This window comes from Tamandua tetradactyla, chromosome 4, assembly GCF_023851605.1.
Source record: "Tamandua tetradactyla isolate mTamTet1 chromosome 4, mTamTet1.pri, whole genome shotgun sequence".
Classification (NCBI taxonomy): Eukaryota; Metazoa; Chordata; class Mammalia; order Pilosa; family Myrmecophagidae; genus Tamandua; species Tamandua tetradactyla.
The window spans coordinates 58345548-58416695 of record NC_135330.1 but is presented as its reverse complement, the minus strand read 5'-3'; the positions used below and the strand labels follow the sequence as shown (position 1 = coordinate 58416695).

Sequence of the window (71148 nt, the reverse complement as noted above, 5' to 3'; positions counted from 1 at the left end):
GAGTGATTGATATCATAAATCCAGCATGCATTTATGGAGCACGTACTGTCTGCTAGGGCTAGCGAGGTTATAACTGGAGCAGACGCAGCCTACTCCCTCCATTCACGGAGCAGGGATGATATTAGCAACTACCTCATTGGGTTAGGGTGAGGATTAAATCGGTTTATAAATGCTCACAACAGTGCCTGGCCCATGGTAAAAGCATTTAAGTGTTTGCTGTTATATTTGAGATAAAGTGGAGATAGCTAAAGGCCCTGCCCCTCCAGCAGCTCCCGGTCATTTTCCCTCTTCCTCCCCGCCCCTTAATTTCCCTGGCTTGGATTCCCCCTCCCTCCCAAGCCCCAGGCACAGGGTGGGCCTTGGCCAGGCCCCTCCCTCCCTCAGCCCCTCCCCCTTCTTCTGGGGAGAGGGCCCTGGCAGGTGAGTTGGCCCATCCAGCCTTTCCCTGCAGTGTGCAGCCAATCAGCAGCCAGAGGTGAGGGGAAGGCGCCAAGGAGGTCCCCCCACCTTGGCCAGGACTGCTGAGGTCTCTTCTGAGAAGTGGAGGGATGCAGCCGAGCCCCTCTAATCCTTCCTGAGGGATTAGGGCTCACCCAGGGTGTGGTCCCTGGGCCCTACCCCAGAATGATTGTCAATCCATTTGTGCGGGCATAGAGAGAGACTTTGCCAGCTGCTGACTGAGGCATCCAGCTCTCAGCTCTGGCCTGTGCCTCCCACCCCACTGGCTGGCTAGTTTTCTTCTTCTTATCACTCTTCTAACCTACTTCGCTTTCATGCTCTCTTCCCACTTTCATATTATTTTGCCACCCCAGCTCTGATCGTCCATGTGGCTTCCCTCTGAGTCTCTCGTCTTCTGTAGGACTGCCCTTCCAGGAAGACCTCCTAGATTAACTAAGACCTTGCTACTCCCAAGTGTAGGCCACAGGCCTGAGAAACAACCTCCCCTGGGAGCTTGTAAGCACAGAAGCTCAGACTTAATCTCAAAATTACCAGATTCTGGTCACCTGCATGCACACACAGTTTGGGAGGCACTGGGCCTCCGATCACTGCAAAAATGAAGATCAAGCTATCCAGCTGGGATCAGATAACAGGAGGCAGAGGAAAGGGTATTTCAAATTCCAGTGAACAAGAAATCGGGCCCTGTTCCAGTGCTACATTCTGAAGCCCGCTCAGAGCAGCCACCCACCAGGCTCTTCCACTGGCCGGGCCCCCCAGAACTCCCCACCCTGGGACCCTTCTTCAGTTGGACATGGTCAACTGAGATGGAGGTCTCTCCCAAGTTGGGCCCATCTGGCTTGCCCTTTAGCATGTTCCAGAAGGGCCTCTACCTGAGATTTCAGAATCTTTGTTCTAAAGCAAACTTGAACAATCTGAGTGTTGCCCAGACTGGCTCTCTAGAACACAGGTATTCTTCTGAAAATTCTGTTCTCCAGTGAAATAAATTTGGGAAGGGTGCCACATCCCCTTGGCTTCCCCACCCCTGAGTACACATGAGCATATTAAAGCTTCTGAGAATCATGAGTAAAGAAAGCTGTTTAACCTCATTTGCTCAGACTTTACAATATTTATTTAGCAGTAGAGGTCTATTTGTTACTTAGCCCCTATGAACATATTGTGAAAATCATTTTAGGAAATGCTAATCTAGTTCCCTTCCGCAGCAGTGCACACACACGTACACACACACACACACATATGCACACACACATCCGTTATGAAGATCTCTGGGTGAGGCTCCTTAATTGCTAAGGGACCTCCCCTCTCCTATGCCCATTTTTTGGGGTGAGAAGCTGAATAAGATGGTGGTGTTGGGGAGCGGTCTGGTGGAGTCTAAGACAGTAACTGTGCTGGTAGAGGCTGTCACCTCACCCTGGGTCTATGGGCAGGCTGTCCTCACCAACTTTGATTTCTCCTGTGCACTGCATGGTTCAGCTTTTATTTTGAGTCTTGGAGCTATTTATTCTGAGAAATCCACCAGTTTACTCCTAGTGAAGGAAGGCTGGAGAGGGCTGTCCCCATGCGCTTGATGACCATTGTAAAAGAAAATATGCTCTGTACCTGAGGGAATGAGGGAGGGAGGGGAGGACCTCAACACTTGGGTTGGGTTTATGCAGGGATGTTCTACCTGCCTTGCCTACTTTGGAAAGTGTGTGGCAGCAGCTGGTAGAGTTTCTCCAGTTTGGGCTTTTGCTGACATCGTGGTAAGATGGAAGGTGGAACTGGCCAGGCAAGTTCTGGCAGCCTGACTCACTGGCTGCTTCTTCAGTCACCTGCTTCCTGCCAGTGCGAGCTGGCTGAGGAAGCTAAACTGGGAGGGTGTGGGAATCTGTGCAGGAAGACCAGACTGTGGGTGCCACAGCCCTGTCTGAGAAGCTGGGGAAGGCTGGGACCAAGGATTGGGGTTCCTGGAGCACTTGGTGGGCACAGGAAAAGAAGACCTGGAGAGCTTTCATGCTCTAAGAAACAGAAGGTATCAGCAGAGAACTGCAGAACTAGAAGCGACCCCTGATCATTTCAGCAGAAAGGAAACTGGTGAGGTGGCTTTTCTGAGGCTATGCAAGGATTCTACAGCAGTTCTGGGACCTCCTGACATTTAGACTGAGACATCACGTTTCATGGCTTCTGGGCTGCTCCCCTAGCCAAAAATAGTTATATTTAGAGTTGCCTGGGAATAAGTTTATCCCAAAGATGGATCCATCACCACTGGGGAATCCCATTTCCAAATGCCAACATGCCCCATGCCCAACATCCTTCTTATTGGACCTAAGAGAGAGGCAAGCCTTCCACAGCAGGCTGAAGGAGCTTGACCATCTAGGTCCCCTGAGTTAAGAAAAAAAATATCTCCATATGAGTTTGCAAGGAAAGAGAACTAGTGATTTCCAGGCCTGGATGAAAGAAATGACCAGAAATGAAGGCCCCAAGTCTGAAAGGTTCCAGCCTCACTGTAATTGGTGCTATTCAGACTGTCTCTGGTTCTCATTCTCTGACTGGAGCTCCAGTTCTTAGTAGGGACAATGTCAAATTAAGATGCATGAGAGGGATACTAAACAAGGTTCTATAAGGAATGGTCAATGAACGCGAGGAGGTTCAGGCTGGTGATGAGAAATCTAAGGGCTAAGATGGCTATGTTCAGTCATTAGAAAGGTTGTCATGGGGAAGAAACGTGGGATCTGTTCTCCATGGCCGTAGTGGATAAAGGCTGGTGGAAATTGTAGGAACCCAGAAACAAGTGCCTAACAATCAAGACAGCTTTGAGACATGGGGCTTTCTGTCTCTGCAGGTGTTGAGGGGGCTGCTGGGCTAACTTGGAAGGTTGTGCTTATGGACCTTCAGTGTCAAGAGGGAGAGGGTGGCTTGGAAATCTTTTAAGATCAGTTCAACCCTGAGGTTCTGTGATTCTACATCCAGAGTCATCTTCAATCCGACATGCATCGAGCACATGCTGTGTGCTGGACACTGTGCTGGGTAAAAGGACACAAAAGCAAATAAATCATGGTCTCTGCCCACAAGGAGCTCATTCCACAGGGAGGAAGATAGACCACGTGCATGAGTCAGAACATGGTCAGAGGAGCAGAGCTCCCCTGTGGGTGTCAACAGCAGATGTCGTAGAGGGAATGACATGAGACTTGGCCCCCAGAGGATGAATAGGCTCTTGATAGGCAGAGCTGGGGGAATTGCACACCAGGCAGGACAAACAGCACAAAGACAGTGGGATTAACTGGCCTGTTGTGTATGGGGAGATGCCTAGATGGGTGGAGAATAGAGGGCGAGTGTGAAGGAGCAGAAGACAAGGAGGGTGGCCTGGGCCAGCCTGGAAGAGCCATGAGTGACAACCCAAGGTTCCTAGCTGCAGAAAACGGGGAGTTGGCAGATGTTTTAAGCAAGGGTAGGATATAATCAGCATCATTATTATTATTTTTATTTTTAAAATATTTTTATTGAGAAATCTTCACACACCTACAGTCCACACATGGTAGACAATCAGTGGTTCACAATATCATCACGTAGGTGTGTATTCATCATTTATAGATGAATGGTCATTTATAGAACACTTGCATCACTCCAGAAAAAGAAATAAAAAAAAGAAAAAAGCTAATATATCCCATACTCCTTACCTTCCCCCTCACTGACTTATACTTCAATCAACCCAAGTTTTACTCTTTATCCCCTGCTATTATCTATTTATTTTTTGTCCTTATGTTTTTATTCACTTGCCCGTACCTGGATAAAAGGAGCATCAGACGCAAGATTTTAAACAATCACACGATCACATAGTAAAAGCTATAGTTATACAATCGTCTTCAAGAATCAAGGCCACTGGATTCAACAATTCCAGGTACTTCCCTCCAGCCACTGCCATGCACCATAAACTAAAAAGGGCTATCTTTATTACGCATAAGAATAACCTCCAGGATAACCTCTTGACTCTGAAATCTCTCAGCTACTGAAACTTCATTTTGTCTCATTTCTCTCTTTCCCCTTTTGGTCAAGAAGGCTTCCTCAATCCCATGATACCAGGTCCTGGCTCATCCCAGAAGTCCTTTCCCACAATGCCAGGGAGATTTACACCCTTGGGAGTCATGTCCCATGTAGGGGGGGAGGGCAGTGAGTTCACCTACTGAGCTGACTTAGAGAGAGAGGTCTTTGATTTTTAAAGAGACGTTTAAGAGCAGACATCTACATCAAGGTGGCTTTAATGGATCAACATTATTTTTAACAATCACTCTGATAGTGACTTAGAGGTGGGTGAGGGAAGAGAGAGACAGAGAGGCCAGCTAGGAGATGCTAGCACGTTGAGTCAGTCGAGGCCAGGCTTGAAGGCCCAGGTTAAGACAGTGCAAGTGGGTACGGAGATGAGATGACATTTTAGAGGTGTCAGAACTTGGTGACTGGATGAGGAAGGAGATATTAAAACTGAGGCCAGAGTTTCTTTCTTAGTTGTTATCTTTTGTATCTCAAAAGCAAGCAAACCAAAATACACGTGACTCTGGCTGGTTTTAAGCTTTGTGGAGCCCTGAGCAAAGAAGGAAAGGCCCAGGGAGGTGCTAGGGAGCTGGGAAGAAGCCCTGAGGGACTGCCACAAATGGCCTGGTTTGCTTTGTTAGGTCTCCACTCTGGGGGCCTCAGTTTCTCCTAAATGAGCAGGAGGGGCAGTCATAGTATCCCAATTCTGTGGCAAAGACCCAGATGCTCTCCTCTGCATCTTTTCTCACTCCAGCTTCTCTCTCTCCATCCTGCCTTTCTCTACCAACCTTTGCAACTTTCCCTTCAATATAACCTGGAAAGTTGATAATAAGGCATGTACACAGTGCCCACTTACCAACCTCTACCCACCCGCCCCCAGTCCTGCCCTGACTGAGAGGAACCATTTAGCTGAGTCCTTCAGCCCAGAGGGCTCACCAGACCACTTAGAAGTGTGGAGCCCTTCTAAGTTTAATTTCAAATCATGGTTTGATTTGAAATTAGGTTATCCTTGAGTGTATGGAGACAAGCTCATGTTTACTCTCAGACTAGTGTTCCTGCATGGGAAACGACCACCAATGGAGTCTCGGAGAGAAGAAAGTCTGGGGCTCTTTCGGAGCCTTACTTCAATGTGGTTAAATATCTCCTGTCGTCACGCCATACCACTACTACCCTTCCTTTTTTGCAGTCGTCTATAGACCATCAGCCCCCCGCCCCAGCCCACTCCTCTCCTTTCCCTGAAGATTTTAGCTCCCATCTACTGTCACTTTGTCAATGCTAGTTCTGTTCTAATTCATGGTGATTTTAGTGCCCACAGCATTGATCCTTCCACCTATCCTTGGTCTCCTTTCCTCCACTTATTCTGTCTTCTCTTCTACCTCCATCATCCACTCCCACGGTCGTGCCCACCTTGTGAAACCACTCAGGTGGGTGGTTACCAACAATGATCATTCCTCCATATTCCCAGTTTCAAGCAACCCATTCTCTGATCAATGCTTTCTATCTTTCCAGTTTGCTCCCTCAAGTGCCCCAAACCTTAATAATTCTTAGACCCCCACAATCCATTCATTGTACCACCTTATTTTCTTTAAAGTTTTACCGTGGTACATAAATACAACATAATGTTTCCCACCATAACCACTTTCAAGGGTGTAATTTAGTGGTGCCACTTTATTTTTAATTATCTCCAATCTCCTTCATGTTCTCTCTTTCTTTACCCAAATTAAAGTCCATGGTTCATCTATAATCACTCCTTTGTATATATCCTTAACTATTTCACTTCTTTCTTGCCTCATTGTACCTGCCTGGAAAAACTGGTTTTGCTTCTACTACTCTATATCTGCACTGATGTGGTAGCAAGCTGTGGATAGGGAAAATATTCATCTGTGCTAGCTGGTCTCCTTTTTTTTTTTCCTAAATATTTTTATTGACAAATCTTCACACACATGCAATCCATACATGGTGTTACTTAATTTTATCAAGTACGTGGATTTTATTAAAATTTGTATTTATATTATCACCACAAAAATTAATCATTTTTTTCCTTCAGTGTGTTGAAATTTGTAACTGGATATACCATAACAGACAAATAATTTCATACAGTTCACCTTTAACAGGAAAAACTCCAAAAGGCTTTGATTCTGTGAATTGGATGAAAAAAATTGAATAATTTTTGTACTAAATTTGTTTTCTGTATGAGGCACCTGATGACAGTGATATAAAACTGGCACAATTTAACAGTTTAACTGGTCTCCTTTTACATTCTTTTTTTTCAAAGAGAGAAAGAGTTTATTACTAGGTGCATAGTAAGACAGCAGATGGTCTAGCAACCCAAAACTGGTCTCCCCGAACTACAGTCATTCAGGTAGTTTTGTTAGAGAAAAGATGGGCAGGGTTTAGGAAATGAGCACCGTGGCCCCAGATGATGTGATTAGAGGTGATCTGATTATTGATCCTGCGCAGATTGATTACATGCTTAGCCACAAAGTGTATGTAAGAAAATGGCGGAATGAGGTCTAGGTGACTTGTAGATTAAAGTCTAAGCTACTGCACATGTCAGGTGGGCCCATTTTGGTTAGATCCAGTCTTGGTCATCAAGACAACTTTAGATTTGGGGTGGATGAATTCCAAGACCCTTCGTTAATAAACATTAAGGGCTGTCTGTAGCAACTACAAGACTCTAAGGTTGAAAAACTGGATAATGGGGTACAAATGAAGGTTAGTCACAAGGTTTTTACAGTCACAGGGGCAGAAGATAAGGGCTCTACAATCATTATCAGAGATCAAGACAGTTGGATTAATTCAGAGATTTCAGGTGTTTCCCTCTGTCTACTCCAATATGCCAGAAAGTAAAAAGGAATAGCTCTATGATGATTCATTATTCTTAAATCTTGAGTTCTCTGTTACAATTCCTCCCTCTCATTTGATAATTCTCTCTCAATCTTGAGGGATATCTGGGCAATGACTTCTCCAACTGCTTCAGTGCTGAAAAGGGCCTTGTAATTAAGGGGAAAAGGAATGAAACAATGAAACCAGTTGTTATTCTTGGAGATTCCAGTATCTCTGAGTTTCAGAGCTTCTCTGGCATTGGAACAATCTGGAGGTCTGAAGTCGCTGAAAAACAAATTTAATAAGTAAAATTTTACAGAGCACAGGATATCTTTTAGGGTTTCTGGGAACATAGTTGGTTAGGGTTCGCCATATTGTGGCAGTTTGCAATATCTAGCTGAAACTTGCAAAAGAGTAACCTCCGGAAAGACCTCTTGATTCAAAATCTCTTAGCCATTAGAACTCTATTTCTTTACTCCCTTTTGGTCAACTAATCCATGATGCAAGGGCCAGGCTCATCCTTGGAACTTATATCTCATGATGCTAGGGCTAGTTACACCCCATGATGCAAAAGGGCCAGTTATGTTTCATGCCGCCAGTGCCAGGCTTATACCTGTGAAAGTTATATCCCACAGTGGGGGGAAGCTCAGAGTTTGGCTTAGATAGAGACCACATTTGAGCAACAGCAGAGATTTTCTGCTGTTCAGTTTACTATTATAGAAATAAGTTTCATAAAGGCAAGCCTCAAAATCGAGGCCTAAAATTCTTGATCATCCACCTCAAGAGGGTCCTTAGTGTTGCCTGGCATTCATACTATATTTTGCTAATTCTGTAGTTCTTACACCCTCCCAGACAACCATTTCATCCATCTCCCCTCTTCTAAACATATAACACATCCTCCTCTATCTTCATTCTCATATAATAATCTGGCTTCTATATCACTGAGAAAATAGAAGCAATATGAAGAGATCTTCAACAAGTTTCAACCACCGCATCTATCTAAGCCCTTGGCTCTGTGATGCAGAGGGACTGTCCAACCTATCCAAGACCAAGGCCTTCAGTTGTGCACCAGGTTCCGCCCTCTCTCATTTACTCAAGGACATCACTCCAGGAACTCTTCCTTCTCTCTCATCAATTTCTCCCTCTCTACTGTATTATTTCCAGAAACAAAAAATGTTTTTATTTTATGAAAAGGCCGCTCACTGATGCCATATCCACCTCCAGCAATTATCCCATTTCTTTCTTCCCCATTATGACAAAACTCAGAAGGTGACCCTCACTCACTATAGTTCCTTTCCTTCCATTTTCTCTTGAACCCTCTTTAGTCAAGTTTCTACCTCTACCACTTAATCAAAAATTCTCCTGTCAAGGCACCAATGATTTCCATGTCATTAAATTCGATGATCAGAAGTTTCCATTTCCAGTAATGATGGCGTGGCTCCTATTAAATCGTATTTCCCACAGATAACAATTCTAAACTCTGGACAAGGTATAAAAAACAACAGCCACCTGAAGGTATTGGAGAGTGACGCCATGCAGGAAACTGGAGGGGAGTTGATATTTAGAAGAAGAAAATGGCATTGGGTAAGTTTTCTATTTTTATACCTTTTTCACCCAAAGGTGGACTACAATCAGCTCAGTGAGGATGGTTTAAAACTCAAATAGAAGCTCACAATCTTACTGCCTTGAAAAGCCCAAAGGAAGAGTTTGGGACAACGAGAAAGTGAGGAGGGAAATATTGGAACAGAATAAGTCACAGAGATGGTGCTTCTGGATATAAGCTCTGCACAAATTTCTCTCTTGTCCTTGAACTGTGCCTGCATTGTGAAGAATCTAAGTAACCCCACTAAAACTGAAAGAACTTAACAGAGATTTTCGCTTTTGCTCATGCTAGGGGAAACAGAGATTGAAGCTCAAGTTCAATTAATTAATTGCCTGCTAAAAAAATAAAAATTCTAGAGGAATATAACAGAATCTAGAATCTATAAAATGCATTATTCATAATATCTAGTATGCATCCCAAATTATTAGCATAATAAGAAAACAGGAAAATGTGACCCATATTCATGAGAAAAGTCAATCCAATGGAGACTTATCATTAAATAACTTGTATGCTGGGATTAGCAGGCAAAGTTTTTAAACAATTATTAGAACATTGTTCAAGGATGTAAAGGAAAATAAGTTTGTACTGAATAAATAAATAGGAAATCTTATCAAAGAAATAGATATTATTAAATAAAACCAAGTGGAAATTCTAAATTTGAAAAAATAATATATAAAATAAGAAGTCACTGGATGAGTTCAACAGCATATCGGCAATGACAGAAGAAAATGTCAGTGAATTTGAAGATACTGCAATAGATATTAGCTATTAACTAATTAAATTTATTAAATTAAAGACAATTGATGATCTGTGGGTCAATGTCAAGGTCCAAAACACATGGAATCTGAGAGAAGGGAACTTAAAAATACTTGAAGAAATAATGGCCAAAATCTCCCTAAGCTCAGTGAAAGACATAATCTGTAGATTCAAGAAATTGAACAAAACACAAACAGAATAAGCACTAAGATAACCACACTTAAGTACATCGTGGTCTTTTGTTGAAAACAAAAGGTAAAGAGAAAATCTAGAAAGTGAACAGAGAAAATGATAAAATCCATGAAGGAAATAACAATACAAGTGATTGCTAAATTCTCACCAGAAATAACAGGCCAGAAGACAGCGGGATGGTAGCTCTAAAGTTATGAAATTAAAAAAAAAAAAAAAAAAGATAGAACCATCCAGAATTCTATATGCATAAAAAATGTCCTACAAGAAAGGTTTATTTGGTCTGAAACAAATTTTCTGTAGCGCATAATCTAATTCAACTTATCTGTATAGCTCATTTGAACAATTGAAACACAGGGAGCCCAGAATAAGAAAGAGGTCCTTTAATCCTGTGTAGATTATTATAATGCCTTGATACGTCCTAGAGTGCATTAAGCAGTTAATCAAAAAGTATTGGCAGAGTCTCTTGAGGGATGGGAGAAAGAATATGGAACTATTAAACCTTACCATCAGGGAATCCCCTGATACTTTGTCAAACTTTAAGGACACCCAAATCAATAGGCCATGCCCTCCATCCTGAGGCTCACTCTTGTGATGCTCATGTAGGTGGTGGAGAAACTTAGACTAGGCATGCCTGAGAGTTATTTCTGGAGGACCTCTTTTGTTTCTCAGATGTGGTCTCATTATTGACTTGGGAGATGACTCCCAGGGATGAATCCAGCCCTGGCACAGTGGGATCATCAATGCCATCTTGACCAAAAGCGGGAAAAGAAGTGTAATGAATAAACTGTCAGTGGCAGAGAGAGTTCAAATAGAGTTGAGGGGCTACTCTGGAGGTTGCTCTTACGCAAGCTTCAATTAGACATTGCTATCTATCATAACCTGCCAACCCCCAACCAGGACCATTCCAGCCAATCCTAAAGAACACCTAGGGTATTATATAAGATTTCACAAGCATTCCAAGCACTAGAGTAATTTTCCAGAAACCTACAACCTCCAGATGGGTCCCTGTTCCAGATAAGTCATGAAACCTAGATGGCCCATGCTTTCCAGAACATCAGATTGTTCCATCTCCCTATCCCATATTAGTGACAGACCCTTCCAATGTAAAAAATTTAGAATGGCTATAGCCAAAACACCCCCAAAGAGAGGGATGGAAGGATCAAAGCTGATGGTGGAGTTATACAGTTAAGAGAGGATTTAACAAATAAATATGAATACTGAATCATTAAATTGATATCTCTTTTAGTCTCCAGTATCTTAGAGTAGCTAGAAGTCAAAACCTAAAATTGTGGGATTGTAATTCATGTCAAACTCTGAAATATGTTCTACCACTAATTGTGGTGCTATGCTTTGAAATTTATTGCTTTTTGTGTATACATGCTATTTTTCACAAAAAAGAAGGAAAAAAGTCGATTGTGATAATAAAAAAATATTTAAGCCTTCTAGCCTCCTATATTCTGGAGTAGCTAGAAGGAAAAATATGAGAGGATTGTATGGTAGCCCATGACAAACTGTGGGATCTGTCCTGTAACTACTTGTTGAAGAGTGCTTTGAAAACTATTGCTTTTTTATTTCTTTGCTTTGTATATATATTATATTATACAATAAAAAAGTTAAAAAATATATACTTCTTATCTCCCCCCAAAAAATGTTCTACAAGAATGAAGGTGAAATAAAGACATTTAAAAATAAATGTAAACTAAGAATTAATCACCATCAGACTTGCACAACAAGAAATGCTAAAAGATTTTCTTCAGACTAAGGGGAGAAAATAGCAAATGGAAACTTGCATTTTTAGGGAAAAAATGAAGAGCAGAAATGATAAATATTAAAGACTATTTCCTCTTAATTTATGTAAAATACATATGACATATTAAAGAAAAAATGAAAACATTTTGTTATGAGGCTTACAATATACGTAGATATAATTCATATGACAACTACAACTACAGCATAAAGGATGAAGGGTGATGAATAGAACTATAGGAATGCAAGATTCTTACATTTTATGTGAAGTGGCACATTATTAACTCTAAGTAGATTGTGAAAATTCAAGAATGCCTACTGTAATCTAGAACAATCACAAAAAACGCAAAATGGTACAGCTTGAGTGTCAACTGATAAAATATTTTATAGGAAATATTCAATTAACCCAAAGAAGGCAGGAAAGGAAAAATAGAGGATCAAAAAGAGATTTGACAAACAGAAAACAAATTTTAATATGGTAGATTTAAATTCAACCATATCAACAATTACATCAAGTGTAAATTGATTAAATGCTCCATTTAAAATGCAGAGATTGTCAGATGGATAATAATAAAAGTGAGTCTCAATTAGTTGCTATCTACAAGACATATACATTAAATATAAAGAACCAGATAAGTGGCAAGTAAAAGATTGGAAAAAGATATGGGATGCAAACAGTAATTATAAGAAGACTGCAGAGACTGTATAAATACCAGATAAAATAGACTTCAAAACAAAGAGCATTAACAGAGATAGAAAGGGACATTTTACAATGACAAAGAGTACGTTCATCATAAATAGAAATTTCCTTAATCTCACAAAAGGCATCTATGAAACTCTACAGTCAATATTAAAGTTAATGGTAAAAGACTGAGTGCCTATCTCATAAGATTGGGAATAAGGCAACTATATTTTCTCTCACCTATTCAGTCAACATTGTACTGGAGGTCTTATTCTGTGTAGTAAGGCAAGAAAAAGAAATAAAAGGCAAAGATGGAAAACTGCTTCTTTTTATGGAGGATGTGATTGTTTGCTTCAAAATTCCTAAGGAATCTACTGAAAATGAGTGGAGCTAGCAAAATTGTTGACTACAAGGTCACTAAATAAATATTCTTATTTTTATGTACTGCAGCACATAATTGGGAAATGAAATAAAAAATTCTTTTAACAATAGCATCAATACCATAAAATACTCAGGAATAAATTTACAAATCATACAAGATGTGTACTCTGAAAACCATAAAAAATTGTTGTGAGAAATTAAAGAATATCTGTGCTGGTTTGAAAGGATGTATGTACCCTAAAAAGGCCATGTTTTAATCAAAATCCCATTTCATAAAGGTAGAATAATCCCTATTTAATACTGTATGTTTGAAACTGTAATCAGATCATCTCCCTGAAGATGTGATTTAATCAAGAGTGGTTGTTTTGATGGATTAGATGACGACATGTCTCCACCCATTTGGGTGGGTCTTGAGAAGTTTCTGGAGTCCTATAAAAGAGGAAACATTTTGGAGAATGAAGGAGATTCAGAGAGAGCAGAGAATGCTGCAGCACCACGAAGCAGAGAGTCTACGAGCCAGTGACCTTTGGAGATGAAGAAGGAAAATGCCTCCCGGGGAGCTTCATGAAACTGGAAGCCAGGAGATAAAGCTAGCAGATGACGTTGTGTTCACCATGTGCCCTTCCAGATGGGAGAGAAGCCCTGACTGTGTTCACCATGTGCCTTCTCATTTGCGGGAGAAACCCTGAACTTCATCGGTCTTCTTGAACCAAGGTACCATTCCCTGGATGGATGCCTTTGATTGGACATTTCTACAGACTTGCTTTAATTGGGACATTTATTTGGCCTTAGAACTATAAACTAGCAACTTATTAAATTTCTCTTTTTAAAAACTATTCTGTTTCTGGTATATTGCATTCCTGCAGCTAGCAAATTAGAGCAATATCTAAATAAATGGAGATATATATACTATATTCACTGTTTGGAGGACTCAATATTAATCAAAACTGAACTACAGAGTTAATACAATCTTAGTCACAATCCTACCAGGCTTTGTATGTATGTGTATGTACAAAATGGGAAGCTGATTTTAAAATTTGTTTGAAAATACAAAGAACCAAGAACATTGAAAGCAATTCTTTTTTTAAAAAATATTATTGATAAAAATTAACATACTGTGGTAGTTAGGTACAGGTGTCAACTTGGCCAGGTGAAGATACCTTGTTCAGTTGCTGTGGACATGAGTCAATGGCATGTGAAGCTCGTCTGTTGCTGATTATGTCTGCAGTTGGCTAGGAGGCGTGCCTGTTGCAATGAATGATGTTTGATTTAATTGGCTGGATGCTTAAATGAGAGAGCTCAATGTAGCACAGCCAAAGCAGCTCATCATACCTCATCTCAGCACTTGCAGTTCAGTCCAGACCTTTGGAGATGCAGAAAGAAAACACCCTGGGGAAAGTTGTTGAAACCCAGAGGTCTGAACAGAAGGCCAGCAGAGATTACCCTGTGCCTTCCCATGAAAGAAAGAACCTAAGTTGAAAGTTAGTTGCCTTACCTCTGAAGAACTATACATTTTTAACTAAATAAATCCCCTTTTATTGAAAGCCAATCCATCTCTGGTGTGTTGCATTCTAGCACCTTTGGCAGACTAAAACAAATTTGGTACCAGGAGTGGGGTGCTGCTGCAGTTTGCAAATACCAGATATGTTGCAACACTCTTTTGGATGGATAAGGGGAAGATTTTGGAGAAACTATGAAGAGAATGATGGAGAAGTCCTGGAGTATTTGAAGAGACTGTTGGCGTAAACGGAAACACTGTCAATCTGGACAAAGGGGGACACAAAAGGGACAAATTGGAGTTTGCAAATTAAGAACCATGGAAGCTCAGGTCTGAAGCCAAGAAACCTTGGGCCAGGAGAGTGGACCCACCCACATACAAGGAGAGGATGAGTTTGCCCTGAACGCAGAGGATGAGTCTTCCACCTCATTGCAGTGGAAGAGTTGTGCTGCCTCAGGCCTTGGTAAAGGTACAGCATGCTCCTTGGGGACTGGGGAGAGCCTCTGCCACCACATGGAGAGGTTGAGTGTGTGCCCCAGAAATGGTAGATAGCCCAGGTGTGGCCCTCATGCTTGGAGAGGGTGGAGCCGAGAAAAAGGTGGTCTCCTCAATGTACCCTGAGGTTGATTTGGAAAGAGTTGGGCCACTGTATAGGCCCTTGGGAAGGGTTGGTCTGCCACTTTCCAAAGTTGAAGGATAAATGACTTTCAGACTTTGAAATCCAATGGAGTTTGCCCTGCAGGTTTCCAGAACTGTTTGAGTCTTGTGACTCCTGAGTTCCTTCCAATTTCTCCCTATGGAAATGAAAATGTGTATCCTGTGACTGTCCTCCTTTGCAGATTGGCAGCAGATAACTTATTTTGAGATTCATAGATCCACAGCGAGAAGAGAATTTTTGTCGTTTACATATCATTTAGGGTGATGTGTATAGTTGCCAAATTGACAAGGGGTGGAAATGCGGTAGTTAGGTACAGGTGTCAACTTGGCCAGGTGAAGGTACCTTGTTCAATTGCTGTGGACATGAGTCAATGGCATGTGAAACTCATCTGTCGCTGATTACATCCGCAGTCAGCTAGGAGACATGTGTGCTGCAGTGAATGATGTTTGATTTAATTGGCTGGATGCTTAAATGAGAGAGTTCAACGTAGCACAGCCCCAGCTGCTCAGCATACCTCATCTCAACACTCACAGCTCAGCCTAGGCCTTTGGAGATGCAGAAAGGAATCACCCTGGGGAAAGTTGTTGGAACCCTGACGCATGGACAGAAGGCCAGTAGAGATTGCCCTGTGCCTTCCCATGTAAGAAAGATCCTAAGTTGAAAGCTAGTTGCCTTTCCTCTGAAGAACTATATGTTTTTAATTAAATAACACCCCTTTTATTGAAAAGCAATCCATCTCTGGTGTGTTGCGTTCTAGTACCTTTGTCTAAAACACATACAAACATATAAACCTTCTTAACATACAAACATTCCATTCATAGTGTACAATCAGTGGCTCGTAATATTACCACATAGTTGTGTATTCATCACCATGATCATTTTTAGAACATTTGCATCTCTCCAGAAAAAACAAATTGAAAAGAAAAAAGAAAAAAACTCATACATTCCATACCCATACCCTTCCCTCTCATTGACTACTAGTATTTCCATCTATCCAATTTATTTTAACCTTTGTCCCCACTATTATTTGTTTATTTTTAATCCATTTTTCGTTTCTCATCTGTCCATACCCTAGATAAAAGGAGCATCAGACACAAGGTTTTCACAATCACATAGTCATATGATAAAAGCTATATCATTATAACTTTATATCATTATAGGCTACTGGAACACAGCTCTACAGTTTCAGGTATTTCCCTCTACCCACTCCAATCCACTATAAACCGAAAAGGGATATCTATATAATGCATAAGAATAACCTCCAGGATAACCTCTTAACTGTGTTTGAAATCTCTCAGCCACTGACACTTTATTTTTTCTCATTTCTCTCTTCTCCCTTTTGGTCAAGAAGGTTTTCTCAATCCCTTGATACCAGGTCTTGGCTTATTCTGGGATTTCTGTCCCACATTGCCAGAGAGATTTACACCCCTGGGAGTCACGTCCCACCTAGAGGGTGGGGGCAGTGAGTTCACTTGCTGCTTCAGCTTAGAGAGATAGGCTACATCTGAGCAACAAAAGAGGTTCTCTGGGGGGTGACTCTTAGGCCTAATTTCAAGTAGGCTTAGCCTATCCTTTGCAGGAATGTGTTTCATAGGGGCAAACACCAAGGTCGAGTCTCAGCCTATTGATTTGGTTGTCCCCAGTGCTTGTGAGAATATCTAAAATTCTCCAAACGGGGAAGTTGAGTATTTCCTCCTTTCTCCTCATTCCCCCAAAGGGGGCTTTGCAAATACTTCTTTATTCACTGTCCAAATCACCTTAGGATTTATCAGGGCATCACATTAACCTGAAAAAGCCAACAAGATCTCACGCCCTATTCAAGATTCCATGTACTTATGGTGTTCAACTAAACTCATCATACAAGTTAAATTAGGAAATGCACTACCCAAAATATAAATTTTGCACCAAATAAACATCTCTCTCTTCAGTCTCACACAGAAGTTGAAGTTTTAAAATATGGACGATATCAACCTTTACCCAGTCTTCTGATATACCTTAGTTCTATCCAGATGAGCTTTATTCATTTATCTACTTGATGTCTGACCTATTTTTCAACTTTTTAAACAGTTCCTGTATGGGGTACTGGTGACCACATAGCTTCAGAGCTCTTACTCTGAGTCTCACGTGCCACATAAATTCCTGAAGTTTCTGGGAAAGACCATGTTATATACAAACAGCTCAGTATCTCAGAATTTAGAATTAACAGTTACACCTCCTGAATATATGTGCCTGCTGTAAGAGCTTACTGTCGAGGATCCTTGAAAGCAAACCTTAAAAAGAAGAGCAAAGTTTTAAGATGTACACTAACTGACTTTAAGACTTACTATAAAACTAAGAGAAAAAGTGAAGGTGACGTAAGGATAGACAGATAGATGAATGGAATTGAATGGAGTCCAGTGATACATTCACAAATATGTGGTCATTTGATCTTCTGTAAAGATGCCAAAGCAAAGTATTTTTACAAATAGTGCCTGAACAACAGGCTATCATATGGGAGAAAAAGAAACCTCAATTCCTACCTTAAAATAAGCAAAAATTAATTTGAGATGAATCACAAATCTAAACAAAAAAGCTAAAATTATAATGCTTCCAGAGGAAAACATAGAATATCTTCAAGACCTGTGGTTAGGCAAAAGTTTCCAGAACACAGAAAGCATTGCCATAAAATTAAATATTGATAAATTAGACTTCATAAAAATATAAAATTTCTGCTCCTCAAAATATGCTGATAAGAAAATTTATAGGCAAGTTACATCCTAGGAAAAAATATTTACAAATATATCAAAAATATCTGACAAAGAATTCCTATCCACAATTTAAAAAGAATCACATATCAATAATCAAAAGACAATCCTCCTCAAAATGAGCAAAAGATGCAAATAGGTACTTCAAAAGGAAAGATATATGAATAATAGCCAATGCATATGAAAAAGTGCCCAATAGGGAAATTCTCTCTCTAAGCTGAAGCAGCAAGTGAACTCACTGCCCTTCCCCCTCTAGGTGGGACGTGATTCCCAGGGGTGTAAATCTCTCTGGCAAAGTGGGACAGAAATCCCAGCATAAGCCAATGAGATACAACTACACTTGCACTAGAAAGGTTAAAATGATGACTGATAACAGCAAATATTACTGAAGATGTGGAGCCATCAGAATTCTCAAACATTGTTAGAGAGCACAACTGTTTTGGGAGAAAAATGTGTCAGCTCCTTATAAAAGCTAAAACACACATTTATCCTATGATTCAGCAATTCCACTCTTAAGTATTTCTCGGAAAGAAATGAAAATAGATGTTCCCCAAATTACTTACATTAGAATACTCATAGCAGCTATATTCATAATGACCAAAAGCTAGAAATAGCTTAGGTATCACCAATAGGCTAAACAGAAGCATATTCATACAATGGATAAATAAAAAAGAATTAAAACAGTGAAAAGTAACAAAGTATGGACACTCACAACTTGGATGAATCCCAAAAATATCATGCAGAGTGAAAGAAGTCTCACATGAAAGAGTACATCCTGCATGATTCCTTTGATATGGATTTTTTAATCAGGCATAACAGAACAGTGGTTGCCTTTGGGGGGAGGGGATTGGCTGGGAAAATGCAGGAGGGAACTTTCCGAGGTGATGGTGATATTCTGTATTTTGATATCATGGGCATTTGTGAAAATTTACTCTAAGTTTTATCTAAAAGTGGAAAGGAAAAGAAGGAGGAGGAGGAGAAGGAGAAGAAAAAGGAAAGAGGTATAAATCCAGTTGCCAATGGAGTCTGGCCCCAATTATTCTAGACTCTCTTTAGAATTAGGGTACTAGGAATCCATTTGACACCTGCTTGAATCCTAGTCAGCAAGGCCATATTTACCAAGCTTCTGCCCCGTGCCCACGGTGCCTGCTGGCCATGTGGCTTGTGTGTGGATGTGTTTAGGGTCCTTCATTGGTGTGTGTGCGCGCGTGTGTGAATTCTCAACACTTACAGAGTCTCATGTTTTGTGAAATCTTGGGTACCAGTTAAAACAGTATTCCAGACAAGAAAATGTTTTTCTTCTTCTATTTACGATTCCCCACCACCACCATCCTGCCTTCCTTCTTGCTTTCTGTCTTTCCTTCCTTCTCTGTTCCAGGCTCTGCTGGGAGCCCCTGCCCTTAAGGAACTTATAGTCTAGTGGCAGAAAGAGATAAATAGGCTGTACTGATTACCTAGTCATCATGAGGGGTGTTCCCTTATGCCAGGATATGGCAGACCGTTGTGGGTGCCCCCAGAGGCTCCACGTGACCCTGTGTGTCATGGGGGGCAGGGGCAGGCTGGGGCAGAATTGCAAGGAGCCCAGGGAGGTGTAGGACAAAGGGCTTGGCCTGGAAATCAAGAGACTGGAGCTCCAGACCTGGCCCTGCTACTGGTACTGCTTTGTGACCTTACACAAGCCACTTTCCCTCTCTGGGCCTCACCTACAAAATGAGGGAGTTGGACTAGTCCAGTGGTTTTCCATCAGCTCCTCGGGCTTGGAGGTTCTGAGCCTCCCATTCCTGGAGAGAAAGGAGTAAATTTGGAGCCCCTGCATGAGCCTCTTCCACCAGGGCTGCTTCAGACATTTGCATGTGTCTTGTGTTTCAGAGTTTCACATTAGATGTCCTCACTGAAAAATTGCTTGGCTAAAAAGGGTGGGAAAATCACTCAACCAAGTGAACTCCGAGCACCCTTCTTTCCGGTCTATGGCCCTGACAGGGACTAGTTCCAGCGACAGGTCCCTGGTGCTGGGACGGTGGACTGCTGAGTGGGGCATGCCATTCTGCCTCTCGGCCCCAGTGCTGGGAGGCTATGGCCTCACCTGGTCAACCCTATCTGTTGTCCAGCCACCTGGGAGCTCTGGTTTGTGGGGGTCGAGAACAAAGGCTCTGCCCCCTGGAGGTCCCAAACTCAGCCAGACATGGCAACCAGGCAGGCCCAGCTCTGAGCTGGCAAGAGAAAATGGGTTGTACGTTATGGGCAAGAAAGAACCCTGCTCAGAGTCATGAGTGACCAGTGGGTAGGTTGTCTGGACAAGGCTTTTTCTCAGCCTGGAGGAGCCAACAGGGGAATGACTTCTGCTTTTGTCTTGAGAGGTTTCTAAGTAAACGGCAAGAACTTTTTTTTAAGATACTTTAAAAAATATATATTTTTATTGACAAAACAAAACAACATGTAAACACGAACATTCTTAATATAAGAACATTCCATACTTAGTGTATAATCAATGGCTCACAATATCATCACATAGTTGTGTATTCATCATCATGATCATTTCTTAGAACATTTGCATCACTCCAGAAAAAGAAATTAAAAGACAAAAGGAAAAACTCATACATAACATAGTGCTTACCCCTCCCTCTCATTGATCACTAATATTTCCATTTAGATACTTTTTTAATTAAAAAGGAAATTGAACAGTATATGACTGCAGCATGGGTTACGATGGCTCGGGGTTGGTGGTGGGTGGGGCACGGTCCAAGAATGAAGTTATAGAGGGCAGATGAGCAGCCAACCTAGGAGGGCTGGCAACAGCCATCTAGAAGGCAGCTATAGCTAAGGGAAAGGGCATGAACCTTGCCTCAGACTTGATTCAAATTCCAAGTCCATTACCTACTAGCTGTGTGAGCTTGAAGAAGTTATTCAGCTTCTCTGAACTGTAAAATGAAAACCTGCTTTATGGCGCCGATAAGAAGATCAAAGGTGATGCGTGGAGATGCCCAGCACAGCACCTGCTCCCCAAATAGTGGTGACATAATAGGGAGTCTCTCTTCTTTGGGTTCATCCCTATGCCCCACAGTTTTCCTTCATGAAAACAGTGACCCCAGAATGCAAAAGCATGTGCCTGAGAGGATCTAGGATGCTCAAGGGCTAAGCATGAGCCACTGGTCTTGGGCCACTGGCATCAGGCTCTTCTGTGTGAACTGTAGAGAGCAGAATTTTAGTAGCCTTTTGTGAAGGGGGTGATATGTTACAGCTCAGAGATTCAGAACCACTTGATAAATGCTGAACTGTTTTTTAAATTAATACACTAGTCACGCACTTTTTATGGGTTGACTAAAGGGGCTCAGATAGCAGAGCGTGAAGTTCTTTCTGGATCTGGGATGTCTGCTGATCCCCAGTCCCAAGAGGGCAGATGGGTTACATGGTGGCATTTGCACATTGCTGAGCAGTGGTGGGTGTCTGCAGGAGGGTGGTCAAGGTGGGGACCTGTGAGAGGCTCCCCTAGGACCTGGCCTCGTTAGCCCCGTATTCTAACTAACCACACCAGCAGCCTTAGATTATCCACATGGTAGCTTCTGGTATCTCATATCCCATTACTCAGAGATTTCTATATGTTAGCATGTTTGCACATCAACCACAGCTCATAAGATGTGTAATCTTATGATGCCTCAAGGTGTATGAAATTCTGGATTACCAAAGATTTAATTATGCACAGTATTGTCTTCATGCCAGGCCCCTATCATCATATTTTAATGCTTTGACAGCTGGAAAGGCGTGCTTGAGCTCTTGGAGTGTATTTAGGCTGGGCAGAGGAGGGCTGGGCTCTACTCTTGGTTCTGCCACAACCTGCCTGACTCTTGCTAGGTGTCTCTCTGGGCCTCAGTTTCCTCGCCTATAAGTTGGAATTCTTTTTTTTTTTTTTAATTAGAGAAGTTGTGGGTTTGCAGAACAATCATGCATAAAATACAGGATTCCCATATACCCCCTATCAACACCTTGTAATTGTGTGGTACAATTGTTACAACAGATGACAGGCGTCTCTCTGGACCTCAGTTTCCTCACTTATAAGTTGGAATTCTTTTTTTTTTTTTTAAATTAGAGAAGTTGTGGGTTTGCAGAACAATCATGCATAAAATACACCCAAAGTCCTTTAAACTTGAAAGGATTATTTTTGGCCCTCAAGTGAAAAAGATTATTGTTAGTATCTCTGTTCACTCTGTTCACTCTCCCCCGGCCGTGCTGGGTGACAGAACGCATTGCATTTTAAAAAGTGATGCACAAGAGAAGTTTTACCTCCAGCTTAGCTTAGGCTCCTGTTAAGGGAACTGGGGGCCCTGGGCTGAGTTAGATGCAAAGACCATGGGAGGAGGCAGTGGCTTCCAGGCTCCAGGCAGAGAGCACTGTGGGCGTGAGGGTCCTTGTCACTGCCTAAGAGCACCAGCTGCTCCCAGTGCCCCCCAGTTTGGTCTTGCCATCTACTCCTGGGCTCCATGGCCCCCCACCCTCACCGGCCAGTCCTCCAAGGGGCCAGAAGGGTCTGCCTCCCCCTCGGCCACGGAGGACTGAATTCCGGCATTGTGGCCTTTTGGTACACTCACACACTCAGTGTACACACAGCCCATGTGAAACTATTTTCTTATGATTGGCTATAATTTCCAGCAATCACACTTGGAAATTTGGGGGCAATAAGATAACTAATTGACACATTGTTTCTAAGTGCTTGTAAACACTAGCTCCAACAGTGAAGGTGATGTAATGATGTGATCTGTATTGTGTAAAGGTTCAGAATGGAATATGACACAGCAGTAAACATGGCATGCAAGAGATATGGCCGAATCGCACAAATATTTTGTTGAGCCAAGGAAGCCAGAAACAAGAAAGGCTGTACTATTGATTCCAATGGCATCAAGTTCAAAACCAGGGAAGATCAGTGAGTGGTGTTAGAGGTTAGGGTAGTGGTTACCCCGGGGGAGGCAGGTTGGGACAGGGAAGGGCACGAGGAGGGCTTTGGTGCTGGTTACGTGGTGTGCTCAGTACATGAACGTTCATAGAACTGTGCATTTAAGTTGTGTACTTTTCTGTGAACATGCTACAATTCAATAAAAACTCTTAAAAAATCACACATTAATTTTGAATTTGCAAGTTGGTTGCATCTTTTGGAGCCAATACATGTTCTTCAGGTGTCAAAACATTTTCAGAGGCCCCGGGCTGAGTGTGTTTAATAGACTGGGCCCCAGAGAGGGGCCACCCTCCCCCTTCCCCCCATGGGGTGCCTGGCCTCACTGACCATGACCCCGGGGGGCATGCGCATAGGCTCTATGGAACAGCTGTCCAGGCACCATGCTCCCAGGGGAGGAAAAGCTCACTGCAGGCCCTTCCCTAACATGCCCATCCCCCTAACCCCTGCCCCCCAGGGAGCCCTGGCTCTTCACTGAACCATAACAGACACCGCCACACCATCACTTGAACTCACTGTCTTGTGTCTTACTGAGGTTCTATGCATGTCTTGTCCCTGTGAGCCTCTCAGGCTGGGGCCCCCGGCATCTTGGTCTTCGTAACTGAGGAGCACGTGATCCTGGGCCCGGGCAGAACACACATGCAGCACACACGAGCTCCTCCTCTACCTGCCCGGGACACACATGGGTGGGTGCCCACTGGAGTCGCTTTTCCATTCACAAGTAGTGTGACACTGGGCATATCGGTTTCCCCACAAAGCCCCACTTTCCTTATCTGTAAATTAGGACGTGTCACGAAACACATGGGAGGAGCAAATGCACTAACGCAGTGCCGGCGGGGTCCCAATCCTTGGCTGCGTGATGTCAATAAGGGGAGATCCTGGAAGCACGTGTGGAGCCCCTCAGTTCTCAACAGCACCCCAAATAATCCACTTCTTGAAAAAGTTCAACGAAATGCCAGCAATTTATTGATTTCCTATATTTCCAAAAAAGCAAATACAAAGTGTATCACAGGGAAACTGGGCCTGGCCAGCACAAGTGCTTATACAAACATGAAGCAAGGCAGGGATGGGCTCTCAGGAGGCTCCCAAGATATCTCAGTGACCCCACGGGCCTCTTCCCCTGCCCATTCCATGGTCCCAGGCTCAGTCATCTCACCCATCCCACCCCTCAGCCAGGTTTCGACGAGTAGAGAGCACATTGCTTCCTGAGTCCCTGCGGGCGGGGTGGGGTCTGGGCCGCTGGTCTGGCTCCCACTGGAAAGGATACTTGTGGCCAATGCCTCGATTTGTCTTAAGCACAGGTCAGGAGATCTGGGGGTCAGGTCAGGGACAGGCAGAGACTCAGTGGTCCATGTCCTTCCTCATTTGGCTCCAAATGGGAATGTTTTGCTTTAGGTATCAACCCTGGTAGCGTGAGATCAACATGAGCTTATACATTCTGAAACGTGCCTCAGATACATAGAGCCTGGCCAAACCCTTCCTCCATGTCTCTAGGAAATGCATCCTCAACCCTCTCTTCATTTTACCTCTTCCAAAGTGACAGGCCCAGGCCAGCGGCCCAGGTGACAGGCCCTCAGCTGGCCAGGTTCAGAAGGCCTGAGAGAGGGTATTCAAGTCAGGCCTGGCTTCACTGTCCACCTCAGCTCACTCACATTTGAAGAGCTGCCCCGTTTCCCATGGCAGAGGGTTCATCCAGCTCTCCTGCTGGTTGGGGTGAGAAGGAGCCAAGGTGCAGGAGTAGGGCAGCGCTGAGGGGAGGGTGCCTCCTTGGGGTGTGAAGTAGATTCACTTCTAGTGGCTTTTCTCCCTCTTGCCCTGACTGGCCCGGGAAGTCTTTGAAGACTAGGAGACCCTTAAAGTAGAGGACCCACCAGTCTTCCCTTTCCTCCATGAGAACATAAGCTCCATGAGGCCAGGGGTTCTGTGTGCTTCATTCACGGATGTATCCTAGGACAGCACTGTGCATAGGGGGATGCTCAATAAATATTAGGAAGAAGTGAATTCCTCAGTGTCCTAATGACTGGAAGAAGAGTCATCATGAAAGTTGTGCCCAGGCCAGTCTCGGGGGGACCAGACTCCCCATGGGCCCCTGAGAGAGAGGGATGAGCCAGGAGTGGGCCTTGGATCACAAGCAAGGAAACGAGGAGAGGACTTTACAGAACCCACACCAGGGGCTCCTGGCTAGACGGACTGGGAAGCCTCTTGGGGCACAGTGTCCTCACATATCTGGCCTTGTCCACCCTGCACTCCCTGATCTCAGTTGTCATGTCTCTTAAAAGGCAGATCCTGAATCCAGAAAGAGTTTTTCTGTTCTGATTGTAAGGTTGGGTTGGGGGAACCCCAGAGTGGGGAACGAGACTTGGAAGAAGGAGAAGGCATGAGAAGCAATTTATTTCCTTCTAGAGAAGGATACAGCCAAGGCAGTTAATTCCTATCTAACACCAGCAACGTGAGTGTGGGAGGTGGAGGCAGAAAATGGGGAGCCTGGGGAGCCCTGTGCTACACTTTTTCTTACAGTATATATTAAGGGCTATTTACACAGAAAGGAGGCCCTACTACAACACCGCATCTGAAATGCACGAGAGCACGGGGCTTTGGGGTGGCTGCGCCCCTGACCAGGCCTCTTTTCTCACATCCCCTATAGTGCTCCCGAAGCCAGAGTGGAGAGAGGACTTGCAGGGCTTTTGAGGGAAGGCGTTGGGGCGTGGGCTTGCTGATGCCCTGAAAAGATGTTTCCCTTTCCTGGTCTCCCCAAATTCTGTTCCTCCAAGTCTCCCGGGGCCTGAAATACTCCCTCACTTGAGCCTCAGCAGGCAACCAGGCTTAGCGGGAAGCATCCTCTTGGTTAATTTCCAAATGCCCCTCTGTTCTGCTGGAAGCCAGAGCAGGTCCAAGCCCGGCCCCGGCCAGTCCACCTCTCTGCTGGGAATATGAAGGCCAAACAGCCATTCTCCGAACAGCTCTTTGGCTTTGAGCACCATTTTTGCCTTCTTTTTCCTGCAACGAGTAGACCAGGAGCTCCCTGAAGGCAGGGGCTTTATTGGCTGAAGCTGAAGGGAACATTGCCCAAGAGAACATTGAGACCCATCTCTCCGACTCCCCCAGGGACAGACCTTACAGCCAAACCTCGGTGACTGTCCTGGCTGTCTTCCAGAGCCCCATCCCTTCCCCAACCCCAGTCCTGGTGGCACTGTGGGAAGGGTGGCACTGTCAGACATACCAGATTTTCCCATGAGATACACTCAACCTCAACACCCCTCCAACCTCCCTTCCTGCAAAGTACCCCACTCCCCGGGACGCGGCAGGCAGGAGACTTGCAGGACTCCTCCTTGGGTCTGAGCCTGGTGAGGGCCCCCTGCCCTGGCACAATATATCTTAGGATAGAACTAGGGCAGCTAACGAAAAAGCATGTTGTGCTTGCCTATGAGTACGAGACACGGCAGAGCCCTTTGCACCACCTTATAAGCTGCAACAACACAGCTTACCTAGCTTTTCTCTATTTGTGGTCATGCTTTCAGACATTCATGCACACACTCACACTTACATTATACACACACACACACACACATACACGCACACATCTATATATCATCTTTCAGATAAAGAAGGATTGACATCAGATATAAGCCCCTTTAACTCAAGAAAGGCCCCCCCACAAGCCCCTCCCTGATCCCCATTGCCTGCGACTTCCCCTAAGGAAAAAAAAAATAGAATCTAAAAATATTTCCATCATCCACAGTTTTTAGGTTTGCTCTCAGTTGCATTTGAACTTTTCCAAATACTGCTCAGTGTGGACAGAATAACCCATCTGGCAAGGCCTGAGGTCTTCTCAGCTGGGTCATGTGATTTCTGGAAAAGAAGGCCACAAGTTAGCATTTATAGTGAGATGCCGGCCCACCGATAAGACTGGCCCAGACTGCTGCTCCCCTTCTCTTCCACATCAACACTGAGGTGCACTCCGGCCTGAGACCGGGTTCACAGCCACCCTTGTTATGTTTATAAGTTGTTCCTATCGATTCAGAAGCTTGTCAGCTTTGCCCCCCACCGCCACCCCCTGCTCTCCTGCTCCACCAACAAGTGCCCACACAGAGCTAAGCATATAGACTGCTCATTAAGGATCTGCTAAATTTAGTCTTCTCTTTTTTTTGTCTCATGCTGTCGAAGCTCACCTGCCAGGAGAGGGTGTCTGAAGTTTTATTTACTCCTCATTAGGACCAAAGCTACAACCCCCCTCTCATCAGGCCCTGGGGTTGGGCTGGGAGGTGGGAGGGGGAGTGGCAGACAGCGAGGGAGGCTAAGAACCCCCTGAACTTCATGGTTCAGGGGACCCTGTCCTCATCCCTGGCTGACTGCAGATGCGCCACACCAGGACTGCCTCTGGTGACCTTCTCCAGGTTTGATGTGTCTGGTTTGAATATCTAAGTGTGGTCCTTGGTTTACTTGTATCCATAGCACTCTGGGTGCTTGTTTGTAAAGACATATTCCTAGACCCCACCCCAGTTCTATCAAGTCAGATTGCTGGTTTGGGGGCCAAGAGGGCTCATTTTGGCAAGCATCCCAGGTGACTCTAATGAATGCTCAGCCTTGAAAGCCTTTGTCATAGACACTGGTTTTGAACTTTTGGTCCCTAGAATCGGCAACTGGAAACCTGCAACCTTGTGGCACCTAGCCATGTGCAGAACCTGGAAAGTGGATTATAAAAAGGATAAGAAAGTGGGTTGTAGACGCCCAAACTCAGAATGACATGCTGAATAGCTCCAGGGGGGCCATTCCACCAGAGTGAACAGCACTGCACGATTATATGCAGCAGCCCTGCTCAGACTTCTGGCCCTGTTGACTCTTCCAGGACATTGGACATCACTATGTCCATTGGACAGCCCATGCCCCAAGCAGTCCACAGAGCTGCCCTTCTGCTGGCCACAGCTAGGCTGTCTGTGCAGCCAAAGGGTGCTTCCTGTATCCCGGGGAAGCACAGCCCTGGCGCTTCTCTCTGAGACTGGCTGAGCTCACTGCAGTGGCCCTGGAGGCCGCCCCTGGCCTGGAGGTGGGCTAATGCTTACCTGCAAGTTGAACTTGCTCGGACAACCTCTTCTTAGAATCGGGAGGTGAAGTTCCTGAGGTTGTTGGCCCCGGTGAAGGTCCCCAGCATGTTCCTATCGAAACCTTGCTGCAAGGGGAGAAACAGCAGCCTTTTGAGATGCCTTAGGATGAGGCAGTGTGGGGCTTCCTGCAGGGCCAGACACTGCCCTCCCAGGACATCCTCAGACATGAACCATGGCTCCTGACTGCTCTGCTGAACCCTCCGGACAAGGGTGAAACTGGCCTAGTTCAATGTGCAACCAAACTTAATGCCGTTAGCACCCATTAGTTAGCGAAGCATGTTTGCACTTCTACCAGCATGTTTGAATTTCCAACCTGCCTTCGCAGAGATTTGCATCGAGGCATGATGATTGAGGCTAGGGCTCATTACTCATTAAGCAGGAAAACAACCAAATTAAGATGGGAGAAGTTGCAAGCTGTTCTTCCGTAGATGTCCCTGTCACTTTGTTGTTAACCCTGATAGCTTTTGGGGAGGGAGGATATGCTGAGCATTCCACAGACACAGGAGCAGGGGGCTGTGCTGCCGGTGAGAAGCCTCTGTGTCAGAGGCCCCGAGCTCCTACCACGTGGAGACCACACCTGTTCCTGCTATGCCTCCTGGCACAGGTGCTCAGTAAGTGCCTCTTAGTGAAGGAGGGAAGCATAATGTGGGAGAAGCAAAGGGCCCAGATGCCCTTGGAAAGCGGCCCTGGGTGCCAGTCCCGAGCTCTGACGACTTAGTGCGAGTTCACGCTCCCCGACCTGCGGGAACGGGAGTGCAGGCAACCCGCGGCATCCCAACTGGGAACTGGTTCATAGCCCCAATTGCACGCTTGGGCGTGTATCACATGATGTCAATTTCCCCCTGCAGATTTGCTTGCTCACTCCTGTTGATTGGCTGAATTTTGTGGAAGGAGCCCAGGAATGAGACATCTGGGCCCTAGTTCTAACTTCTGCACTGACTCATTGAATGAAGACGAACTCTTTGGATCTTGATTGTCTTTTCTGAAAATGCACATAGCCACGCTGGCCGGCCTCATCTGTGGTTGTGATAACCCAATTAACGGTGGATGTGAAGGGGCTTTGGGAACAGAAGCACCGACCTAGATCATGTCAAAGCTATTGTGAAGCACAGCTAGAGGGAGGTGTGCAGACTCAATGGGACGCCGGCTCCCAAGTGCACTGCACAGAGGGACTTCACGCTGAGAGCATGTCTTGGGCTGGCTGGGTCTCTGTATTCCATGGTTGAGTTGCACCCTCTGGCTCACCATCAAACAGCTCAAGGGAGCTCTCAACCAATCTTCACCCGCCTCATCCCCACTTGGCCTTCCCTGCAGCTTTCACTTGGTCAAGCCCCCGCCACATCGCAGTGTTGTAGGAAAAGAAAACTTGACTGTCAAATGGAGAACAAGTATCATATTTGCTGCAGCCTTTGGTCCCCAGCCGTATTTGACCACAGCAGCCTCACGGGCCTCCCTACTTCTCTCGCCAGCTGTGTTGGATGTAGGGCTCATCCTCTGTGTGTCCCAGGGTGTTGTTGCCTCATCTCCTCTCCTACCTCCTCGGGCGTCTCCCGACTCTCTAAGACCCATCTCCCCATTCTGTCTCTTCCATCCCCTTCACTGTCCTCTTCTCTGCCCCCTCCCTCTCCTCTCACAATAGAGATGTTCAGATCCCTGAGCATCTATCTTAAAACATCTATCTCTTTTTATCTGCCCCCTGCTCTTTTGGTCCCCTATCTTTCCAGGCCAAATGGAGGTGAGCAGCCTCTCCTCCCAGCCCCCCACTTCCTCCCTTCCACCCACCGCAGTAGCTCCCTCAGGCTCCCCTTGCTTTGCCAGCAGTGCTTTCTAAGGTTGCTGGGGACTTCCAAATCACCAAATCCAGGGCCTTCCCCAGCCTCTATCCTTCTTGCCTTCTCAGTAGCACTCGGAACTACAGCTCATCTCTCCTTGGAAGTTTCTTTGCTGGTAAGTTCCTTCCTGGCCACCTCGCACAGTTTTCCTGGCCCTTCTCTCTCCTCAGCCCCCATAAGAGTACCTTCTCCAGGCTTCTGCCTGTGTCCCTTGAGACTTGTTCATGGGCACGTGCCCCGTAGTTGGTCTTGCTTGTTCTCAAGGCTTTGCCTATCCGAATGATGCCCCAATCTGTAGGCAGCTGGCTTTGCTTCCAAGATCCCATGCCACAGCCCAGCCTGGACTCCCACCCAATTCAACCTCTCCAGACTGGGACTCTTCTCACTCTTCCCACAAAAGCATTCTTGACCCTTCCCCAACTTACGTACGTCTGGTAATGTAACCACAGAGTCTCTAAGCTAAAAGCTCCAGCGTCAGCACTATTCCGTTTTTCCACCTCTTGTCTTTTATTTCCATCTTCACCACTGCCCCCGTCTCAGCCCAAAGGATGAACATAACAGGAATGGGAAAGAGGGTCAGTGTGAAGAGATTCTATAAACCTGACAACGTAAAGGACGTTGTGGGTGATGAGGTGGTGGGCATGGAGGACCCAGAGGAGACAAAGGTCGCCTTCAGACAAGTGCGGCAGCCCACCAGGGATTCTCCATCCACTCTGCCTTGCACGTAAATGGCGTGGCAGTAAATGTTTTTAAATGGTTGCTTTGATCATGAACCCCTCGACTCAAAACCTTCATAGCTTCCCAGTACCAAAGGTGGAAAGTCCCTTGGAATTAAAGGGGTCTTGTCATCTAGCCCAAACCTACTTTTTCAACCACAGCATGTATCATGCCCCCAAGGAAATGTGCGCCTTTTGTCCACAATGCTTTTCATTTTGTTCCTAAATGACCCTGCCCCAGGCCTCTTGCACATTTCCTTGACTTCCTCTCCCTCCATGTGCTGTGCAGCCCTCTGAGATCCCAAGGTGTAGAATTTTGCTGAGAATGTTTATCATATTCACTATTGTGCACCCTGTTTCTCCTGCCAATCTCCCTCTCCCCCCTTGATCCATGTGGCCTCCAGTACAGTGAAGTGTTGGACAGCGAGTTGAAGGGGGTTAATGGCGTGGGCTCTTACCTGTCTAAGGACACCCTGCAGTTCCTTGCTGGACCACATGTCAGACAGCAGGAGGCGGGCAGCTTCTGCAGCCTTGGGTGAGACACTGGACAGGTGGGAGGTTCATTTGTGAGAAGAGATTCCCGGGGGCATGAGAAGGAGCATCTTCTTTCCTCCCAACCCCACCTCTAAGTCTGGGAGACAGAGGTGGCCCCATGGGTGCTTGAGAGAGGAGCCCCATTGAGGTGTGGTAAGTCCTGGTCACTCTAGTTCGTGGGCACAGCCCCATGCCCCTGCCTGCCTAGAAGCACCCCAACTTTCTCCTTGGGGGCCAAGAGCAGGTAGCGCTCTCCTACTCCCATCCCCCAGCCCTTGCCCTGAGAAGAGAGAGCCCCATGGAGCAGAACAATGTTCCCACTCACTTGGTCTGCTGTTTCATGTCTCCTGTGGCCCTCTGAGGACCAGGGCCCCTCTGTGCTGCCCTGAAGCCTGGAGGATAGACCCTTGGCTCTGCAACATGCTCGGCTTCTAGAACTTCCCTTCCATTACAGTCTACCTATTTCCATATGGGTCCCTGAACTAGGTCTTGTTTCCTACTCTACATCTGTGTCTTCTCAGAGAGCTATCCAGCTGCCTGCTTTGCGGGGGCAGTGAGGGTATGGGGTGGGAGAAGGCGAGGGAGGAGGCCCATGCCCGCATGCCCACCTGCTACGGCACAGGTTGATGACGTTGTTGAGCATGCTGCTGGAGAAGTGCTGCTTGGCTATCTGTGGCTGGGAGGCCATCAGGTTCCTCACGGTGTAGCAGGCCGAGGACAAGATGTCTTCAGAGTTGCTGGTGTTGCCTGTGTGGCTGGTCAGGAGCCTGATCACTTCTGGGAACACCTGGTTCCCTGGGAGAAAAAAGAGTGGGGACCACGGGGTCAGGATGACTGAGGCAAAGAGGGGACAAGGGGTTCCCTTTGGGGCCATGGCCCTGGACGGCCCTCACTCAGGCCAGCTCCAGCTCAGCTTTGGGGACAGATAGGACCTGTGCAAACCTGTTCCCCATCCTTCATAGGTGACCCACCCCTTTCTGCCTCCAGGCCCCTCCTGGAGTGCTCAGCCCAGGGGATGTCAGAGAGCTAGACATTCCAGCAAGGTCTGGAAAGTGGGGGAAGAGGGAGGCAGGAGCGGGGAGGAGAGACGGGTGGTCTCGATGTCCATGGAGGTGGTTCTTACCCATCACTCTGTGCAGCACAGGGTGGCGGGACATGTTGCTGAGGAGGGAGGCTCCAGAGCGCACCACATCTGAGTTGCCAGATTGCAAGAGGCGGGCAATTTGTGGCAAGCCCTTTTCCTTCAGCCCGATGAGTTGGCTCATGCCACTGGACATCTAAGAAAGAAGGATCAAGTGAGGACCTGGCCTGTGGCTTCCCCGGGCACCATGGCGTGCAGAAGAGGTGCACCGGAACCCAAATAAAGGAACCTCAGAATTTTCTCCATCTCGTCTTGGAGGCGCTGACAGAGAGACAAAAATATGCTCGCACATGGACAACTGCAGAGCAAACCACTCAGACTAAAATGCTGCTCCTGCTTTCCGGACCCTCCTCCCTGCTCCCTGGATCAGCATGGAGCCCAGACAGGTAGTGAGGGGGAAGTCTCAGGACCTGTAATTTTCTCACTTGCAGGTGACCCAGGGTCAATTTTCAGACTAACGGAAGTGCCAGGTGCCACTCTCACTCTGTCTCTGCTCTGCCTCTTTCACATCTCCCAGCGGTAACTGCTTACACAAAACCATACGGTTGAGGGTGCCTGTTAATTAAAGGAGATCTATGCATCTTCTTCCATATCCTCTTACCTCCGTATACATTTATCAAGTACCTGCCCTGCCCAAGAGCTGGCTTGGGGAGAAGCGTGGACCACAGAGATGGATATAAGAGGGTCCGGCCCGCATGGAGAGACCATCCAGGACCCACTGGAGGTAGGTCAGCTCCTGTGGGCCTTTAGGCAACAAAGCCACCCCGGGCCTAACATGGTCCAGGCTGGCTCGGCATTCTCTAAGACCCCAGCTCATGCCCTCACAGTCGGGAAGGTTCTTCTTTACCCTTGTCTTGCTGCCACCCAATATCCTCTTACCCTAAGTAAAGATGAAGCACAGCTGCTGCTCTAAACTCTTCTTGGATTGCAAACAGGCCTCCTGTGGCTGCATCCCATTCCATCATGCCTTCCAGACTCCAAGCTATATTTGCCCTCTAAGTGTATACTGATTCTGAATCACCTTCCCAGGGCCATGCCTTGTTTCCTACTCTACATCTGTATGTAGGTATTTCTACCTCTGCTAGTTCAACGAATAGGAGACTCCCTGTAGCACAAATGCATTCCCTATTTCTGCCTCCAACCCCAGGCAAACAGCCCAGGAGAGCCAGCATGGAGTCAAGAAGCACGAAGCAAAGGGGATTCTGTGGGTGCAGACAGAATCCACCAGGAGGGGTCCTCCCGCTGTCCACCGCTGTGAGCTCCCAGAGGGCAGGGGCATTTCTGCCCCAGCGTCATTCCCCCAGGCTAGCCCAGACCCTTGCACTGACCAGGCCTTCTGAACATGTTCAGAGCAAAAAAGCTCTGAAACCCATACGTGCTTTATACAACTCAGACACGGGAGAAATAGGGAGCAGAGCCTGGCCGACGAGTCGGAGAAACGGGGAGACCTGCTGGAGGGGAGGGGAGGCCCGTCCTCACCAGCCCCTTGCTGGCCGTCAGGTTCTGCAGGGCGCCGGCACAGGCCTCCAGGGTAGCGTCCTTCTTGCTCTTGGCCATGAGGCTCAGGTAGGTGCGGATGGCATCGGAGTGGTGCAGCCAGCTGCTGCCCTTGGGATTAGCCTCTTCCTCAGGAAGGGGGCAGTCATAGTTGTTATTCTGGGGACAAACAGGAGGTCAGATGGGAGCCTGGAGAGGGGTCCGACCCGAGCACCCTGCCCACCCCCAATCTCAGGGTCGTGGTTCTGGGTGGAGAACGGCAGCCCCGCTGTGGCCCTGTCCTCTTGCTTTCTGGTGGCTCCCGGGAGTGAGGAAAAGGCCATGGTCCTCAAATCTGTCTCCAAGGTAGGCAGAGAGCACTGGGAGGTGGTGCCTGGGGCAGCTTCTGACCAAGCCTTCCAGCTTGGTGTCACCCCATGATGCTTCCTCCCTGCCCAGACTCGGACCCTGAGCTTGATCCTCCCTCGGCCAGCAGGGGTGGCCCAGGGCCTGACGTGGACTGCAATGCCCCAGCCTGCTCCACCCCAGGGAAGGAGGCCGGACCCTTTCTCTACAGCATCCTTATGCTTCTGACAATAAGCAGGAGAGCCAAGGTGGAAAGGATTAGGGTTCTGGCTAAACCTGAATCCTCAAAGGGAAAGGGAGACAACAAGGAAAGGCTTTACCAATCATACAGCAAGAGAGCGTGAGGCCTGCAGACAGAGGGCTGGTGCTTTTGACCTTTACGGAAGTCTAGGCTCCTACAGTCCCAAGAATACGGATCCCCTCTGTAGACAGCACAGGGATGCCCTTGATGACCCCAAGGCCATGCTTTGGGTTGGCTTGTCCCCTGAGGCTGGTTTCAGGCTCCAGGAAGGCAGAGGGGAGAGGGTAGATGAAGGGGCAGGGCCTGGGGGGTGCGGCCCAGGCTGCCACACTCACCATCATCTTGTCGCTCTTGTTGCTGAAGCAGCCGGTGGAGGACTTCTCCATGTAGGCATTGCGGGCGTTGTACTCCAGCTGGCGGTAGCGGGTGGGCACCTCCGCGTCCAGGCGGTAGGAGAGGTTGTGCAGGATACACATGCAGTTCTCCACGGACTGGGGGCCGAGCAGAAGCCAGCACCTGAGCCTCCGCCCAGCTCCTGATGGGCTCGCAGGTTCGCTGCTTAGACTAACCAATACGAGCCCCAGGCACCCACCACACACACCCTTTGGTCTGAAAAGGTCTCCTGGTGACACCTCCCCATCCCGGCTCTATCATTTCCTGGCTGGGTAAACTGGAGGGATTTGCTTCACCTTGCTGGGTCTCAGTTTCCTCATCTGTAAAACGGAACTAAAGTCGCCTACCTCGTTGGGGTATAGGGAAGACGATATATGGAGATATCTACCAGGGGGCCTGGCACATAGTAGGACTCAAGAGACAGTGGCTACTGCCCTGACACTATAGCCGAAGCACTTGGGGTGAAGCACTTGCCTTCCTTCTTGGCTCAGACTCCTTCAGAAAGTCTCATTGTTTTCTAGGTTCAAAAGCCTCATCCTCATTCTCACTGCCCCCATCATTCTTTCTTTTCATGACTTCTAGTATCAAATACCCAATAGCTAAGGTTTCAAACCACCCAAAGTCTACACAGAGAGATCCGGGGCCCAGTAACTCACAAGAGCAGCTGGGCCCAGATCTCTGCCAACTTCCTCTGGGGAACCTCCCAGGCTGGGCCCTGGGGCGGTACATATATCCTCCTAAGGGGGCTTGGCCTGCTGGGATTGAGGGAATCTGACTTTCAGGGCCCGGGGTTTCATGTCACAGGGGCCGTTCCACCTGGAGGAACCGGGACCACGCTGGCGGCCGTGAGACAAGGCTCTTTCCCAGGGCCCTGTTGGTGCCTCCAGTGCAGGAAGCGGAGATAAAATGCCTCCGCTGGGCTCGGGACCCAGGAGCCCACAACGGGCCTCACTACCTTCCTACTGCCTAACAGCCCCACTGCTGCTCACCGTCCTGCCTCAGTGGAAATAGCTCAGCTCTCAGTTTATCTCCACACCATGACTCTCCTTTCCACCTGTCTGTGCCACTGCATCCCAAAGTCCAGAGTGGGCAGGAGGACGGCTCTGCCCATGCTGCTGAGAGCAGCAGTGGGACGCAGCACCCGCGTGCTGCCCTCGGGCCTGGGGCTGGGCCCACTGAGAGTTTGCTCTGTTCAGGCAGGCCTCTGTGCTTTGCTTATTAACTAAAAGAATCCATACCACAGCCCGTGAGGTAGTTACTATGATCATCTCCATATGAATTATGGGGAAACTGAAGAACAGAGAGGTTGAGTAAGTATTGGCATTGGCTCAGCCACTGAGTAGGGGAGAGGGGATTTGCCCTGCAGGCTGTCTCCAAGCTGGCACCGCTGCGTCTGCCCCAGGCACCCATGAGAAGGGTCAGGGTGCTCTGCATCCAGACATCCCCTCTGTTCTGTCCCAGCCTGGTGCTCAGTCCTGTTACTGGGCCATACCTTAGAGGTCCCCAGAAAGAGCAGAAAGAGTTTGGGAGAGAGAAGTGTCAGGACTTGGAGTCCAAGGAGCTGCCTTCACCAAGGCGGGTGATGCCCAGGGCCCTCGGGCTCTGGACAGAGGAGGGCTGGAGGTGGGATGGGGTGCTACCGGGTGGCTGCCCTCTCACCTTGTCATCACAGCGGTTGGCTGCCACACAGTTCTGGATGTAGGCCATGAGGGAATCAATGAGACCCGAGTAGTGTCGCATGGTCTGGCGGCCAGCATCGGCCGAGCTTAGGTTCCTGAGAGAGAGGCAGGGAGAGGGGAAAGGAAGAGAGAACAGGGAGGTGGGAGAGGAGAGTGTGGTGGGGGCACGTAGAGACGAGATCAGGAGGGGCAGGAACAAGCAGGCAGGATGGGGTGGAGATTAGAGGTTGTGGAGGAAGGAAGAGAGGAAAGAGAAGAAAGGAATGGAGAAGAAAAAGGAAATGAGGAAGAAGGAAAGGAAGAAAATGGTTTAGTTCAATTCTGCCCAGCCCAAGCAGAGGCTGAGCTGGGGTCCTGTCTGAGCCTCGTTCTCCTCTACTCTTCTTTCTGCCTGCTCAGTTCCTTGGTCTGTAACTTTTATGACTGTCAAGGTTTCCACTGCAGCTGGCAGTCCTAGGCATCTGGCCGCTAGTGGGCACTTGTGGGCAGTGGCTGGACGTTCCCGTCTCCCCTCTCTTCAGTCTCCCTCTGTGGGGCAGGAGGAAACTCTGTGGGGTGCCGGGGCCAGGTACACTAGATGACGTGGGGCTTGGCTGGGGACCAGGTGCACCCTCCGCGTCGAAGCTGTGTGTCTCCCCAGCGGTAGGCTCAGGCCCAAGCAATCTGGACCCGTGTGCCCGGGGCAGGTGAGGTGTGGCTGCCCTTCTTCCCGGCGGCCCTGCAGTCTCATAAAGGCCCTAATTACACAGGCTTTTCATCTCCCAGCTCCCTGAAGGCTCCCACTGGAAGGTGGTGAGGAGGTTTTGGGGAGGAGTTAAAGTCGAGACAGAAACACATGCCATCTGTACCCCTACTCTGCAGGATTTGGGTAAACAAATCTCTGTGACAGCAAGGGGTGATGTTAAAGCAGAGCTTGCTCCACCCTTAGTATCAGCAACCCCCCCCCAAACCATCTACCTCCCAGCTTGTAAACCTCTGCTCCTAGAATGAGCACACCCAGATTCCCTCCTTCAACAGCCCCACAGGGACGGGCCACACCCTGGTATGGAACTCATGAAACTTTGGGTAAGGAAGGGCCATCTTCGAGCCGATGAATATGGCAAATGGTTTCAACACCACAACTGGGAAGTGACTCATCAGCAGCCAATCAGTAGCCTTTTGTCTAAAAGAACACTCCTCAAGAGTGCACAAGAGGCATTTTGGGGGTACTGGAGGAGGGGGTGCTGGTTGAACTAGTTTGAACATTCTGATCCAGATCTTTTCACTCTTAGATACCTAACTGATGTCTTCTGTGTTTTCCCCCAAGGACCCAGGGTCCTAAGGCTTACCCAGGCTCAGGGAGGGGCGGGATGCCTGGGAGCCTCCATGTCTTGCAGCCTGCCCAGGAGGGTCTGTTGTAGCTTCTGTGATAAGCTCTCTGGCCCCGCTAAATGTTGGAAGATACAGGGCTATCTGGGTGAAAGAGCTAAGACCCCATCTGCCGTCTTCGCTCACCTCAAACAGCCTGTGGCATTAAAGAAGACCTCAGGGTCCACCACTTCCCGGGACATGTTGCTGTTGCCATCACACCAGCCGGAGAAGGGGATGATGACACGGTCGGCCAGGACAGGCAGGGCATCGGTAATGAGCTCCTGCTTCAGCTCGTCGCAGGAAGACAAGTTCCAGAGCAGCCCTGGGGGTGCGGATAGTCAATTTGATGCACGCCAGGCTCAAGAAGGCCCCAGGAACCCCAGTTCCACACTGGGCTAGCAAAGGAGCCCTACTGAAACATCTCCCTCCAGGCACATCGGGTTTATCAAACCTGTCATCCGATTGTTTCATGAGCCCATTTCTCAACATCTCAACCACACTGTCAGGCTCTTTTGAGAGCAGAGGGCATCTTATCGTTCTCTATTTGGATCAAAAGCATGCTCATGGAAGGTGTTCAAAAGGCATTTGCTTGATCAATGGTTTTTGTTAGCACTCAGAATCTTCTAATATTTTCTACTTTCTATCTGAAAGTTATTCCATTGTTACTCTGTACATGGTCTCATCACCCCTGTCCAATTTGAGGCCTTGATGGTGACAGAATCTTCTATCTCTTGTGTGTCCCACTGAAGCACTTAGCATATTTTCTTGGACACAAGGTAGGTGCTTAAGACATGTCAACTCCTACCCACATGTGACATTCTACTTTTCCCCATCATCTGCAAATCCCAGTGCCTACTAAATATGGATCCTGCCTGGACATCATTTCCATCCTCTTGCCTTCCATTCTCAAAAAGACCTTGACCTCTTAGGGTTAGGTACACCACTCAGAGTCACGACCTGGGCACCACTCACCTGGCCAAAGCCAGTGACACATGGCTCTCAAGACAATAACCTGAGTCCTAATCAGCCCACTGTGCCTGGCCCGCTGTGAGGGGTCAGCGGTCATGCACATCTCCCCACCGTGGCTCTCTGTGGCTGGGAGTCCTTACCGGTCAGTTGTTTCTGGATCTCGGTGCTGCCGGTTCTCCTTAGGAGGTTGACGGCCTCGCGGATCCCGTTCTGCCGGCGGGTCTCCAGCTTGTTGGTGGTGCTTCTGAACACCAGGTTGCGCAGGGCCCCAGCCGCAGCCTGCTGGACATTCTGGTTGGGGCTGCGGAGGAGGTCCACCAGCTTGCAGATGCCCCCCAGCTGATACACCTGCGGGAAAAGGGTCGCCACGTGGCCTGGTCAAGGGAAGCAAGGCTGAACTAATAATTCTCAGAGTGGATTTTTTTTTTTTTTTTAAAACAAAACAAAAAAACTACTTTCGGTTTGGAAATATCCAAGTCACCCAAGCCAGTAAGTAGTGTGTGGTAATGATAACGGGCTCAGATCAAGATCTAAAAGACTTTGGTTTAGATCCCAGCACCCCAACAGCTGGCCTGTAGTACCCTCAGCAAACCACTTTCATTCCCTGAGCCCCATTTTCCCCCTCTGGAGGATGGTGGTAATTATCAGATGAGAAAATGGATGTATACATACATTTAAAAAATTCTAAAGCAGAACACAGACATAAGGGAGACCCTTTCAATGAAGCCCTTTCTCTCTTGGTTTGATGCAAACTACTCTTGGATTCTCTAGGAAACTCTGGGCCTGATTGCAGAGTTCTGTATATGCCCTCCCTTCCAGTTAAGCTTAGGAGGCACAAACAAACCATGTTTTCCACCGCAGATGCCTGATGAGAGAGGGGATCATGAGAAGGTGCATGTGATTGTGTGTGAGAGAGAGCGGAGTGGGGAGAAAGAGAGGGCACTGCTAAGCATACTCCTTCTTTCAGCAGGGTGAGAAGGAGCAAATTGCACATGCTCCCACCCATCTCTAAAGGCAGACCCAGATTTCGGTCTGGGCCTACCAGGGAGGAAGGCGTACAGCCAGTTACCTGCTGCTTGGCAGACTCATCCTGGAAGCAGGTGTGCTGAATGTAATAGGCACCAATGGCCTGATACTTCTCATCCTGGGAGCTCAGGTATTGCACTGCCTTGGGAATGGTCAGTCCACTGCACTCGATGTCTTCACTGCAGATCCTGGGAGGAATGGGGTAGCGGGGTTGGGTTATATAGGGTGGGCTGGGATCCCTGGTACGGGGGCTCAGAATTTCCCTTTGTACACTCAAGTTTCATAGCCTCACCTGCCCTGCAGAGAGGCAGAACATGGATGCACCAGGCCCACTTGGAGGCTATCCCTGCAGAACAGCTCCTCCAGAGGAGGGAAAAGGTTGACCCTCTGGGTCACTGGATATCCCCAAATTGAGAACATTGACTGTGATGAGACCCTGGTTAATACTCAAGCATGGAAGTTACCTTTGCACTGAGAAAAAACTCTGCCCTGTTCCTTGAGGGGAAGCTCCCCACCCACCCTGCCATCTCTTACATTTGTGCCTGCCATTGGGAAAATGGAAGAGAATAGCTGGGAGCCTATCTATTTGTGCACCAACCCATCCACCCATCTATCCCTTGTCTAGCTGACTCCTCTTATGCAAAAATCCTTACACCCATTCCTTTCAGCTGCCACCACCTTCCTACTTACCAAGATCACTCCCATGGGGGCAGTAGCAACAGTCCTCTAACTGGTTCTCTTTGTCAAGCTTCCTAATTCAACATTCTCCATCTTTTGGCATATTAGCCATCCTAAAACTGCTCACTGTGTTTTCCCTAGCTCACAAATTGTCAGTGGAGTCTCCATATTGCATGTTCAAATTCAAACTGCTTCAACTGATATTCAAGGGCATGTGTTAGACTGAACTATATGACATGGCTATAGGCAACCTTTTCTGAATCACAAAGCCAGAAATTTTATGTTTAACCTAATACTCTGGCTTCCCTGTGCTTTGCACAGTCCCCAGCTCCCCAAAAAGGATCTGCCCCTGAACATCTGCTTTCTTCACAGTGTGCCGATCAGAGTGGTTCTGAGCCCGTGTCTAGAATGCCCTGCCTTCTCACTTGCCTTGTGATCCTAATCATCCCACAGGCCCCATGGAAATCCTGCTTCTTCTATGATGACTTCCAAGGGAGACAGACCTCTCTTCTAGGGATCCCTGGTCTTCTAAGGTATTTATCCATAGGCAACTTTTTCACATGTCTGTGTTTTGCTCCCCAACAGAGAATAAGGGTTTTCTGAGGGCAGGGGGCAGACCTTTCTGTGGCCCCATCTCATTCTATATCTTCCCAACATTTATAGAGATAGCTCTCTCCTCATTTTATTAGCTTAATGTCTTACCTACCATGGTAGGTGCTCAATAAGTATTTGTGGTTTTAGCTTTTGCAACCCAAATCCATTTCTGGAAAAATCACCCAAGTGGCAGGGCAATCTAGTTTTGGGCCAGTAGCGTCCTTGCCCTGAACTGAGAGAATGTCACCTTAAATCCACCAGTCTAATGTCACCTCTAAATGGCCTGTAGCCCATCCCATCTCACCTGGATCTTGTCTTTTTTCCAGGGCTTCTGATTTGGGGCAATGTGCCAGGGCTGGATACTAGTCTGATCAGTCTCCAAGAGATTCTTAGTCCTTCTCCCAATTTCTTAGCCCTTCTCCCAATCATCCTGAATATACCTTATAGCTTTCAAGTAGTTGAAAGATATCGGGCTTTATAATGGGGTTCTGCTTATTTTCAGAACACCATGATACGAGTAGGGAAGGGCACAGGAGCAGTGTCAACTGTGTGGTCTCAGCATGCTACTCAACATCTCTGTGCTCATTTTCTTCCTGAGGAACACTACAGCCTACCTTGAAGGAGTTGGGAGGATGAGAGATAAAGAATACAAAGCTTCTAAGACTCCATGAAAAGTGGTTAATGTAGTTCTTGCAGCCCCAGGACAGCTATGGCCTGTCTTGCTCAGGTTGAAGCCCTTGCACTTATTACAGAGCCTGATAAATAGTAGATGCTCAATAAATATTTGCTAAACAATTGAGTAGTAAGGATCATGAGGTGTTGGTAAAGGAGAGTTGAATACAGAATTACCGTATGACCTGATAATCCCATTTATAATCATATACCCAAAAGAACTGAAAGCAAGGGCTCAACAATTATCTGTTCACCAATGTTCACAGTGGCATTATTCACAATAAGCAAAAGGTGGAAGCAACCCAAGTGTCCATCAACAGATGAATGGATAAACAAAATGTGGTATATACACACAATGGGATATTATTTAGCTCTAAGAAGGAATGGCATTCTGATACATGCCACAACATGGATGAATCTGGAAAATATCATGTTGATTGAAATAAGCCTAGACATGAAAGGACAAATACTGTATGATTCCACATATAAGAAATAACTAGAATATGCCCATGCACAGAGTCAGAAAGTAGATTACAGGTTCCCAGGGGCAAGGGTGAAGATGGGGAATGGGGAGTTCACGCTTAATTGGGGCAGAGTTTCTGTTTGAGGTCATGGAAAAGTTTTGGTGATGGGTGCTGGTGGTGGTAGCACAGCACTGTGAAAGGAATTAATACCATTGAATTGTGTACTTTAAAGTAATTACAATTGGAAGTTTTGTTGTATATATATTACCGTAACAAAAAAAAAGAAAGAAAGAAAGTAAAAAAAGTTCAAAGTTTCATGGGACTCTGAGCCTTGGGGTGGGGGGGCAGACCAATGTCCCTCCATGGCACGTGGCCCCAAGCCACCTGCACCCACCATACACCCTTTTTCGTCTCCTTCATCCCCCTGGGTGATGGTCCGTCACCATCTACAGGATTTGTGCGGCTCCTTAGCACCAGGTCATGCCTCTCAGCTTTTAGGTCTAATTGCTCTACGTGTCTTTTAGAATCACCTGCCATATACCATGGAGCGTGGCCCCCTTTCCCAGCATCTAACCTGGGCGCAGTCCTTTGCCTGTTGAGAATACGGATTGAGAGCTGCACCACTGGAGGTTTTGTGAATTGCCATCACCTGGAGGGCTTGTGAAAATTCACTCTGCTGGGCCCCTCTCCCAGTGTTTCTGAGTCGGCAGGTTTGCATGGGGCCCCAGAATTCATGTTTCTAACAAATCTGCTGGTCTGGGACTATTTTGAGAACCTCTGGCCTAGGTAACCTTGGCTAATTAGCGTCACTGTTCACAGTCTATGATCCTTTCAAGTCTTCATATTCAACCCATATGTTTTGATGTTTGGGTTCTGTCTCCCCTTCATACTGCAAATTCCCTGAGGTCAGTGACTCTCCAAGGACAGGGACTACTGACTCCCTGAGGATAGAGGCTGGTCCTCCCCATCATCTCAGGAGCAACCCTGGCACAGTGCACTAGGCAAAAGGCTTACCTCCCACCTGGCCCCCAGCCCACCCTGGCCTCCCACCCCAGCCTCCCACCCCAGCTCAGCAGCACTCACTTGGAGCTGGCCCTAGAGTGGCCGAAGGACAGGTCCTTGTTGCAGGATATGGGGGGGACATAGACGGGGTCCTGCTTGGAGGTGCAGGAGGGTGGGTGCACAGGGCACTTCTTGCCAGTCTTCTGGCCACTGCAGGTGCTGTAGAAGCTGTAGCGGCTCTGGGTGGTCTTGTGGCTCTTGCCACCCAGCGTGCCCTTGCGCAGGGTACCCCGTGGGTCGCAGTAGAGGTCAGGCTCGCTGCGGCTGGCCTTGATCTTCTGCATGAAGCAGATGTCGCTGCCCGCGCCGGTGGTGGCACAGCTGCCCCGGGGGTACTGCCGGCCCCAGGTCTCCATCTGGCTGTAGGAGCTGAAGCGCCTGTTGTCGGGCTCTCTCTTGAGAGTCCCATTGTAGATCTGGGCAGGGAAGGGAAGAAAGGCTCAGTCAAGGTTCCAAACCAGGGAAATGCAGCCGGCCATGGGGTATCCCACCCCATCCCTCTGCCCGCTGTCATCCTCCTTCCAGACGCTCCACTGGAAATGCGGGTAGAACTTTAGCCATCATCTGAGATATTATTTGTCCAACTGCACGCTGTGACCCATTATGGATTATGAGATCAACTTAGTGGATTGTTAAACATAGAACAGAATAAAACGTACAGGCATAAAAAATATTAGATTGCAATGCAAGCAGTAAAGACAAGTGCTGTTTCATGAAACAGTGTAAAACAAATTTCTTTACTGTGGATTGTAGTCAAAAAAAGTTTGGCAGCCAGGGATCTGGTCCCACACCCGCACAGTCCTGGGGGGCAGCCGAGGTCTAGAGGAGAGAGCGGCTTCCACCAGACACTTGATGAGGGAGGGACAAACTGCGACTTGAGCCCCTGGCTCCGAACCCCTGCCTCGTGCCATGTCCAGACACCAGCAGCTTCTGACGCAGCCTTTCTGGTCACTTGCACTAACTTCAGGGAAGTTCCCTCCATTCTGGGAAATGGTAACAGGCCCCCTAGGAGAAAACCCTCAAAGGCCAAAGAGGGAAAATTAACCCTGATCCCTGGGCCTCCATTACAAAGACACATCTGGACAAAGGGAGATGGGCCTGGGGGTGGGAGGTGGGGGGCGGGGGCTGCAGGGTGGGCACAGCCAGGCCTCCTTGGCTTTGTTGTCAGGCTTGCAATGGGGAGAAGCTGGACAGAGGATCAATTCAACTGCACAACACACGGACATTGGGGCACCCCCATTGGCTCCCTGGATCCCCACCTGGGGAGGCAGCCTCCCTGGGAAGAGCCTGCAGAGCCAGAGAGCTGGGAGAAATCAGCTTTGGAAGTCAAGGTCTGAGGAAGACTTTCCCAGGCACTCGCAGACCAGTGGGCCTGGCCAACTTTGACTCATTCTCAGACCAGAGCATCAAGATGGTGCCGGGTGAAAACCCTACACAGCTGCTGACTGGGTGTTCACCTCTCCGGGGATGAGGCAGGGCCAAGTCTAGCAATGCAGGGCCTGCGCGCCCTGCCCCGTGAGTGTGTGCAGGGGACGTGGTTAGGCAACTGGTTAATTTCCCCCCACACCAGATTTACCCATACAAGGCAGCAGGACACCCACCAAGGGTCGAGCTCCCAGAAAGATCAGCTGTCAGGCTACCTGTCAGAAGTGTCATTCAAAACTCAGAAGCCACAATCTGTCACCCTTGCCAGTGGCACCCAGTGCCGTTTCACCCACACACCCAGCGGGGCACTCACTAGGGCAGGCGCAGTTTTCTTCTCCAGACAGGGCCGAACCAGCCTACCCCAAAGGGTACTGGCAAGTGGGTGTTGGAGGAACTATAAGTGGCCGATAACAAGGCAGAAGGAAGAAGAGTGGGGCAGTTTTCTGAGCATTTGGACAAGGAATGCTACCTTGCAGATTACATGCAAAAAATGCAATTAGGCCTCTGATGCTTTAGGCCAGCGGCCCGCGCCCTTCTTGTCTCCATTCCCCTTGCCGGGGAAGGAAGGAGGCAGGTGGCACTTGGGAGGAAAAGCCAAGCACTCCTAACGGCAGGCTAAGCCTTAAATGGAAATCCAACAAGGAGCTCTTTTGTTCTCAGTAAATGACAATCCTGGACGTCATCTCCAACCCCTGATGAGAAGTCAAAGCTCCTCCTGGCCCTAACCCAGCGAAAATGTGATCATGCTGATTAAGGCTGACTTTGGGCTTCGGTTTTCTGTGCTGAGAAAAGGAGCAGCAGCAGTCTTGCCAAGTCTCAGCCAGGGTGAGCTGCCCAAAGGGAATGGGGCGCTGGCTGTAGCCCGCAGGGGAGAGGGTGTGGTGGGAAGGTAGAGGTGCCCCAGTGGGCTTGCATTTCCCAGCCTCCTACCCACTCTCCCCGTCAGCCACACCTCAGTGTCGTCATCCATTCCTGGAAACCCCACCCTCCATCAAGGGTGCTGGTGGGATGTGGTGTCTACACACTGTGGCCGAGGACAGCTGTGGATGACTCTCTCTTGTTTTGCATGGCCTTTTGCTGTCATTTTTGTCAAGTGGGAGAAAAGCTTCCTCTTAGCCGGGCCCCATCCTCTCCCGGTTCCGCCAGGTGGCCTGGATTTCTCTCCAAGGTTCAGAAAGGGCAGGATACAACCCTCCCCGAGCAGACATCTGTGACTGGCTGGACCCCCCTAACCTTTCTCTTTCTTCTAGAAAGCTGAAATTCACGTGCATTTCTCAAATTCACTGAACTGGGTCTTCCGCGGCAGAGGAAGCTGCAGTGGTTAAGAACACAGATTCTGGAGCCAGCCAATGGGGCTGAATCCTGGATACGTCAGTCACCAGATATGTGGCCTTGAGCAAGTTACTTAACTTCTCTGCGCCTCAGTTTATTTATCTGTAAAGCTGTCATTATCATAGTACTCACTGTATAGGGTACTACAGTGAGAATTCAGTGATAGAATGTGTGTAAAGCACTTGGGGACAGTATGTGACATAAGTGTTTGTTCAGTAGGTGCACCACATTCCCCTGACTCTCAAACAGGTTTTACATCACCCCAGCCACACCTAGGAAGCTGCCAGGTTGGCATTTGAGGGGGATGAACTCAGGAAGCCAGGACAGCCCAGGGAAGGGGCACACACTGCATTCAGAACTCTGTGCTGGTCTCACCCCCACAGCCACGAAAACAGGTCTAAATATGTTTCAGAATCATGGAGGAGGAGTACGGTCTGCCCAGATGGGGCATCCAAAACGGAACCAAGCTTTATGATGGAATGGCAGGGTGTTTGTTTACGTGCATGTTGGGCAGGACATTTCTTCGTTGTGCAGGATGCCTCAAGCATTGCGAGATGTTTAGCGCCCCTGACCCCAAGATCTTAAATATCAGTAAAGCCTCATAGTCATTGCAGTGAGCAAAAATGGCCCCATGCATTTCCAAACACTCCAGGTCCCAGGAGCTGCAGCCAAAATGAAATGCAGGCAAGGGCTGCACGCAAAAGCACACGGTGCCTGCCAGGGCTGGGTCTTGCAAGCACATCATCACACTCACATAGCGCTGCTGGCAGCGTTCTCCTCTTCCAATACAAAGGACAGTGAGACACACACACACACACACACACACACACACACACACACGGTTATCTCATGCACATTTGGGAAACTCCAGCCTCAGGTGGGATGGTCGTGGATAAGAACAGAAATCCAACATCCTGGGAGCAGAGCTGACCCCTAAATTAGAGAGTAAGCTGGGCTGGACCCCAGGAGAAAGCCTGGGGTGCATTCAGAGAGATACGGTTCTCCACCTGGGAGACCAATGAGGCTCTTGGGGTGGGGATGGGGGACAGGACTGGGAACCACAGACTAAAGTGGGCCAGAGAGAGAGAGCTGTTTTAAGCAAGGAGCCTCTCCTCAGCCAGTTCCTGCCCTGTTTTCCCCTTTTGTTAATGATGGAGGTCTTGCAGCTCACTTCTCCCTGGAGAAGTGTATTGTTTTATCCTCACACTGAGTCTTCACCACCCCCCTCAATGCAGTTTTCTGCTCTTGTTCCTATTCTGCCTTAAGTCAGGAAGCTCTTAGAGGCCTACTCCCTCATTTTACAGACAAGGAAACTGAGTCCTAGAGAGTGGCTAGACCAAAGAGAAGCAGTATAAGCCCACGAATCCAGGGTCTCAAAGAACTGAATATGGCTAGCTTCCTCTTGAGAATCTGGAGAGGCCTCCTCAGAACTGGGAAGGCTCTTTTTCACCCAGGATCATTGGATAGGACAATAACTAACCATTCAAGAAGAGATGGGGTAGTTTTGTCTTTCCATCTGGATCCTCTCTGATTTCTTCCTTTCCAGCCCCACTGCTCAGTCTTCGGGCCCAGCTCTCAACAGTTCCCCAGGGACAACTCTAGTGCCTCCCACGAGCCACCCCACCCCTGGGGCTCTGGCCTCTTCCCTGTGATGCCATCACGTCAACCTTCATCAGACAAAGCTTTCATTGGATTGTGCCTTGCTTAAGAGCCTACAGTATCTCTCTGTTACGTGCAAGCCAAGGTCATCAGCCTGGTCCCACCCTACCTGTCCAGTCATCTGCTCCCCTCCCCAAGGCACCCCTTTTCACAGCCCCAGACCAACACATCACCCACCTTTGGGTCTCCCCTCTTCAGCTCAGGCTCTTCCCCCCACTGGATAGCTTTCCTTGCCAACCTCCTGTCAGATCCCACATCCACTTGCTCTCAAATCCGTCATCTCCACAGCACTTGCTCTGACCCCACAAGCCCTTGCTCCAGACATCAGTAAAGCTGAGAGTTGGCATTACTCATGCTCACACTAATTTGCCTCTGGTCTCAGTGCTCCAGTTGCTAAGGTCGGTTTTTGTCACTTTCCAAGCTCTCCAGGGCAAAAAATGGCCTTTATTGTGCCTAGAATAGGGCTGGGCTCACAATAAGCGCTCGATAAGGAGGTGCTGTCACTCGTCATGGGAATTTGTGCTGGGGATGGAGATTCGATTCAGGCTGCTGATTGGCACTGGGGTTCCCATGGCCTCCAGGGCACAGAAGTCACCACAAACTAAGTGAGCTGCTAGGAAGGTGGGAGGGCTCCAGACAGGGCAAACCAGTTTATGAGGGTGGCACAAAATGAGTTTGATCTGTGACAGCCCAGGATGCTTCATTTAACTCCTTGACCTGGGAGACAGAAGCTATTTGGCAGAGCTCAGAGAGTTCTATTGCAGCTCTGAGTGCCCAGACAGAAGCTTCCTGGATCTTTAGGAGCTGAGTATGTGCCGGACAGGCTGAGATGAAAAGAGTGCCTGTGTCCCCAGCCATTAGCCCATTTTGAAACCAAGCTTCTGCCAGCAAGGTGGGGCTGGCCAAACTGGCTCTCTAGCAGGACACACCCTACTCTTCCCTGCAGGTCACACCCTGCAAAGTGCCTAATAGGGCCATGCTGGCAACATAAATCTCCTGACAGTCATATCATGACAGCGTGTGCACACAGAGTTTCACAGGTTCGGGGTGCCTCTCATGCTTGGTGGGGGCCCTCCTGAGAAAGGACCTGGATTGAAAGCCATTCAAGGATAGATTCCATTACCAGCCCCCACCCCCAGCATGCAATGACATTTGATGTCTGAGGTGCTTCCCAGCCCTCAGCCCCACCTCAGTGTCCTGCTCCCTTCCTAACCACCAAACAGGGGGAGAAAGCAGATTTTCTGAAAATCTTTAACCTCTCCCCCTCCACACCTGAGAATAAGGTTTTCTCAGCTCCTGATGCCCACAGAATGAGTTGGGGGAACAAGGGTCTGAGGTTGAATTCGCAGACATTTGTTTCCTTCCAAAAAGGAAACCTCTGGTAGGTGTTTGCCACTTCACATGCATATCTCATGGGCCTGAGTAGCTAAGGAACCCCAAATCTCAGCCCATTTCTCTTTCATGGACTCAAACGAGTCTAAGGCGTGGTCATTCTGTTCCCTAGGGGCACTATGCTCTGTGGTCACAGCTTGGTTTTCAAACTCAAAGTCTGGCCCCTCTGCCTCGTGATGACTTCAAGTGCGCTTCCTGGGGAGGGAAGGGCAAGGGGGCTTACAAGGTGCCTGGTGTGAAGTGACTCTTGGAATCTCAGCTCCCAGAAGAATATGTTGAGTGGTCAATAAGATTCCACGGTGCCAGGTGCCCTCACCCTTTGCTGGGGACATCTGAGGAGGAGGCCCCCGGCTCCTGCGTGACCCCCATGCAACTGCACCAAGAGGTGCTCCCTAGTCCTAAGAAGAGGAGGGCCAAAGACTGAAATGGAAAACTTCAGAGGGGCTAGGCTTACTTGGCCCCAAAGAGAGCTCCTTGGAGACACCAACAGTTGAAGGAAACCACTCCTGCTGATTAGATAATCAAGAATTTCACACGAAGGGAAGAATAGTATTTTTTTTGGCTCTCCAATGCTTGGGTAATAGATCTTCCCTGTGGAAGATGAGTGTGCATGTGTGTGTGTCTGTCCACACACACACACATGCACTACCATACACACTCCCCTCTTGCTTAGGTGGGACACACAGCACTTCACCAGGGGTGGGCCCAGGAAGGGAAGGTCTTTAGAAGTTCCTTGAGCATAACCAAAGAAGACCATAGCAGCATATGGGTTTTGCACTTTGCAAAAAAGCTTCCCCGTTCATCATCTTGTTGGAGCCTCACTGAATCCCTTGTCCCCCCACCCCACCTATGAGTTTTAGGGAGAGGGCAGCATCCTCAATCTCTGTGAGCAAGCTCAAAGAACTTGAGGCTTGACCAAGGCCATACAGTTAAGATGTGGCAGATCCTGAACTAGGACTCAGGCCTCTAACCCTGGCCCAGTGTTTGTCCTCTAGACGTTCTGTCACCAGAGTTGGTAACACGGACAGAGTCCAAATGGCAAAGAGCCTCTGCTGCTCCGCAGGGGCTTTGGGCTGCTCCAGGAATTCTACCAGCATCTCTGGCCAGTTGCTGGCTTTGACTCCTAGATGAGCCCCTCCCAGGGATTCCACACATAGGAGGTGCCTGTCCCTCAAGGGCCAATTGCTCAGCAAACCCCTCCTTGGAGACATTTAAAAAGAGCATAGATGCTCGACTGTGTGCTACTACTCTACTGCCCAAAGACCCTGCTGGAAGACTGTTCCAAGGGATATCTGAGGGCAAAAAGACCTTGCTGTCATGGCAACTGGTCCATCCTGGCTAAGACCATGAAGGAGAAGGTGCAGAAAGTGACTGTTTTTGTACCCCTCCAACCATACCTCACTCCAAGTGCATTGCTAAGCACTCGTAGGTGGGGCTAAGATAGCAGGGAGTATGCTTAGTTTGTAACCGAGGCTGAGCTCTGGAGTCCTCCGGAATTAATCAAGTCTTGCTGAGTTTTTTAGGCATATATGTCGGGTGACCCTGCTCCAACCTCCAGTATGGTCCAAAGAGAAGAAAAGGGAGGGGTGGGTCACTGGCTGGCCCTGAGCTCTCCAACTCTCTCTAGGCTTCCTCTCTGAGTGCTCCCCAATTGCCCAGCATGGCAGGGGCTCCTGAGAGCTGATCAGAGCTGCAGTTAGATGTGGAAGAAGCTTGGGAATTTCCTGAAGACCCTCTCTAGGTTGGTCCCAAAGGGCAATCCCACAGTGTTTGGCACTGAGCAGACACTTAAGTAATGGATAGAACTGTAGACTCTCAGTGAGAAGCCTCATCTGTAAATGCTTCATTTAGAAAAATTGTTCAACCAAGTGTATGGCTGGTCACAGCCAGGAGGTGGTGGAGGCTCCACTCTGTTGCTTTTCTCCCTGGGGAAGGACCACAGACAATGGTGATGCGTTAGCCAGACCCTTGGCTCTCTTCTCTGACCATCTGGGCCAGCCTTGGAAGATTATCTTGAATGGATTAGCTCCTCCTTATCCCAGGCTCCAAAATCTCTCAAAGGGTGGGACATGCTCCACGGTGGTTGTGAGCAAATTTTAGGGGATTCAGGAACTCAGCAATAACTAACACTGAGGCACATAGAAAGCACTTCCCTTTTCCATTTTGATTACCATGAGGAGAAGGTTGAGAAAGTCTTGTATGGTAGAGCATGTTTCTTTAACACTTGACAACCTGCCTTTCTGGTCAGAATGGAAAAAAAAAAAGATTACAGGCTCAGAGTTGTCTGTTGGGTTAAAGTGCCTAGCTGGAAAGAAATCTTTTTTTTTTTTTTTTTGCTTTCATTCTGTTTATTATTATGCTTATTAAGAACATGGTTCACCTTCATTTATGGCAAGATAAATTTTCTTTTTCCATTTCGGTCAGTGACGTACAGTTTTCTTTCAAAGTAAACGCATTGAAATTGAAAAGTCATTTCCTGAAAACTAAGTAGATAATAATTGGTATGATGATTTCACAAAAGCTGTGGCAGTAGAATGCAAATGACAGTTTTGGGGAACTTGATTGCCCACAGAGGCCAAGGCCAGTGCCGTGTTAGTGTACTGAGACACAAGGGCAAGGAGTCAGGAGATAGAAGGGCTGGTCTTGGTTCTCCCTCTGACCAGCTGTGCGGCCTTGAGCAAGTCACTTCACCTCCCTGAGCCTTGGTTTCTCCAGCTGCAGACCGTCCTCTAAGGCTTCCTCTGGCTCTTGACAGCCTAGGATTCAGCCCTTACTGACAATCACAAATGACTCCAGAACACATCCCACAGGCCACACCCTGTGCGCAGTGTGGGGGCAGGAGGGGTAGGGAGGGGCTCCCGGTCTAGAACCCCACAGCTGCTGCTCTCCCTACCTGCGTCTCCTCTCCCACACCCCCCACCCCACCTCCCGCCTGATTTGATTTTGTTTTTCAGCTGAGTTTGCTCTCCTGGGGCAGGAAGGTCTCTGCAGAGACATGTCGGGGCCCTGGGGGAATGCCCAGCCTCACCCTGGCAAAGGGTGGAGACGGCTCTTCCACCCACTTGGGAAATGCTGCTGCGTTCTGTCTAGCCTAGCCCAGCGACACAAGGAAAACTCTCACAGCAGAAAAGGACAGCAGAAGATCTACCGAGAAAGGCTCTGTTTTGATGGTCCGTGCCGCCCTGCTGCCTGGTTTTGGAAGCATCAGATGTTGGTCCAAGCTCCTTTCTCCTCTAGGCTAATACAAGGGATTAATCAGTTACTGAGGTTGTGAAGATTTGAATTGTTCCCAATTGAGAGCTGATTGAAGATGAGTGTGGTGGGGCTAAAGCAGCCTAGCAAGCTGCTACCTGCCTACTAATCCAGAACCCCAAGGCCCTGTCTCCAAGCCTCCAGGACTTTAGGGGTAGGACTGGAGCAGGTGAAGAAAGCTCTGAGATCATCTGGTCCCACCCTTCATTTATGGATGAGGAAACTGAGGCCTGGAGAGGTTTAAATTAGCTTGTGTGGCAAAAGTTGGCATTTAATTATATCCTCTCTTTTGCTGTTTCATGTGAGCTGTTGTTAACAGCTAACATATTTGTTGTTTGAATAGGTTAATTCTTGTCAAAAAAAAAAAAACTCAAAACAAAACGCCACTCATTTTCTTCTGGAATGAAAGAAAGGATTAGCAATTATTCTTGATTCTTCAAATCTTCTCTCCAAACCTTCAGAGGCTCCACTTCGGATACATGTGTGAGGGGGAAGGCTGAGGGGCAAAGGCCAACTGATATGGAAGCTCTCTTCTTGGGAGAAGTCAAATTCCATTCTCTATAGCCAGAGAATTATCCGCCTCATGACATCACAGTGGGATGGGAGGAACTGGGAACCCAGGCCCATCCAGGCACCAGCTTTCTCAGCCTAGCCATAGACGCAGAGCCAAACAGAATGAAAGTGACTAATGAAAACTTGCTGATTAATTAAGCTAAAGGAAGGCCCCAAACCAGCTTCTACTGTCTCTCCTGAGGACAGGAGAATTCCTTGCTATGGACCCTCTGAGGAGGGCCAGCTGCTGACCCAATCCCAGGCTGGCCAAGCCTGAGGCTTCCCATAAGCTACGCAGCCTCCACTGAGTCCTGTGGTAGTGACATCTCTCCATGAACATTCTGTGCAGATTGCCCTGGGCTTCCCAGAGGTTCACCTGGCCAGGACAGAGATGTGAGATGCTGCCTGCTCCTAGATCCGCGTGCTCGGCACTGGGGCAGGAGGCTGCCCAGCTCGAAGGGCAGCGTGGGTTCTGCGCCCCTTGGGAGTCGGGTGCAGAAGGCTGGGGAGGCTGACATGACCTCTGGAACCTGCAACCTGCAGCCACCTTTGGGTGAGATCTATTGTTTGTGAACAGTCTGAGAGAGAGGCCCGGGGGCTACGCTCAGACCACAGCCCCAGGTCTGGAAACATTTCTCATCTGCTGCTCTATCCACCCCCCTGCTAAGGGGTGGCCTCCTCTCCTTTCGAACCCAGTTCAAAGCTTGGCTCCTCCCTCTCCCTCTCAGTGCATCTTTGGAGGACACCACGTTCTTCTCCCTTTGCATGCCCAAGGTGCTGGTGTGGGGGGCACTCTCTGACTTCTCTCCTCGAGAATGGGGTGCCACAGCTGTGAGGAGACCGACTGAGCAACATCCGCCTTACTGATGACAAGCCCGAGACCCAGTGGGGAAGGGGTCCCATACTTGGGGAGTAGTGATGGAGAAGCCCCGCCCTCAGGCCGGTGCCCCTTCTCTTTCCCTGTGCTGTCTCTGACCCTGACCCAATCCTCAGGCAGGAGGAGGGGCCTCAGGGAGCTCTGAGAGGCTGAAGTCAGCCAAGCTGGGAAAATTAGCTCAGAAAGGAAACTCTCTGTGTGGTCACCCCACCCCATCCGGGGTGACAGAAACTTCTCACATAGAAAGCTGAGCCATTTTGATGGTTCGTCCCCAAGGAACACCCCAGAACATAAACGCTTGCTATGGTCTTCTTCTCTTCCATTGAGATGTCAGCAGCCATTTGTCTGAAAAGGCCTGTGTGTGTTGGGTTGCAGCTCCACAGGGAGGGGTGTCCCGGGGCCGGCCCAGTTGGCTCTGGTTCAGGCGCCTCCATGGTTTTCTGGAGGCACATTCTGTCCCTCAACAAGTAGGATCCTTGTCTCTTCTTGTTGGATGAGAGCCTGGGGCCCTTGTGGGACCCTCCTACCTCCCAGGGCTAGGTGGGGGTGAGTCACGAGCTGGCAGCGGGGACACTGAGTTGGCAAACACATCAATCAATTTCTCCCTCTCGGGGCAGGATTGGCGCCCTGCTGGGGAGAGGAGCCTGTGTCCATTTTCTGTCTTTCCCTCACCTGGACTTTTAAAGAAAGGACAGAAGCCCATCAAGGCCATGCCAAAGGAAGCCAGGTCGTGCATCTGGAAGGTGGCATTCAGAGCTGAGAAATGGGGGCATGGGGAGGGGGTCTGGGTTTGGGTTTTAAGTCAGGGTAGTTGTTAGGCAGACCTACTGGCTGTGCCTCAGTTCCCCCTCTGTAAAGCTAAAGTAAGATCCTACCATCTTTCCATCCTATTGCAAGGGTTAATTAACTGCTGTTTTCCTGGAGCCGGCAGATGCTCAGATGAAAGCAGAGAGGAAGTACAGAAGCCATTATCCTTCTGCAGGCCCGAAGCCCAGGTCTCAGCTGGAGGGGCTGACCCTGCCTCTAGCTCCTCACTGGCCGGGGGACACCACCACACAGGCTTCGGCTATAGGGAACTGCCACCACTTGCAGTCAGCTCTCAAGCCACAAAGATACCTGGAAAGTTGGCTCTGAATGCATCCTTTGCTAGGATCTAAGAAAGCCAAGTTCTAAGAGAAGTGAAGGCCACCCCAGGTCTCTCATCTTGCTGCATTCCAGTTGAGACTGGAATCCAGACCTCCCACTGCTGAGCAGATAGGCCATATTCTTAACCCTCCCACTGTCCTTTAAGAAAGGAACTTTTATCCACCTCAGAGATGGGCATGTCAAGGCCGAGCAAGGCCAAGAATTTGCTTGGGGTCACACAGCTAGTTAAGGGGCAGAGTGGGATTTGGAAAGTTTCTGTGGTTATTCCACCACACTCTGGGAAATGCCTCTATTAACTGCAGATTGGTAAGACTTTCTCTTTCTGCTGCTTCAAGGGAAAAGATCCTGCCATATTTCTCTCTGGCATCCCCCTATAGCCCCTGAACCAGGAGTCTGTCCCTGTGAATGCTTAGTCAGCCTGCTTTAGTGACTGAGGGTGAGCCACCCAGCAGAGAGCAGCGCGCACGGCCCTCCTGTCCATGACTGAAGCTTGATGCAGCCTCAGTCCTCTCAAATGTGAAAGAGGCTTCTCCAGGTTGCCTCAAGGCTGGGGAGGGCAGGGTCAGATCTGAGGGTAAGGCTCCCTCGCAAGTTACACACAAGCCCCTGTCATGATGGGATTACCAAACAGAATACTAGTTAGCCAAATGCAACTGAGAAGGAGCTGGGAGAAAGATCTGCAGGCAATCCTGGGTTAAAGTAGAGAAATGGGGTCAATGAATAGGACAAATAATTCTCCCTGGTTATCTCCTTGGGGCCTCTCTCCCCAGGAGCGTCAGGCTCGGTTTAATGGGTGGTCAGCATGGCAGGCCCTCTGTCCTAGGCCTCCTGGCCTGTGACGTCCGTGCGGCTTCTCGCCTCGGCAGATCAGATGCTGGGAGGAGGATCTAGTCAAACCCATAACTGAAGATCGTTCCATTCACTCAGAATGTGCTTCTGGATTTGAAAATAGGACAGGCCTTTCCATAATGGCCGTGGCATTACCTTATAGTTTTAATTCATATTCTACAGCAAGAGCAATGATCCTTTTAATTCTTTAAAAATATATGTATCATCATACTATTTATGATCTATGATTGCAATGATCATTTATATCACAAATTAGGAAATTTGAATACAGAGAGTTAGTCTTGTAATAAAATAAAATTTACAGCGAAGTTGGTCTGGCATACGAAAAAGGGGTATTTTCATTTTAATTTAGAAACATTCCCTGGAAATCAAAATGTGCTTGCTTCAGCTTTGTCTGGGATACACACATGTGATAAAAATCCTATGTTCGGCTTCAGAATAGAAGGGCTGTGCCTTCTGATGACCCCGGTGCTCTATTCCCCTCACCTTGGTCCTCAGCGGACCAGGATCTGGGACCCCCGTTATAAGCACCTCTGAGAGGGGCCAAAGGCCTCCACTGTCTCACCGGAGAGGGCTGCAGGCTGGAGTCACTGAGCTGGGGTCCTTAACCTAGGAGAGGAGCACTTCAGAGGGTCCTGATTTTACTTCAGGGACTGAATGGGAAGATACCCTGATCTAGGGTTACCAGACTTGACAAATGAAAGTACAGACCACCCATTTAAATGTGAATTTCCAATAAACAATGAATACTTCCCCAATACTGCATCTTACCGTATGCATCTGAGAGCCATGCCCTGACCCTCAGGAGTGCACCTGAGTGAAGGTGGGTGGGTCTTGGAAGGAAAAGCACTGCCGAGCTCCTGCCTCTTTGAGCCAGGCTGACTCCCCAAAGAGGGAGTCGGCTGGTTTGGAGTGCACAAACCAAGAGGAAATGAAGGGATCCAAGCTCCTGAGTCCCTTGCAAGTCACCGGAACCCGGCTGTAGTGTTAAAATATTGAGATAGTAGAAAAATGTAAAAGAACCACCAAATAAGTAAATATCTGGATATATTAAAACAAAACTCCACTAGGTTAGGAGTTAGGAAGTGAGGGCAAACGCTGTACCACTGGCCAGGTGTGTGCCCTTCAGTGAGTCAGGTATCCTCTTTGGACCTGAGTTTCTTCAGCTACAAATTGTCCTGCTGGGGCTCTGACATCCCACCAGGCTGGCTCTGTGAACAGGGACAGTCCGCATCTGCTCAGCTGTGAAATTAGGCAACCTGGCTAAAGGCTGCGTGTCCTTTGCCCCATCTTTCTCTCTGCTCTTCTCCCTCTTTGAGGCCCCAGGGCTCTAGAGTGCCGTCGCTGTCACCTGGCAGGGGTAAGAGTGTCCCGTAGAGAGAAGAGAAGCCAAAGACTTTGGGGCCAATCTTTTCTTTTTCTTAAGCCCTTTGATGTTTTTGGTATGCCAGACCAACTTCGCTGTAAATTATATTTTATTACAAGACTAACTCTCTGTATTCAAATTTCCTAATTTGTGACATAAATCATCATTGCAATCGTAGATCATAAATAGCAGGATGATATATATATTTTTAAAGAATTAAAACAATCATTGCTCTTGCTGTAGAATATGAATTAAAACTATTAGGTGACACCATGGCTTTTTAAACATTTCTGCAACTTTTCTTTTGCGTTTGCCTGGAGACCTTTCACAAATTTAAATAAAATACATTCTCAGTGGTGACAAGTGTTTGTATTTTGAGGGTAGATTTGAGAACCGGAAGTGGAACCAACTCTGAGGAACAAGGTGCTCAAAGTGGGAAATAACATATTTTGGTCAAAAACAGGTCATGACAATAAGGAAATGAGACTGATTTTCTTAAATGACTCCAAAAATAACACTGAAGACTTTTCTATTGAAAAATTCTGATGGTTCTGGAAACATTTCGAGCAATGGCAGCACTGTTGTAACACCCAGTATAGCAACTCCTACCTGCCTTCTGTCACTTGACCTCTGAGCTTTTCCAACTCAGCTAGAAGTTCACAGAGGGCAAAGCCAGAGCCTGTCCACCTGCACTGCTGCAGGGTGCCAAGCTAACCACCGTGCCCGTGGCTGCTTAGCACAAGATGGCTGATGGAGTGAACGTAAAACATCTGTAGAAAATGGTCCTCCACCAGCTTCAAGAAGCACCTGCGAACATGTTGACCTAGGAAGAGCCACGCCCTCCTCCCTACACTCCCGGCCCTCGCCACCATGTTGGTTTAACCAAAAGGGGAGGAAATAAAGTCATTCTGTGCCTCTTGTTCCATCCGTGGGAAAATACCCCAGGCATAAGGTCTCTCTTGCTGCCACACATCTCTGTTATCTTCTCTCCAGCTCTCCTTGTCCCAAAGCCTGGACTCGGTTTATTTTTGCCCAGTCCTTGGCTGATTATACGTCTGGCTCCAAAATCAATGATTCCATTTCCTCCCGACGAGTCCCCTGCCCCTGCCAAATACTGGTGTGTGCTCAGCTCCTCACTGTTCCCACAGCCTCCCCTGGACTGAGAGGAGACGGGACGTGTCTCAGCAGCGGCCCCGGCATGAGTCACGTCTGAAGGACTGCCAGGGAAGAAGCAGCAAGGAAGGCTGGGCTTCAGGGTGGAGGAAAGGAAAGGGGTTTTCACTGATTGTCAGAAAATGAACATGAGGAGGGCGAGGGGAAAGTTTGGGGAGCATTAAAAGTTAGTGAGATGGCTAAGGATTGAGTTAATTAACCGGAAGCAAAACGTTCAACCTGCACCCCAGGAGGATTTCTTTTTAGAAACATCTCCCCCCAAAGAGCTTCTTTATGGCTCTTAGTTTCAAACTTCCACCTGTAATAACCACGCACTGCCAATCTGATAACACTTGACAGGTAATGAAACACGATTTCAACTTGTGAATGAAGAAGACACAGCAGGACTCTCCATTTCTATTTTACAGATGAGAAAAGCGATGCCTGGAAAAGTTCTGCCAGTGAGTGAACAAGAACCTAAATCTTCTACTCTCTGATTTGGTAAGACAATGTCTATACAGACAGGTAACATCTGTATTGGCAGTGAGATGATGTACTCTGACTGCTGATCTGCTGGCCTGCCTGCCTTTACCCTGCATTCCTAAGCCAGTTTTCTCATAGTCTGTTTGCTCATCACCTTATGTGTCAAAGCCCTTTATTCACATCTGCGCCTGATATACTAGCTCCTTGGGCTTGGTTAACTGTATTGATGTGACACTAAGGGTATTGACTGATATCAAGGATCAGGGAAGGGAAAAGGAGGGAATTTGCAGCAAACTAGTTCATTCTTCCCTTTCACCCCCAACCTGTAACAAAGAAGAAAGAAACATCCTCCAAAATTAACCCCAGTGAGGATTTGGGAAGGAAGGAATCCAGCCAATGACACAAGGACCCCTGACTTGTAGACCACCCACACTCACACTCACTCAGGACCCCAAAGGGGTGATGCCTGTGAGCAACATGGGCTCAAAGCAAATGCTGCTTTCAGGAGCCCCAAGAAGACAGTATCCCCAGCATCCCAAGGGAAAACAACGCTTATTTCCATCTGCACCACCGCTCAAGGGTCTCACAAAAGAATGTTCTGAGAATGATATAGGCAGATGCTGAAATTAGCAAAAGGGAGTAAAAATCATTTAATTTGGAGACTGGGAGAAATCTCACCCCAAACCCCTGATTTTACAGTGGAAGAAAACTCCTGTACTGGCAGAGCCTTCAGCATAGTGCTTGGCACAATCAACGCTCACTAAGTATTTGCTTAATAAATGGACGGATAGGAGATGGAGATCACAGAGAAAATCAGTTGTAGAGCCAGGACGAAGGGATCTAGAATAATCCTTACTCATGTTAATTAAAATAACTGTTTTAAGAACGATTATGAATCAGGCTTTTTCATGCACCTTATTTCATTTGATCCTGACAATAATCCCACAAGGTAGACTTTGTTTTATCCATTTTATACGTGAAGAAACAAACTCAGAAGTTGATGTAATTTGGCCAAGGTGACATGCTCAGTGAGTGGGAGAGCTAGAACTTAAACTTAGGTTTATCTGACTTACAAACTCAAGAAAGCTCCACTATGGCATGTAGCCTCTTATTCAGAATCACTGCAGTGGGCATGTTCTCTTGACCATAGAGAAACTTAGACCCTTCTACTTGTCCATCAGCACAACTGAAGAGAGAGGGCCCCTTGAGGATTTTCCTAGAAACATCCAAATTGGTCCATAGATGGACCTCAAGAATTCAAACTTCTCTCAAATCCATGATTAAATCAGCCATATTGATAAAAGACCCCCTCCCTTTTTTTTAAAATAAGCTCTCTTTTTTTCAATGCTTTCTCTACAATGTTCTCATTTTAGATATTCAGAAATATCCACTCAGTCAGCCCAAAGAGGAGGGTGCATTAAAAGCCACCTATGAAATAACGGCCAATGGGACACACTTGGTTAGAGATCGTAAGCCTCACCACACAGACCTAAACAGCCCCTTCCTAACTGGCATCACTCTACCTAGCAACCAGTGCAGCTTTGCTCCACCATAAACCCTAGACCATCTCCACACACACCCCAGGTAGTTTGGAAGGGAAGCCATTTCTTACCGGATATCCCCATGAGCCATTCCCTGTCTGGAACTTGGAGTAGTAGCTGCTCCGGCTGGCAGTCCCATAGTTGTAGTTGTCAGCCAAGCCGTCATACATGGAACCTTGAGGGCAAAGGAAGGGGATTAGGAAAGTGAAGATCATGCTCTTCCCCCGCCCTCTGACCCCTCATAGAGAAGAAATCATCAGCTGGCCTCTTCCACCTGAGCTCCACATCCTCCACAGCCAGAGCCAAGGGGACAACCAGCACACACTGCTGCAGGGACAGCTCTAGAGTTGCCCCTTCCAGAGGAACCATTGGCTCCCCAGCTGCTTAGGGCAGTCCCATTGACACCTACAGGCGAGGAGTTGGCCTGGAGGGCCTTGGAGCACCGCCGTTCCAGCCCAGGGAAGCATGATTCGCTGTTCCACAAGGATAAGTTTCCCAATAGGGGAAGGCAGGTAGGATCCCAACATTCCAGGTGCAGAGTCCCAAAGGTCAAGGCCACAGTGCAGCAACAGCTAGTTAGATTTGAGTCGGGCAGACTCTCACTTCCAGGCTCAGCCCGGCCCCCACCAGTGACCAGGTGACCTTCCTTCATTCTCCTAGATGCTCCAGCTGGTGAAGGGGGAGAAGCAATCAACCTCAAAGGGCCCCAGGGAGGATTAATTAATGTTTTCAGAGTGCTTGGAGACCCACAAATGACAGGCTCTATCAGAGGACAGAGTGTCATTAGGGTTATTAGTGGCAAAGTGGCTTTGAATCACAGAAAGCAGAACTAGATTTTGGGTTCCTGATGGGGTCACCCCCTTCCTCTAACCTTCACTGGATGGGATATGACCCTAAAGGACATCCCCAGCCCCATGCACACTGGTCTGCTCACTGTCCTCAAAACGTGACTGTTACACCTCCATCACTTTGTTCATCCTATTCCCCTTGCTGAGGGTGACTTTCCTCCTTAGATCTAACCATCTAATCTCATCCATCTTTTCAAGCTAAGCTCAAGACCTCACCTGCTCCAGGATGCCTTTTCTGACCAACTCTGCTCAAGGCAGTCTCTCATCCCTCTAAGCAAATACTCACCTGCTGTGTGTACTCCAAGTCACATCCCGCCTTTATCCCATTTCCTCAGCTACACTGTAACCTCTACCAGGACTAAGCCATGTCTTATGGCCTGGATATCCAGAGCAAGGATTGCCCTGCATCAAGCCCTCTTGTTAAATGATGGGCTCTGGGAATAAAAGTAAGTGGAATCCAATGGGAGCCTCCAGAAAGGGGTGGGAGGGCACTCCTTTTCTCTAAAATGATGGCAAAACTCCAGCATCAGAAACTGACTAGGGAGCAAGCAGTTTGGTGGTGATCTCACCTGGCCAAATTACATACCTACACCCCACCCCCATCTGCCACATCCACTTATATTCCCAGGCGTTTTCTAGAGACTGGAATATCTGAGCTGAGTCCAAGGCAGAAGGGAGTAGAGTGACTAGCAGATTGGCAACTTTGAAATGAGGCAGGTGCCCTGCCTGGTGCCACCTCTTGACAGATATTCCCACCCCACAGTTCACAGGGGAAGGTGTAACCCCAGTCTCCACCCTTTCCTCCCCACATCCTAGAAGACCAACTGGGCATTAGGGCTATGGCACAGAGAACTTGCCCTGGGAGCCTAGGGATGTTGAAGTTGGTCTTGGTTCTGGCTCTTGGGCAAGTCATTAACTCATTCTCTGGGCCTCAACTTCTATAAAAGGAGGGGGTTGGTCTGTATACATCCTGGAGGCCCCATACAGCTCCAGCGTTCCATCATTGCGTGATTATAGTGACACATGCCTGATGGCATTCAGAGTGGCCCCACTTCTCTTCTCTAGAGATAGAGTTTGGTATACAAGGAAGAAGGGCAGACATCAAAGGCTACACCACAGCTTGGGGTCATCATAGAGGCTTTCCCTATCCCTGAATGCCTCAGCAGCCCCACTCGTTAAGCCCAGGCACATACCTGACTCCTGAAGGAACTCCTCCTGCAAGCAATACCCTGGAACTCTGCCACGTGGCCCCCTGATACTCTCACCCACTCAAGCTCCCCAATGAGTGCAGGCAACTCATTTCTCTCCCTTTCCCCAGAAGCTGCCTTAATCAAAAGAACTGTGGAAGCAACCTCCCGGGCACCGACACTCAGTACTACTAGCTCTCCTGGGGAAGGGGGGCTGCAGCTGGGCACACGTCTGACCAGGACCCTAGACTGCCGGTGGCTAGATCTTATCCACCTCCTTGACATCCTGTCCACTTCAATCTTCCCTTCCAGTACTTTGCAGGCCAGAGTTTGCTTGTCTTTCACCCCAGGAGTGGTTATTCTTCACCAAAGGACAGCCTGGGGTCAGTCAGCTTCTTCCAGATGGAAAATCTGGGGTGATGACAGACAAAGAGTTCTACAGAGTTCCCAGGGAGGCCTCCTGCTAGGAGAGGCATCCCCAAGAGGCTGGGTGGAGGGAACCTTCCCTGGCTTCTGCCCTTTCCTGAGAGGGAATCCATCAGCAGTGTTGTGGTTCTTCCATAAGGTCATCCAGAATAAGCATCTCTTCTCCCTCCAGGCCCTGCACCTGCCCGCCTTCCTCTCACACACTCTCCTCTGGTTGACTGGTGGTGGATTCCCTTACCCTGGAGGCAGGGGGTAGACAAGATGACCTTTGAAATGTCCTACAACTCTAAGAGCCAGTCTCCATGTCCCTGTGTGACTCTAGAGATGAAAGGTGTGGGATGTATAGTGTGAGGCTTTAGGCCCTGCCAAGCAACTCCTAAAGGCAGCCCCTAAGATCCATCTGTGATTGGGGATCAGACCCCATGCCCACCTTCACCTGCTTTGCTTGGCAGCCCTGTAAGAGTGAGGCTGCCATCCCCCAGGCCAGCATTGCTTCTCTGGCAGAAGATACACTGCATTTTGGAATGAGGTGGCGAGGGAGGTGAGGGGTCCAGAGACATTAGACATCTGTGGTCACACCTGACAGTGGGGGCAGGTGGGAACTGAACTCTGTCTGTGAGAGCCCTTTTCTTACAACAGAAGCAATTTCCCTCAGTGGTGTCTGGCTGGTAAGCAACACCCTCTGAAGGTCAAGTTCAATTGCAAGAAAATAAGGCTTCTCAATGAGTGTAATGGTGGAAACTCAGAAGGCTTTCATTGCCTCACCTGGTTATACGACTTCTGTAGAACTCATTTCTTTTAGGGAGTCTTCCCTGATGAACTCCACCAGTTCCCATCACCCCTGGTGGATTTTCTTCTAGGCACAGGGGCATAGTAATGTGCAGTCATTTCTCCATCTCACACCTGTGCCAATCTCCGCCATCATGTACTTTGGGAATCCCGGCTCTCCTTTCTTCTGGATCTTGGGTACAGGGCACTGCTCAGGCTGAACTGGGCCCAATGGGACCAAGCTGGCACTTCCTATTGACCAGCTCTTCTCCCCTGGCTGACTCTTGTAGTGAAGGTCCTCAGGTGTCTGATGCCTAGAGGCTGAACTTCCCCATTTAATTGCAGAATGGGACCAAGTTCCTTGAATTCTGCACAGCCAGACCCTCTTCCCTCCCAAAGAGCTCCCTGGTGGGTGGGCTAAATGAGGGAACAGACTAGAGCCGAGGGCAGCTCCAGAAAACCCAAGGCCACCACCTTGAGGAGGATTCTTGGACCCAGGAGTGGTGAGGGGAAAGGATCCCAGCAGCCAACTCACTCCAGCCCACCCCCATTCCCCCAAACCATCTCTATGCTCCCAGCTAAGCACCTGCCTTCACACTGTTCTCTCCAGATCTGCACATACACCACAGGCACAAAGATGGCAGCTTCTCAGAGAAGGTGGATGTCAGCCCAACTTGTGCATCATCCCCAGAAGGCATCTTCTCACCCCCAAAACCCCAACCATAAAGTCAAAGGGCAAATGTCTCAGCGTTTATATTGCTTTTCCTAATATACAAGCAATACAAGCTACGCTGCTCACATAGGTTTTCTCATTTTACGTCAGTGTTTTAGGGTGTAAAACCATACCTAGAGGGAAAGTGTCTCAAAAAATCTACCCCTCAGATGATCAGCATCCGTGGATGCTGCTTCCCTTTGGTATCTTAGACAACAACTGGCTGATTCTCTCTTGTGTCATAGGGGCAACCCAAGCTTTCTCGCCTATGAAAGCTTTGAAAATGGAGGCAGCTCTTTTGTTAAGGTGCATGGATTCTCTTGCAAATGAGGACAGACAAACCTTTGCCAAATGACTCAGCCTCTTCCACCTCCAAGCTTTCAAATGGGTCCCACCCACCACACCTGAAACATTCTTTCTCTTCTTCTCAGCCAAGCCCTCTCCCTGCGTTCCAAACCTTACACAAAACCCGCTTCTCCTAGAAATGGCCCCACCCAACTCTGAGCACTCCAAACCCTCCAGCATAACCACCTACGTCAGCACTCTATCCAACTGCTCTTCTCACTCTGTGCTTGGAGTACGGCTTCTGTAATTCTATGTGTCAACTTCTCCCAGAAAGCAGAGGATATTCTGCTTCCACTGAATCCCCACCCTGCCTCCAGGACCAGCGTCTACCTTCAGAAAGCTCCCAGGACAGCAGCCTGACTGGCCAACAGGCTGCCCTGAGGGACAAATGTCAATCAAAACATCCCTTACCCGTACCCCTCACAAATTCCACTTTCTTGCTAGTCTAGGGGACTTGTCATGGGGCAAGCTGTTCTAGAGGTTTATATTTTGTTGAATCTGTTATGCATAAAGCCAATCTCTCTTCTAGCTTTTTCTACACTTAAATAAAGCCAACCCACCCCCTCAGCACAAAAAACATGAGAAAGGAAGCCTGTCTTTCAGCCCTGAAAATGCCTTCTGATCTACCCTCTGAAATTTCTTGTACCCATGGTGCCCAGGACGGTTAGGCCTATATTCAGAGGATACCTAGAACAACCGGCAAGGAAGAGCCTTCTGAGACAATCTCCTGGGATTTTCCTGCCCCAAGAGTGGGCAGCAGCTGTGTCTGTGAGACGGTTCACACTGGGGAGAACAGCCAGATGCTCCTCCCGTCCCTTTCTTCCCCAGCCTCCTGGGTGCACTGTGGACCTGCTCCCCTTATTCTGGAGCCTCCACAAACCAGAGGAGGGCGAGGCGTCCAGCCCGACCTCACCCTTTTCCCAGGAACATGTACGGAACAGATATGTTGAAACAGCTTGGGCTGCTACGGCCTGCATCCTCTCGTCTTCCTCACTAGCACACGTGACTCTGGCAGGCTCCGCAGGGACATGCTCAAGCCCAGCCCTGCCAGAATCCTGCTTCTCTTTCCGATAACACGTTCATGGCCACTACAAGACCTAAGGACTAGGCAGGGCACCCTGTGGGGTCAGGACCAGCCCGGGAGGGTAGGGCAGCGGGGTAGCGTGGGCAGGGGCTGGAACAGGACGCAAGCACCAGGCTGGGGGTCCAGAGTAAAGACAAAACACTTGCCATCGACTACTACACTGGATGTCCAGGTGTGTGCATGAGTGAGAGCTGCATGCACAGCCAAAGCACGCTGTGATCCCCAGGCTGGGTCCACGAGCGCGTGAAGGATGGGGTCTAGACCAGTGGTTCTCAAGCATGACTGCACAGCAGAATTGCCTGAGGAGCTCTTAAAACTCCAGACGCTCAGGTATCCCCCATACTCACTACATCGGAATCTCTGGGGTGGAACCCGGGCGGTAGCATTCTTGATTCCAATGTGTAGCCGAATTTGAGAAGAATGGACAACCGGATATATATATAAAATATTAGGATGTTCTCAAGAGAGAATCTACAGAATAAAAGGCCTTAGCAGGGAGAAGCCTTTTTCTGGGATGTGCTGTACAGTTTGGGTGAATGGTCCGTAGAAGCAGGGAACTGTATAATCCACTTTCAAAGACTGTTTTAATGTTGCAAAGCACTTTAGAGATGATCTAATCCAACCTCTTAGAGTTGCAAAGATCCAGAGAAAGGCAGTGACTTGCCCAAGATCGCAAGCCTGCCAGTGGAAAACCCAGCCTAGAACTCAAGTCTCCTGACCGAGCTGAGCTCCTGCCACAGCACAGGCTGCCAGGCAATGCGTGTATGTGTGCATATGTGTGTTCAGGTGTGTAGGCACAAGTGTGCATGCACACATGTGTGTGAGGTACGTGTGAAGAACTTCATTCCAGGATGTCTAATGTTTTTCCATTTAATTTTGTTCAAACATCACACACCTTCTAAGTGGCCGCACCCATCACAGAAGTACCTCCTAGAGTTCTTCAAGCCGAGAAAAACTGGCTTATTGGTATTTATAATTAATTTGGCATGTGAGGAGAGGAATTGGTAGTTTAAAAAATATCTGCCAATGAGTTTAGCACAGGAGTAGGATATAAGGAAACAGCACTTGCTGTGAAACACCCTGGAATTTTTGCATTTGTTGTAACAGGCTGATGGAAATTTTGGCTAATATCCCAACTTCAAGCCAAGATACATTGCAAAGAAATAGGAACTGGTTCATTTAAAGTTTAATTAGCATGTTTCACTGCTGGAACAAAGCTAAAGCTTTACCATCTCCCATCATAGCTTTGGTCCAGAGAAAACAAACCAAGAACGGATGTTTGCTCACTGTAGTCAGGAAAGGACAACATTCAAGAGAGGATAACGACAGATGCCGTGCTCAGGCAGAGGTTCGTGCTGAGAGACAGCCAGACACAAATACAAAAAAGCCAAAAGAGGGATGGAGCTTCTAAGGCAGGATGCTTTTCCCGCGTGCATTGCAGAGCTAGCACCAGCCTGTCCCACAGGAGTGGTCGGAGTAGTGTGGAGGACGGAAAGGATGCAGGCATGACATGAGGGGACCCAGGCACCTCCCCTGGCCCAACGTTGACCCCCTACACCTATCTCTGTCTAGAGAGAAATACAAGCATAGCAATTTTAGATGGAAAATGGTACTTCTAAGAACTTCACAGATGTCTACAAAGAGAGTTGCCAACAAACTAGGCAAATGGCACTGGTAATGTCTGGATTTCCCCGGAATGAGGAATATGATAAAGGAAGCTTATTTAAGCAAACTTTCCATGTGATGTGTGTTCACAGTGGTAGCAGGGGTTATGGGGGGTTGACTCAAAGGAGATTTGTATTAAACTTTAGAAATAAGTTTCACCTGAAGTGATAAAGATCCTGAATATAGAAAGGTATTTCCTTTAAGGCTGGATAAGCAAGGCACCAGCCCTTTACCCAACACAGGGAGGCTCATTATCAACTCCTGGAGGGAATTTTGCACACTCAGTGAAGTCAATTTTTCCCCCCAAAGATATTTTGCTGAGAAGCCATGTCTCCCTAATTTTCCTCTTGCTTCAGCGGGGAAGAAAACTACCTCTCAGATACCTCATGTGCACAGGGACTCTCAGAAGATGGGGGAGCAATACCTAGGGGCCAGTTCAGGAGAAGATCATACCTACAGGCCACAGAGAAGAGCCCCCTGCCCCAGGACTGCTTGATCAGGGCGAGGTGACTGTCTCGTGTTTTGCATTTCAAGGAGGACATGGATGAAGTCAGGCATTTGGTGCCAGGCTCCTTTCATGGGGCTCCTTCTTCCAGCCCTGGACTCAATTCCCCCTCCCTGATAAAACAGAAAAGAACCCTAGTAGAGAGGGCACTGAGGAAAAGATGGTCCTCTTGCCAGGGCCATAGTGGTCTATTCCCAACTGCCCTACACGGGGCACAGGAGAGGCAGACACTAGCAGAAAATGTGTGGGATGTGAATGGTCTTCTTTAGGGCAGAGTTTTAACTAGGGGGCCCCAGATGGGATCCAGGGGGCCCAAATGGGTCAAAGACTCCAGAGGAAACAACTCTTTGCTCTTGGAGACTAAAGGAGAATCGGAGCCTGTCCAGGGGAAGGAGGGGAGTGGCCTGGGGTATGGTCCTTCTCTGTTTAACTTTTCCTTCCCAGGAGCCATAGGAGGCCCAAGAGAAGAAGGAGCAGAGTGGATAAAGGCAGCCACAGAGCCAAGCAGGGAACGCTGGGCACCTCTGATGGAGAAGATGGGAAATCTGATGAAAACAAAGCCAGATAAACCAGAAACACCAGCTCCAAGTGGCCGAACTGCCTTGCCCAGCTAGGGCAGGGCTGGGAATCTCCCCTGAAGCTGAGGGTAGAGGGGAATGTGCCTACGTGGTCTTTCCTTGGAGAGCCCCATTTCTGGAAAGGTATCCCTTAGCCATTGGGGTCAACCCTCATCTGGCTGGAGCCCCATGCCAGAACTTAGGGTGTTGAAGCAGAGAGAGAACAAAGGAGACGTTACCCACAAACACAGGCCAGAAAGAGAGCACTCGTGACAATAGAGGCTCAGCCAGCACCCCAACAGGTGGGAAGAAGGAGGCGTGCTTGAGGCACCTGGGGCCAGTTTGAGATTTTTCCAGAGCTGTGAGCCTGGAGCTCAGGCCAAGGAGGAGGTGGGAGCGGAAAGGGAACAGGTAAGTATTGTTCAGGGAAGAGAGGAGGTTGGCTTGACCAGTGCCCCTTGATCTGCAAAATAAACAAGGACCTGTCTCTTTCCTCCTTACTACCCTTGCTATCACTAACTCTCTCATAAGGGACTTGCTCGACAAAACAAATCTTGGTTGACCTGTCCTACTTTGCAATCTGCAGAGTCTTCATTAACATTTTACTAAATTTATCAAAATCAAAAATACAATAGTAATAATTATAAAACTATAAATAAGTAAAAATTACATACTAGTTTTTATGTAATTCTTACTGGGAATTCTTTGTATTAAAGTATATGTGCTAAAAGTTCTCCACAATGTCTCTGTGAAGTTCTTACTTCTTCTAGTTTGGGGGTTCTATTTCTCCCAGTCACCCCCAGTCTGGGGATTTTGGCATCCACACAGTCTGCAGTCCAAGGGAAGAAAACTCAGGCCAAGCACCCTGATTGGAAAAGCGCCGGTGAGGGCTCAGGTAGGGTCCTTCCTGAATCTGATGGAATCCCCAACCCTGACTTACTCTGCCTTATCCCATGCTTGTCTTATTCCCTTTCTTTCCCCTAAGATGATTGTTACTACTCAAGCTGTGTGGTGGAAGGAGAATCCAGTGGGAAAGGAGGTTTCCTGCGTTAGCGACGGGAAGGAAGGGATTCTCTATCCCTGTTCCTGTGGTCAAGGGGCTTGCTCGCTCCTGAGCGACCCTAGAACCAGACTTCTCTCCTTCCGCGGGAGGCTCCCGCTGATGTGCCTGGGAGCTCAGGTGGCTAGGCCCAGCTCCCGCCGCCTCCGCCTTCCGCAACGCCTCTCCCGGGCCCGCACCTGGGCTCATCGACCACTCCTCGCCACGCCGCGCGGTCCCACAGGATTGGGACCCTGCCCGACTGAAGGCGCGGTGGAACGCAAAGCCCGGGAAGGGGACGGAGGAGGGCGTAACACCCTCGGCGACCGCTGGGTTGCGGGGCTGGTCTCCTCCCCTCCCCCTAGCAGCTCTCGGAAAGAAAAGGACATCCAGGTCCGCGCTCCCGAGCTGCGGGTCCGAAGAACATACCGGCGGGAGACCCTCAGCCTCGGGGCAGCGAGCCACTTTCCGCGCTCACCCGCGCACCGCCGAGCTCCCGGAGCGGGCGAGCGGGTCCCGGGCGGGAGCCTCGTGGGAACCGGCGGGGAGCTCAGACTCCGCTCAGACCCGGTCTGGCGCGGGCGTCCCCCTCCCTTCCCCGGCGCACCTCGGCTCCCGCCCGGGGCGGGGGCGCACGGACCACGCGGGCGCCAATCCTTTACCTCGGTTGGAGTGGCTCAGGGTGGACGACTGGGAAGCCTTGGATTTCTGTCGCTTGACAGTCATCATCACCTGCTCCTGCACGCGCTGCCGGCCCGACGTGCCTGTCTTCATCTTTTGGTCCGACGGCAAAGCCAGCGTCGAGTTGTCCTGGTCCTGGAAGCATTCGTACGCCAAGGCGGTCTTGAGCGGCGAGTGGTTCATGGTGGCGGGAAGCACGCGCGGACGCGGGGCCTGGAAGAGCAGAGAGGCGCGGGGAGGTGCGGCGCGGCGGGCGGGACGGTACTCTTCTCGCGCTCAGCGGCTCCCAATGGCCATAGAGTAAGTGGTCCGCGTGAGGGCTCCCGCCAGCTGCTCCCGGCGCTTGCACCCTGGCTCGTCCTCTCCTGGCACTGGCTCGGCTCGCCTTCCGTCAGACTGGATATACCACCCCTGCCCTGCACCACCCACTCGGCTCGGCGGCGCGCTGCCTCTGCTCAGTCGCCGAGCTACAGGGCACCGCTGCTGCGGAAGCCAGCACTCTCGGGGGAGGGGGAGGGGGAGGGGGAGGAGACGGGCTGGGCTGCCTATCTGCGTCTGGGACAGTCGGTATCTTCCCTCTCTCTCTTCCTTGCTCTCCCTTCCCCCTCCTCACGACGTGTAGGTGGCGAGGCTCCCGGGGAGACGCCCCTCTGTCCTGCTCGCTCAGGGAGGAAGTGTGTGCTCAGGGCTGAGAGAGATCTTCTCTCGAGGAAAAAGGAGGATCTCTTGACCAGATGGGAAAGCAGGTGCCCATCCGCGTCTGGCTGAGGTCACGGCAGAGACCAGCCCTGTGGATGGGGGCTCCCAGACTGACCGTGGAGTGCTCAGTCTCAGAAGCCTCCATTCTAAGGCAGTTTACCACTCTGAAGGGAGTGCGGTGGGACACGAAGCCCTTGTCAAGGACTTGAGGTACAAAAAGGGTATACCTGTCATGCATGGATATGCCTGGTATTACACCTTGAAGGCTGTGGTCAAGGAACTCCATTCTTAGCGCCTAGAATGGTGCTTGGCACATACTAGGTGCTCAGTTTAAAAAATACATTTGAATGGTTGAATGAATAAATGCTATTTAATTTAAAGTGAATTAGGCCTAGTTTGACTCCAACCCAGATCCTTACTAGAAGTGCATCTTGCCTATAAAACATCCCCACTGCAGGCATATTACTGTAGGACCCCTATATATATTCTCTTTTGCCCGTACATACCCCTGGATGCACATATGCAATGATATTGCATTCCTGTAGCATCCTTTTCAGGCACCAAGATAGCCTTTACCTGTGAATTTGGTATGAAACAAGAGCTGGACATTTTTAAAACTACTTTGATGGAAATCTTTCTAAAAGGTATCATATTCCACCTTGCCTCTTTAAGCAAAAGATAAGATCACATTTTACACACTTCTTGGTGACAGGGGTTTCTGCTTCTGGACTTCCATTACTGAACTGGGTAGTGGTCCAGTCTTGTCAGTCTTTTAGTTTGCACGTCTTCTCCAGCGGTATTATATTGTCAGCTGTCACTTTT

General features: G+C 48.5%; 1 protein-coding gene and 1 long non-coding RNA gene across 2 annotated transcripts; one reads left to right on the top strand and one right to left on the bottom strand.

Annotated features, from left to right (window-relative positions):
• Window positions 1-23432: 23432 nt before the first annotated feature.
• PKP1 (plakophilin 1) lies at window positions 23433-70087 on the bottom strand. The gene is made up of 14 exons (XM_077157375.1): window positions 69609-70087; window positions 59882-59985; window positions 42806-43200; window positions 39358-39502; window positions 38429-38636; window positions 37464-37641; window positions 35950-36064; window positions 34233-34388; window positions 33294-33470; window positions 31797-31950; window positions 31282-31468; window positions 30598-30682; window positions 27550-27656; window positions 23433-26338 (listed from the first exon to the last, which is right to left on the bottom strand). Exons 1-13 carry the CDS (start codon window positions 69808-69810, stop codon window positions 27582-27584), a joined length of 2181 nt encoding a protein of 726 aa, XP_077013490.1. The 5' UTR covers window positions 69811-70087; the 3' UTR covers window positions 23433-26338; window positions 27550-27581.
• On the top strand, window positions 52425-59176 carry LOC143680840 (uncharacterized). The gene is made up of 3 exons (XR_013174204.1): window positions 52425-52949; window positions 58215-58287; window positions 58969-59176. It is a non-coding gene; the product is annotated as an uncharacterized LOC143680840 (long non-coding RNA).
• Window positions 70088-71148: the final 1061 nt, after the last annotated feature.

What these genes read in the sequence shown, in the direction of transcription:
- PKP1 (XM_077157375.1), bottom strand. Translation starts at nt 69,810, where the DNA reads ATGAACCACTCGCCGCTCAAGACCGCCTTGGCGTACGAATGCTTCCAG. An exon ending in CCAACCGCTGTGATGACAAG is followed by an intron (nt 34,389 to 35,949) that starts GTGAGAGGGCAG and finishes CTCGGCCCCCAG; the next exon opens with TCCGTGGAGAACTGCATGTG. An exon ending in ATCAACCTGTGCCGTAGCAG is followed by an intron (nt 30,683 to 31,281) that starts GTGGGCATGCGG and finishes CCACCTGTCCAG; the next exon opens with TGTCTCACCCAAGGCTGCAG.